Here is a 72,089-nt window from a genome sequence, read left to right as displayed (position 1 = left end):
TTTGAAGGGGGTCATTTTTGGTGCTATATGTATTTTGGAGGAGGGTGACAGGTTGGAGGTCAGTGAATGGCACCACCTGTGACTTCAGCTTATTCAAAAACCCAAGAGATGAGTTGGTTATTAATCAGACTATCCAGAGATGCAGATTCATTGCTGGCAGAGAGGAGACAAAGCCATTTGAGAAAGAAAGCATAGGGAATCCATGACCATTTTCAAGGAATGGAATCCTGAAAGTCTAACAGCTGAACTTTGGAGCTGAGGGCACTGCAAACCGTCTCATGTTTGCTTTACCCCTGCCAGCTTCTTGCATTCCTATTAACAGAACTGCCATAGCAGTTGTGGTGATTGTTATTCCACAGAAAAGGCTTCAGGTAAGAAGTGGATCATATTTAGAGTTCTGTGGTCAGTTTTCTGGTATTTTGCAATAAATTGTTAAGAGTGTAGGCGACAGCTTTGTATAATATATTAGCTCTGTATAATAGATACTTGGCTTGCTTGTGCCCTGCTATGTTCTTGGCACTCAGCACATAGTAGGTGTTCAGTAGATTGTTATTGAATTGTTGAATTGACCAGTGTCCCAGAAGCATGAGTATGGCACAGATGACCCCTAAACATTCAGTCTGCGTTCCCAGCATTTGCCTTTGTCACTGAAATGGACATCCTCATACATACTTCCGATGTGTCATTAGCTCTGAAACTATTGGACACTGCCAGACTCATTCAGCAGAGGGAGCCTTGGAGGTCTGCTCTGTTAATTAGGTCTCAGCAACACTGGGACCATTAATAAGGGAAGAAGAGCGTGTTTTCAAGTCACCAAAGACGGTGCTCCAAGTATCTTGTTAAAGGGTTAACTCGGTGAGTAGGTGATTTAGACATAGTGCTTCCTTTAAAGTTGGCTTTCTTATTTTCAGAACACTGAAAATATGCCGGTTATGCCTGCAAGAAGATTTTTATTTTCCAGATAAATTAACACATTCTTGCACTTAAAAATTGAAACAAACCTGGTGTGGCCAACAGAAACTATGAACTCCAATTGCTTTTTAATGTAGTTTTGCTGTCAGTCCATGTTTGTCAAACAGAGGTTGCAGCAAATAGAATTGTTCTTATTTTATTTCTTTAAGTTAAGGTATTTAAAATACATTTCCCGCTCACCAAGTGTGCACTTCTCGTACAATGATTGGCATTAGAAACAGATGATGGAGCACCAATTCCTCTTCTGCTCTCAGTCTGTCACGAGTGAGGCTATTATTATGTTAACTGTATATCTTAAGTGGAAATATTCTTGAGAGAAAAAATGTTTTTCTCTGCATATTCTCAACCAAGAATAATGTTGAAAGTTAATTGATATTAAAACCAGCTCTGGTTGGAAACTATGTAAAATTGACTGGTTTGGGTCTCTTTTCTATAATGTATGTGTGTGTGCATGTGAGTTTGTGTGTGTTGACACTCATTATATAACATATGTGCATATATATGTATATGTAATTATACATATATATGTAACATATGTATATATGTACATATATATGTACATTTTTTACATATGTATATATATGTAATTTAATATATATATGGGATTTTATTGGCTAAATTGCATCAGAGAAATGGTAAGAAAACTAGTCACAAATTCACAAAAGCTTTATATAAACAGCAATGAGTGAAGCATTATGACCCAGTGCCAGGAAACTTGGAATAGGGTAGTTAGCAAAAACCTTCTTATGATGCTAGTGATTGGATTATGAGATAATCTCCTGGGGGCAGAAATATAGACTAAATCACTAAAGACATTTACATTTAGAAACCAGATTATGGAAAACATCCATGGGTGTATTATTGGAATAGGTCTGTATTGATGTGGGCATGTATTAAATACCTTCTGGGTTATGTAGGTTAACATTAGTCTTTGTTTTATTTTCATATTCTGTTTTATTTTTCTTCACTTTTTCCCCTAAAATTCCTTGAAAATATTACCAGAGGCTAGTCTTTCAGTTTTGTGCTTATTGTGCAATTTTCTTTAAATGCATATACATAATTATTAATCGTGATTAAATGTGTACGATTAAATCAACAAGATTAAAATTTAATGAGAAAAAATTTCTAAGATCTTGTTTAATCATTTAGGTCTTGCTTAGGTATTCTTGGTATTTCTCACATCCTTTGTGGGACACAATGTTTGTGTGTGTGCACGTATGTGTTTTCAGTGGCACATAAGCTTACAGTTGAGACGAAAGTGGAAGCGATTCAAGGAAAATGAAGACAACAAACAGCAGGATAATAGTAAAGGGAAAGGAAAACACTCATTTTTCATACTGCAAAATAGTTATTCCAAAGACAGAGCTGCCCTGCACACAGGGGGCCGACAGTGTCTATAAGTGGATTAACACTGACTAGGGCGCCCTGTTTGGAACTGATGAGTATGTATCCCCATATAGATGGAAAGAATGAAGAGTTCACCCTCATGTTCCCTTAATGAGACTTCCTGTGCAAGAAATTGAGCCTACGTTGCTGGGGTAAAACCAGTATATTTTAGGCTGGAGTATATATGCACAAGAGGCTTTATTGGTATTTCATGGTAATCTAATGCAGGCACAGCATGCAATCTGTAATGCAGTGCTGCCCCACACGTTATTTTCATTAACTTACGAACGTTTAAACTAGACACAATTTAAATCTTTTAATGCAGGTCAGCATAAGGGAACAAACAGCCTTATTGCTTACAAGTAGTTTCATGGTGGGGGAAACTTTAATTGCCTCTCTGTCGGTGAATAATTAGTAGTTTTGCATATTATTTGAAAAGAAAAATTATGACCACAGTAACACAAATAATTACCTGTTAAAAGAGTTCTGTTCTTTTTGGTTTGACTATAATGGATTATTAAATGTTTTGGACTCTCAGATTTATTGGATAGGGGCCTTCAAGCAAACAAGTCTTAAAGATAGTATTGTAACTCTCTCTCTCTCTCTCTCTCTCTCTCTCTCTCTCTCTCTCTCTCTCTCTCGCTCTCTCTCTCTCTCTCTCTATATATATATATATATAACGTTGTAGTTGACATTCATTATTGTTCAGCTTCAGCTTCATGTGTACACTGCAGTGGTCAGGTATCTACACCATCCCTGAAGTGGTCTCCCTAACGAGACAAGTGTCCATCGGATACCCTACAAAATCTTTACAACATTATTGATTACATTCCCCAAATTGACTTTCTAATCCCTGTGGCAATCTTATGGTTACCCATCACGCTTTCTAATCTCCTCACCTTCCCCCTTATCCCCCCCCCCCCATCTAGCAGGAAGTGGAGTACAGCATTAGGAATAGAGACAGTGGAAATGTGTAATGGCCGTAAGCGATGTCAGAGGAGTAGTGGATGGGGGGAGGGGGTTGTCACCGTGTGAGGGCTATAAATGATAAATGTCTAACTATTACATTGTTTTGTGCACCTGAAACCAATTTAAAAAAAATGTAAAAAAAATGTAAAAAAAAAAAAATAGTATTGCTAGCTGAGATAGGATATCCTCTATTCTTTTTCTCATTTAGACTTTCCCAGTCCATATAAATAATCATAAGCCTGGGACCTGGGCTTCAGTTTGAATTTTTGCTTTTCACCACCCAGTAAGAAGACAATGTTCATGGGGTAAGTATATCATGTATTTCGCTTATCTATTTCATTTCGTTGAGCAAAGTATTTCCTTTGGATTATAACAAAAATTGCTTTTAAAAAATCTTTCATGACTATTTTAGCCATGTCTTTAAACAATAAACAAAATATTGCAAAGACTCGGGATTTAAGAAAAAGTTCATCTTATTTCCACAAAGCCAGTGAACAACATGAAGTCTCCTGAGTCCATTCATTTCATATTCTTTCATGTTCTTCTCAGGTAAACACTGATTCATTCTCTGACCTTGTCTAAAACATCTCATCAAACGAGAGATTATGGAATCCTTCAACCTAGGGATATCACCCCTCTCCCTGGGAAAATTTGGAAGTATTTGAGAATGTTTTTGATTATCACATGGCTAGGGATTCCTGCTGTCACTTTTTGGAAGCTGACCAGGGGGTGCTAAATATCCTGCAATACATGGGACAGTCCCACACAGTGAATGAAGACTGTTCTCATCCGATATACCAGTAGTGCTTTATAGAGAAACAACTTTATTCTTAATATGAGAGAAACCTCTGGTCTTTCCTTATCCTCAGCTAGGCCATGTGAGGAGTTCCTGTTTTGTGTTTCCATGATAGCTTTCCCATGTATTTATCACACTATTCCACATTTTTACAAAATTGTCACTCTGTGACTATCTCCCACAGATAATTTTGAGCCCTTACAGCATATGGATATTTCTTGGTCATTTTCTAGGTAGGAACTCAGTGCAAAGTTTTTGACTGGAATAAACTAGTGGGGCATCCAGGAAGCTTCTTAGACAATATAATTTCAATAAGACAAGAAATGTAAGCTGTATTAAAAACAGATATAGGATTTGAAATTTAATAAACTTTTATTATTTAGAGAAGAGTATTGTTATTTTTCCTGTGTTGAATCCTGACGCGTCATATTTTGATAAAATAAATGATTTGTTTTGAACTTACAGGAAAAGTTTACTTCAAGATATTGAAATGATGATACAATGGTAATCAACTAATCTTATTTCGCAGAACACAATCCAAAATCAGAGTTTTTAACTGATGTGTTTAAGATCACATGACTTCTTATTCACATAGCTACTTATGATCAGGTCAGAACTAAAATGTGGTAGTGTTAAAACCCACATGGATAGGGGCTGTGCCTACCAATATCTAACATGATGTCTGCTGTTTGGTGAAAACTTGACAATACTGGTTAAATGAATCATGCTTCCGGACTCCTAGTCCACAGGTCATTCAATTATACTTCATTGCCTCGCTGGGATGAAGTTGACAGATTATTTGAAAATAAAACAGATACACATTGGCCCATAAAAATAGTTTTCTTTGAGCCAGGATAAATGTCTTCTATTAATGAAAATCTTAGAGGATGATAAATCAAGCAGCTTCTTAATAGCAAATTCCAAAGAGTCAATTATATTATCAATGGAACTCTGTTACATGATTACCAAAATAATCAAACTACATAAAAGATAACGATATGGAACTTGTTTCTTGGTATTCACCTATATAGTGAATGGATCCATCAATGTATGTTGCATGAGCCATGCTAATAATATTCTAGCAGCAATCTAGTTCCTTGCTGTGATTTATATTCTAACGTACAATACAAGACTGTACATGATCACCTTTTCTCTACACATTTTCTCCCCAATAACAATGTAGAGTTGACAAAAACAGTGGCTGAAATCTTTAATAGCAAATGATGAAAAAGGGGTTACTTCTCTTTATCTGTGATTTATCAATGTACAAAAAGTGGTGATATGAATAAAAATATAGATGTGTTCACATCTTATTAAGCATATTTTCCTCCTCAAGCATAATGTTTAGAGTTGTCTTTCAACCATTCTCATTTATATTCTAATCTTTTTTACCTGCTGTGCTGTTCTTATTTTTTCCTCTCCCTTATGGCTCACAGCTCAATGGAGAGTAATTTGATGAGTGATATTGTGTACATAAAGCTCCATCAATTCTCTGGTATGAAATTCAGCTTTCTCTAGGTTTCTGTTGATCAAATTGTATGGGCAAAAAGGGACAGAATTAGGTGGATACTTCTGGCGCGATTGAGTAGGAAATCAAAATTCCTGTGATTGAAAGGAAATGGATAGAAATAATGATAAATAGTCAAATCAGGTTACTATTCACTCATGTATATATTTTATCCCTATGATTATTAACATAAAGATTGTTTGAAGTGAACATTAGTATTTCTGTTATCTGTTGATGTGTAGAGGGCCACCTCAAAACTTAGCTTAAAACAATTAATTACTCTCTGTCATATTTCTGTGTACTAACAAGGCTCATCTGGGCTCTCTTCAGTAGTCTGTCATGAGGTTGCTGTTACATGGTAGCCGAGGGGAGTTATTTGAAGGCTCAGTTGAGGTGGACATCTATGACATGCAGTGTTCACAGGGCTGTTGCCTCAGCTGGGCCAACTAAAACACTTGGAAGTTGCCTAGGTAGCATACCCTCTCTACATGGTCTGACAATTAAGTTTGCAAATTCATCCCAGGAAAACGTGCTACATACCTCATTGCTGAATATCACTATGGTCACCTTCGAAGTACTCCCCTTGGGAAGCTATGCACTGACACCAGTGCTTGGTCCACCCTTCAAAGCAATTTTGGAACTCTTTTTCTGGAATGATCATCAGAGCTGTCGTCGTATTACCTTGATGTCCTGAATGTCATCATAATGTCTTCCTTTCAGTATCTCCTTTACCTTCAGTTAAAAAAAGTTGTTGTGGGCCAGATCAGGTGAGTAGGGAGGGTGTTCCAATACCCTCCTGTTTACTGGCTAAAAACTTCCTCACAGACAGTGCCATGTGAGCTGGTGCATTGTCATGATGCAAAAGATATGCAGTGTTGGCGAAAAGTTTAGGTCATCTAACTTTTTCACGCAGCCTTTTTAGCACTTCCAAATAGTAAACTTGGTTAACTGTTTGTCCAGGTGGTACAAATTCATAGTGAATTTGTATCAAATTCTGATATCAAAAAAGGTTAGCAACAGTGTTGCTACAGTTCGTGAACTTAATTGTTAGGCCTCATATATCACCTCTTCACATGGCTGGTTTGGTTTCCTCACAAAATGGCAGTCTCAAGAGAGTTGGACTATAGATATGGTGGCTGATTTCCCCCTTAGAGTGTTTAAAGAAATCAAATCAGAAGCTGCAAGGTTACTTGTGACCCATCTTTGGAAATCAAACAATGCCTTCTGTGTGTTTTATTTTTCACACGAGGTTCAGCTAAATTCGCTTTGGGAGGGGACTACAAAAGGCCATAAATAGCAAGGGATGTGATTCATTGGGTAAACTTCTTTAAGAGACTCGCTATCTGAATTTGTTTAGGTAATCTGCTTTTGCTGTTTTAATCACTTTCAGGGCCCTCCTTGCAGAGTATTGGTTTACTATAGATCGTTTACTATAGATCGGATTAGTTTACTATAATACTGTATAAGTGGAAAAAGACATGAAATTGAAAAATTTTTTATTAATGAGTTATTTTTCCTTTTTGTGTATTTCATGTAAAGTCTTATTTCAACATTGCTTCACATTTTCTTTTCTGAGGTACTGTGTTCAGGTTGTATTTTTTCTCTGTTAGCAATTTTGTTACATAAGTGTGTCAGCTATTGATTTCTAGTGGCAATACATTGACAATCAGCACATTTTCTGTCAAAAGAAAATTATACAACCTGCAAATATGAAAACAAAGATACATGTGAGTTTGAAAGCTGCATGGAGTGCTGCTGCTTACCATGTCTTATTCTCATTTATTGATTTTTTGAGCATTTATTAGATATCTGTAATGTTCTGGAAAATCTGAATGCCCACCTACATACAACATGGTTTCTGCTGTGAAATTATTGCTATTGTAAGGTATTGTTCTATATCAGTGGTTCTCAAATGGGTACAACAGAATCACTGGAAGGGTTGTTAAAAACACAGATAGCTGGGCCTCATCCCAAAAGTTTCAGATTCATTCTGTTCGGGAAAGGGCTGGAAGACTTGCATGTCAGACATATTCCCAGGAAACGGTGCTGCTGGGCTGGGGACCATACTTTGAGAACTACTTTGCTAGACAATATTCTCATCATGTCTGCTTCTCATCTGATGCAGGACTAGAACAAGGTCAGGCAAATTGTGCCAATTTGAAACAAACAAACAAACACCCCTCCCCTCCACCCCCCGCCCCCGACCCCTCCTCTGTTTGCCTCCAAACAAGGCCTATGGACTGAAGACAATCGTGGGATCAGTTCTTCCACAAGTAGACCCAGACTGAGCCCAGGGAATTGACACTTTTACTGAATCTAAGTAAAGAATGACTGAAAAAGTCAACTGGTCAAACTCAATTTTCAATATTGGAAAACCCATCAACTGTTTCATCATAATTGGTTTACATAGACAAGGCCTTAGAGACAACCTAATTTCCAGCAAGGCAATAATATAATGGAAAGTCCATGGAATTTCAAATCTAAAACCAGGAACAGAGTTTTGACTTTACCACTTACTGGCTTATGTTATCTTGGGAGTGTTTCCTTCCTGGCTGAGGATATTTTTTCCTTTACCTATAAAATAAGAAACAGTGAGGTTCACATTATAAAAGTGTCATAAAAAATCAACAGATAGGGTATAGGAAAACTTTTTATAAGTTATTATGCAGATCTTCTAGATATTTTAGGTCATTATTAACTAGTAATTGAGTAAGTGGTGCCTTGTTTTCCTGCTAATTGGAATCCACAAACCTGTTGGTCTTTACTCCCCCTAGTTATTCAGACAACCTCAGATGATTAATTGATTCATCTTTTGACATATCTTTTTATCTCTCCTGTCCTTTCCTTTTTAAAATAATTACATCATTGTCTTGAACTTCATCGTTTCAAGTCTGGTTAAATGCAATTTTCTGCCGGAGGCCAATATCCCCCTAAAACACAGCCCTTTTGCAGCCCCACTTACACACCCAAATAAGCATGTTATTTATACTATAAATGCTCCTCTGAGGAAGAAAAGGCACAATGAGAAGAAAGATAATGAGTCATTATTTACTAAATATTTACAATGTTCCAGTCTTTGTGGTAATAAACTATCCATGCATTATCTTTTTTTAACATTTGCCACAACAGTGAGATAGATTCTGTTATTTTTCTGATTTTCTGATTTTCTGATTGAGGAAGCTGAAGGATAAACAATTTTCCAAGATCAAGCAGTAAGTAGGAAGGGCTGGAACTTGACTGCAAATGCAGGTCTATCCAAGTCCAGAGGCCTTACTTGTAAGCACCCTGCTGTTGATCCTAATTCTTCTCTAGCTTCAGAGACCCTAAATAATAAACAGAACCTGAAACAAAACAATCCCAGCTCTGGAAGGATCCTTCCAATTTTATAGTTCCTTTTTTTTTAAAAACATCACGAACAGGTTTTGTCACCATGAAAATCTGAATTTTAAGCAGATTCTTGGACTGGGGACTCATATGCATCAACTCTCTCAACTTTAGCACCTGTCTCATCCCCAGTAACTTTTCCAGAGCTTCTACCTTCACCATGAAGCTCCATGAGTTTTCCCAATTCAAACTTGGGCTTCTTCAGCATTTTGACTTTTCTAACAAAGACATCATGAAGCAGGTACATAGATTGGAAGACTTTTCTATGTCTTTTCCAATGCTCTCTGGAATGAATTTATTGACCACCTCTTCCGAGTCATTTGTCTGCACCTCTTGGGTCATGATTTCCATCATCTTCTTCCGAATTTGGCGGACCTGTTGAGGCTGAGCATAAGAGGTCTTCCCAATATGATTGTTGTGTTTTTTAGTAAAACAAACAGAATAGACAAAGCAAATAACCATTGGTAGTCTTGACCTCAACATAAGCTTCAATCATCGTCTGCCATTTTTTTGACCACGGAGCACATTTTGTCATGGATAAGATCCATACCGTGGAAATTAGTCAAGTAGTTTTGGCCCTGAACATCCTGAGTAATTAACTTGAATTTTCTAAATGTAACTTTATCATTCTGCAGGTCAGCTAGGCTCACATCAAAAACATGACCCTTGAAACCATTGGATGCGATTTTGGTTTCTTGAGTTCTTGTGACTAGTGTTTTTCCAATATTTCTTATATTGAACATTGTGGGTGCTTCCACATCATACCAATCTTTCTTAGCAAAGGGGTCCACCACTTTCTTCTTGGTTCCCTTCTTGTCACCTTTCGTAAGACGCTTGTTCTTGCCGACTGCCATGGTGCTGCTCAGAGAGCCAAAAGGGGCCAAGTATAGTTCCTACTATCTCTACTCGGTCTGGGCTTGTTTCTTTATTGTCCCTTTACTATCGTTCATTCACATATTCTTGCATTATTTTATTCACTCAACAAACATATCTTGGGAGCCAATGGGGATGATGATAGTGAAAATAATAATAATAATGATAATAATAATAATAATAATAGTAACTCTTCATCTTTATTGAATACTTATGATATACCAGGAATTGTTCTGAGTTCTTCACATGTACTAATTTATTTGCATAACAACATTTAAGGGTAAGTACTATTATTATCCCCATTTTGTACATGATTAAACTGAGGAACAGTGATATCAAATAATTTGTCCTAAGTCACATACTAATATGTTGAGAAGCTGGTGTTCAAGCTAGTCTAACTGACAGCAGAGCCCATGATCTTAACACCTATACATATTACCTGGGCCCATGTGCCATGTACTACCTAGTACCTTTTTTCATATATATATCTTCTCCATTTAAAATTACCGTCCTCCTTTTTCTCTACTCATCAAAATCCAAATTTTTTTTAAAAAAGATCAAGCTAAAATTCAGCTTCACAAAGTTTCCTGGGATAGACCACATCACCCAGCATTTATACCATTCATTTTAGCTGTATAAATCTATAAACAGATAGAACATCTTTTCGTTCAAGCTAATTAGACAAGTTTGACTGATAGGGAATATTTTCTGTTTCCATTCTCCCTGTGCCTGGGAAGGTGCTGGGTATTAATAATAGGCACCCAATACAAGTGGCAGAGAACATGCATATATATATATATATATATATATATATATATTTTTTTTTTTTTTTTTTTTTTTTTTTTTTTCTGTCTCACATGACTTTTGCTCTGCCACCTGCGCTGAATGTACTACTTTTCTTTTTCTTTATTTTTTTCAATCTGGCCTTCTAAGTCTAGCTCACGTTTCACTTCTTCTATGAAGTTTTTAAAGACTTTTCCCACTGGAGTGAATGCCTTCTCTGATTGTATGGCAGCTGTTGTCATAACATTCATTTGATTGTTCCATTATAGTTCTGTGTTTCCTCGAAAATAAGACCTAGCCGGATAATCAGCTCTAATGTGTCTTTTGGAGCAAAAATTATATAAGACCGGGTCTAGTATAATATAATATAATATAATATAATATAATATAATATAATAATGTAATGTAATGTAATGTAATGTAATGTAATGTAATGTAATGTAATATAATATAATATAATATAATATAATACTGGGTCTTATATAATATAATGGTCTTATATAATATATTAATTAATATAATGGTCTTATATAATATAATGGTCTTATATAATATATTAATAATATATATGGTCTTATATAATATAATGGTTTTATATAATATATTAATAATATAATATTAGACCCAGCATTAGGGCTGATTGTCCAGCTAGGTCTTATTTTCGGGGAAACGTGGTTCTAATACAAAATATTCTGATGTAGATTTGACAGGACACTGATCCATATTGAGTGTCCTTAGAAAGCATTGGTTAGGGTTATTTAATCCTCTCTGTGAAGTACCTACAAGATTGTTGGGCTTACCTGCTAATGATGTAGGTGCAAGAAAAGGTTGTACAAAGAATCAATTCCTGGATGGGGTCGATATAAAAAACAAAACAAAACAAAAAATACCACCTGCAGTAAGTCTGAAAATCCCACTAGAGAAAGGATTATACCGACGGTACCTGACATTTATAAAATACTTCGTGTCTTGGAGTTGAGAAGATTTGATGAGTTTCAATGCTATTATCAGTGAAAATCATCTCCCACATTAAATGTAGGTTTCCTTGCTCTTCTCCATGGTATATAAGACCTGCTTCTGGCGTTTCAACTCTCTCTCATTTTGCATTTTTGAAAGTAAATATTGAAGAAGAAAAGGTTGAAAGCTACAGTGCTCATATTCACATCAAGAACATGGACAGATGGATATCCCAATCCATGTTACTTACGACTAAACAAACAAACAAACAAACAAATATTGGTTAAAGCAAGATATCTGTATAGCAGATGTCCATCTTTTTCCAACAGCTCTGAAAAGCAGCTGTTCAGATGAGGTTTTCATGAAGTGTAAAGTCTGAGTACTGCTGTTCTATGTCCCGTGCAATCTTTCTATTTTTTCAGAGCACTGAGACAGAAATGGGGTCCAGGAAGAATTGAAGAACACTATTGGAATGGTATTGCACTAATGTAGTGCTTTTTCTCCATTCATATATGTGCAAAGTCTCTGACACAGGAAAAAAAAAATGAAACGGATACCAAATATTTCCTTTTTACGTACGAAGTATGCAGAACCACTTCCCTTGCTTTACGGTAATTCAATTTTATAGGGTTAGCAAATATTTTTTCCTCAAAACTTTAATATCAAGAGGACTTTTCAATTTAGAAATAAACATCCTGCCTCCACCAAGGTCTTTGCCTTAAGTAACCTTCCTAAATAACTGCGGAGGTTGCTTGCTATGAATGTGTTTGCATGTGAACTTCAAGCTGTTTTATTGACATAAGATGTCAGTCTAACATGGTCCTAGCATCAAGGGAGAAGAGCAGAGAAACTATACTAATTGTGGCCATAAAGAGCATGTAAGTGATTTTATTAAAAGTCAATACTCATGCAGATTTTCAATTCACCATCTGGCCCTCTTTGCACTGATATTTGAAATGCAGGAAGCTGATTTAGCTACCAGATTTCTTCATCAATTTGTCGCATAAGTATGTGAGATAGACTACCTTTTTACCATTTCTAGGTAAGATAAGTGAAAGAAGGGTAATATGCTTTCCATATTTCATTTATTTCTTTGAATATTTTAAATCCACATTGGAAAAATATTTTGCTAAAATATAGTTTTAGTTTATTATTCAAGAACAATTAACTTGACCATCGTATTTAAAAGTATGAACTAATCATAAGAATTGAAGAACCATTTGGAAATGTTAATATTATAATTAAATTTATTTGCAAAAGTTTTAGTATATGTGTGTGTGTGTTGAGGGGTGGGATTACGGATGTGGGGACAGTTCTGAGTTCTCGGGTACCTCTGTAATGACAAAGAGGTTAGCAGGTATATATGTTAGAGCTACAGTTTATGCCTAGTACATATGTAATCACAAAGTCTTATTTCATAGCTGATTTTGTTGTTTGCTCTATTTATTCTCGTTTGTTCAACATGTGTGGCTTACATATATAGTTGACACTATTAAGTAACATTTTTTGAATTTGTGTTTATTTTATTAGTAGATAAGACTGTTTCTTTGAACCATCTTTACTCTTTCACCTGTTAAACAAATATGTCTTAATGAATGAAAGGCTGAGAGATTTGGGAATTTTTTAAAAAATATAATTCATTCAAGTAATAAAACCATATTGGGGACTTAATATATGCCAGACACTGTTCTCAGTGCATAGAATTCATCAGTGGGATAAAGTAAGAGCAGCTGATAAATAACGAATATTTAAGTCCTTTACATGCATTGTCTTTTTATAACAATCACAACAAACTCATGAGGCAAGCACCATCCCCTTACTTTTTACAAATAAAGCAACTGATACTTAAAGAAGTTAAGTAATTATCTAAGGTTTCACAGCCAGGAAGGATCTAGGATTTAAAAGCAGATTTTTCTGGCTTGTCTTCACTGCCCATTTCTTCCTATGCTAGCACATGAAATTGGCCTTCAATATTCTGCTTTATAGTAAAATTTAGCCAAATGGTGTATTTGTCAATTCAATCCCCATCATGGTTATCATATGTTTCACATATCCCATCTCATCCCGTGATCATACTTTTCTCTTTGTGTCTTTGTCTTTGTACTCACGTAATTTATTTTACTTGGATTGTTCACTGCTCCTTTCTTCACTCCTTAGGTAAATCTCCTGCTCTGGATCCCTTTTAAGATTCAGTTAAGGCTCATTTATCCTCCTGCAAATCTTCTCTGTCTTCTTCAAATCTCACTGAGCTTCCTTTTTTTCTGAAGTTCTCTAGTACTCTCTATTGTTCTAGCAAATTGAGTGCTAAATTATGTATTATGTTGTCTTACTTGCCTATTCTCAACTATATTTTGGCATTTTAAAATAAATAATTATGTCTTCATTGGTATTTCCATCAAACTGTTAGACAGAGAGATAGACCATAAAGCAGGATGTTAATACATGATAGAGAACAAATTAACCTGAGATTGAATGGATTAGTATATCAAAAACATCAATTTATTCTAACAGATCTAGCAGATAATGTGGTAAAACCTACTGTTTACTGCTCTCAGTGAAACAGGGAATGAAGATATTAATTTGTGGAAAAGGCCACATTTCAGAACACAAGATGACTGGCAACAGACTAGGAAGTCAATAGGAAATCCATGTCACGGGAAGGGCACCTCTGTGATCAGAGATAATCCCATCATCACATGCAGAAAAATTCCCCAGAAGTCACCCATTTTTCAGCATAATTTGGAAATATTTGATTGATAAGATTAAGAACTTTCAGAATGTCATCAGAGTCCTGGTCTCCTTATATGTAATCAATTTAAAATAATTTCAAAAATGTGAAAATCATAGCACAGAATGGTAGCATTTTGCAAGGATTAAGTTTGCTGCTCCAGTGACTCGGGCAAATGTTGTGGGTGGTTATCATAAAGTCTAAAAAAAAGGAAAGTCAGTAAGAATCTGTTAGTTTGCCTCCATCCTGGCTTTGATGACACTGTGCCCTGATCAGGGACACAAGTATTCTTGCCTGTAATGGAGGATGACTCATTAGGTTACCATGGCATTATGAAAATATTGTGTAGTCCACACTTTATTGAGTATAAAGTGATTAAACAGAAAGTCTCCCAGCTACCGTTGCCTTGGGAAATTTTAATGATGCGACAAAGTGTCATGCTTATTGCCCAAATGGAGAATCTGTGCCTCCTTCAGTTTCCAAGCCAGAACAGACTCTTCCCACCAGAGGGTCTTTACAACCCCTTCCACACTTAGGTGGAGAGACCACATCACTGGAGCAGAAAATAACATTTTTTTTCCCCCTACAAGACAGACCAGGAGAGAAATGATAGACACAAAATACTCAATTTAGAACAATGCAACAATCACATAGGTATGCATAGTTATTACATAGGTAGTTGAGGGCTTAACAAATAAAGGATTTGTTTTCAAAACATCTACTTTGAGTGTTTATGTGCTCAAACAACAAGTCTTCATGCTATGGACCCTGAAGCTAGAAGTGAAGATCTCAGGCAGAGGAGAAAAATGTGGAACACAAAAGCAAGGTCAGACTTTACTATTACAGGGAATATTCTGTGAGCCACACTGTTACTACTACCTCATTTATTATAAATTAGACAAGTTGTTATGTACTGGACACGTGCTAGATACTGAAAAATCAAGGGAACGTAAACAGATGTGATTATTCACTCTCATAGAGTTTGTGGATTAATAAGAAAGACAGATTAAAATAAGAATCATCCAAATATTATTATGCCATAAACTATTATAAGTGCTATTAAGTACAGGGAGGGGGATGATTAGTGTTTAACAAAGTGATTTAATAAAGCCTGCGAGGTGGAACAGTGGGGAATTTTCCTGAGAAAGTATCGTTTAAGCTGAGATCTGAAGGATGAGTGGGCATTAAGCAGGAAAATTGAGTCATTGGTAGGAAGAAGTTAGAGAGGGGTGAAGAGAAGTGGACCATCATGTGCCAAACCTTGGTGTCGTGTGGATCAGGAAACTAGCCAGATTCGCTGGAACTAAGAGAGAAAGGGGAAAGGGAAGTTTGGGGGCAGACACTCCTGGATTTATGGGTCCTGTTTAGTATATTGGTCTTGATTCTAATGGAGAGTCACTGAAGCTTGTAAGATAAGAAGACATTATTTACTATTTGAAAATATGTCTGCCCATAATATAATCTATAGACTAACTGGTAGAGAATGAGTTAGAAAGGAAACAAACCAAGGGACAACACCCTTTCCTGACTCCACTCTCAGCTATAAGAAGGAGGAGCAAGTACTGTGTTTTTCAAGACATACAGATGTGAGGTTATGTGGTATTCTACTGGGTAAAAGGAAGAGGAGGGAGGTATGAACATGGTGGGAGGTGGAAAGAGTCATACCAAAGAGAGGTTTGGAAAATTTTCCCTGATAGTGGGGAGGGGGTGAAAGTTTGTAGGTCCTGAGATTGGCATGGGTCCTGGCAAAGAAGCTCCAGAGAGATGAGTGGCTCTCTGATGTAAGAGTTCACGAATGCCAGTGTTGGTGGGTCATTCCTGATCAGTGAGGCCCTGGTGTCAGGAACACTGAGTTATCCTGGCACTGAAGTGGTGCCGCTGCCTTTTTAAAAGACCCTATCAGAATAAGCAAGGAGCATGTCAGGAGACCAGTCTGGCCAGAGAAGAGCTCTTTCCTAATCATTTTGCACAATACAGATTGGAAGAAAGGCGCTCCACAACTTGCACACTGTATTTTTACTATTAATAGTTAGTTATATAGATGTTGAGCAAGGCTGTTTTAGTCCATTCTGTTATATAGTGAAACAGGACCAAAACACCTGAAATTGGCCCTTTCCTACCTGTTGGTTAGTGCCATTCTCTTCCACAAGTAATGACAAATAGTGACTTTTGAACTCTCCTCTGCCTCCCTTCTCAAATTTCTTTAAGTTTTAAGTCTCTACCTTACTTGTTGAATATTATGTCATTATAAGAAATTGCCTTGCTTTTTGATGACAATTTTGTCGCAATTTTTCAACTAATTTGTTTACTGCTGTTGTATCTGTCATGCTATATGATAAATATCATGTTTTTGTACATTGTTCTTAATAATGGCTTTTTGTTTAAAGACTAGTAAGTAACATTTTATAACATGTTATTTTGTTAGTTGTATATAAAATATACATATTATTTTGTTAGTTTGGTAGGTATTTTATGTATGTGTGTTTTACTTATGTTTTAGGAAATTGATTGGGGTGTTCACATGTAATATATTGTAATTTTTCCATTTAAAATAAGGGGAAATAAGCTCTCGTTTAGTGTTTCTTGCCCAGACTATCATATTTTTCAGAAATGAATTAATGATATTAAATGGGATGTGCATATCTTCAGCTTTTCTAATTTCAATAGTGGAAGAATCAAGAGAGAAGGGAGTGTTCTGTTGAGTTACCACAGAATACTATGTGCAAATGTGTGCATGATACTGAGTTTGTTACTAAGAAAACAACCAACCAAACAAACAAACACAAAAAGCACTGGGGAATGATCAGAAACCACTGGAAATCCTTTACATTAAAATTGGTTATATTTGAGTCAACAGGTAAAAATCACGAGGGGGAACTCTACACACAGTGGCATAGGAGGTCCAGCTCCAAACACACGGATGAACCCAATTATTTTACACAGATGCTACCTAATACTGACTCCTTTGAAGCCAGATACTGAGGAAAGATTGTAGCTGGTCATAGCAGTGGTTTTTAGCATCTTCCATTTTAACTCATATCGTAGAAACTCCTCAGGGATAAGAGTTATATTTCATGTGTCTGGAGTAATTGACTTGGGCTCTTAAAGAGTTTAAATATCACTGTGTGATGTGGAGAGAAATATAGCTGTGGAGAGAAATATAGCCATACATTTGTGCAAAATCCCATATATGTACAAGTGAGATGCAAAGAACATATGTTCAGCCATAAATATGTTCATGTAAAGCAGTCTAGTTCTCCTGTGAGGAATCACATGCCAAGACATCTGAGGAAATGCAAATAAGGTACTTAGAAGTGTTTTTGGAACTTTGTAAGTGCTCAATTACCATTAACTGAAATAATAATATTATCGTTATGTTTTCCTTTCTGTTTCTACTCCTCTTCCTCCTCCTTTGTCCTTTCTCCTCGTATCAATCGCTTCTCTGATAATGCCTTTAGAGCATTGTTATTGATTCCCAGTCATCTACTTTCAAAACCAGAGTCATGATTAATTCTCTTCCTAGCCCTTCTAACTTTACCAATTAATTCCATTCTAAGGTCAATTTCACTCCCACACCCTTCAGTTCTGTCTTCTATTTCATGCTCACTGCCACTGCCATATTTAATATTTTTATTACTTTTCATCTAGAAAGCACTAACCCCAAACCCAGGGTAGATTAACCAATGGAGAATCAAGCATATCCTTAGAATACTGACAAACAGACATATCATCAAGATGAAGAAAGTTTAGCTTTGATGAACCTTTCCAGGGTTTTTCTGTCAGAAAACCTAGAAAAATATATTGAAGTTTCACTACACATTTCATTCTTAACAGTTAAGCATTGATTTAATTGTGATCCACAGTTGAGGTGTTAATACCATAATATTTTCAAAGTTTAGGACTTCTAAGAGCTTTTACTCTGACCCACTTCCTAAATTATCTTCTTGCCTCTAGCTGCTTCTTTCTCATGCATACTCCTTTTAGGATAATGAATGCCTCTGTAATGAAATTTCACTGTTCAAAAATTAACTGTGATTTATAGTGATTAGAAATAACCAGCAACCAAAGAGAAGTGAGTTAGGGAGAATTCCATAATGATGTAGGAGAATGGATACAAAGAATAGGCTTGAATAGAGAAGCATATAGCATGGTTAAGCGAGAGAAAACAATAGTTCTCTGACGTAGTTATCCCCCAGAGAGATTCTTGAAGAAGAGGGTGCTTCTGCACACAATACGGGTTTGTGTTGCAGGTGTGGGTAACGGTCCCTCTGCTGTGCAGCCTCCTGCTAGTGCATGTGTGAGAGAACACCCTTGGGAGAGGTAAGAATCAAAGTTCAATATAAGTGTCTATACCAACTTTTCAGAGATGCTTGACAATGCCAGCTGCTTGGGGACGGGAGTGCATGCAGGCTCATAGGCCACTGAGCTTAGGTATAGCCTCTCCCACTGATGTAGGGGAGTGCTTGGACTCTGCCAGCCCCTTGAAACACATGTGAGCTTCACATTTATTCACGGGACCATCCTGCTTGTCTCTCTCCACACACCTTACCACTAGATTTTAACTTAAACCTATCTTTCTGGTCCTACCCCTAATGACCCCCCTCATGCATCCTATGCTTTTTTTTCTTTGAATATTTCCTGTGCTATCTTTCCTTGAAAGATTTGCTCATATTGGAATATCTGACTGCCTTGCTTACCTCAGCCCTTCGCTCCCACACTTACCCTCGTCTCCTACATCAACATCATGTTGAGGCTCGATAACTTTCAGATACCACATTAAAAGTTGTCTCCTTCATGGAGTTTTCCTTTGTATCCATCTAACATTGTCTGGATTTTGACACAGAAGTGAGATATTTAAACAAACAAACAAACCACGTGCAGTATTTTAAAATTAAAATATTTCTTGAGTAACTTTTAAAATCCTGTATACTTTAATTCTTTTCATGAAAATTAAGTAATACAGGAGGGCCGTTGTTAAAAAATTCCATTTAATTATAACAATAAAAAAAGTAAGGTACCCAAACCAACGTAGGAATGTCAGGAGATGTTGTAGGAACTCAAGTTTCATTGAACCATATGAATAGGACAAGCCAAGATAACAGTGTCAGGCTTCGGGTACAGATTTCGAAGCTACAATTCCCACAAAGCTTTGTGAGTCAGGTAATGAAATGTGAGCTTCTTTAAAGAAGTCTATAAAATTGCATTATCCACAAGTGTGGGAATATAACATATGTGAAATAGAAATGATTTTTGACGCAAAATGACCTAAGCAGAACCTGAAAAGACTCTGAAGAACTAAGACCGTACCTGGAACACAAATATATTCAACTTTGAGAAAGTATCGAGAAGAGTTAAGGTAAAAGTCCTGACACTCAACTGCACCCAAAGAGCTGGCTCAGGTTATATTTCAGAATGGTGTGAAATTACTACTTGTCTAGGAATATGCATTAAATAGGTCAATAGGCAGTGGTTGCAAAATAATAGTCTACATTTTGGAGAGAACTACTAAGTAGATGCATAGTGCAACAGAACGCACCACTTGTGATTTGTTTTCTTGAGTCATTACTATGGGAAAATGTTTCCTAAGTACTTATAATGTATGAAGAACTATCCACAGAGACAGATGGGGCCTCCACCCAGTGGTTCCACAATCTAAATGAAACTAGTAACAAAGCAAACGTAAGAACACTGGAAAATGGATGACTTACACGGAGGTGACGCAGTTTGCATATGGTTTCATTTTTCTGGTTTCTTCTTTGAGGCCTCTCCCATTGCCCTATGATTTTAAAAGGGTGACATGTGTGAGGTCACAGAATTGCATTTTGTTCCTCTTTGGTGCTTCATAAAGACTCTAGTTTGAGACTAATGTTAAATCAGTATGTTACAAAATTAGTGCATTCAAAGGTTCTTGTCAATAAGAAAAAGAAAATATTGTTCTACAGATTTTTTCCTTATTCCAGCTTTATTTGTACATGGCCAAAATATGTTTGCTAGGAATCTATTGTGTGATATCAGCAATATAATGGAAATACTGGTTTTGTTGATGGCCATTAGAATATCTTTTTAAAGAGTTTTTGTTGTCATTATCTTTAAACAATTCATCTTGTAAATATACAGCTGGGTTTTTCCTGCAAAATAACAAGACAACAAGAGGAAAAAAAAACAAAACAAAACCATTGCTGAGCAGCAGGTAGCTTTTCAGAAAAGCTGATAAAGTATTTTCTGGAGGAGCTGAGTGTCCGAGGTATATGTATCTCCTAGAGTGGAGGAACTCAGGTATGTTAATTGAATGCTTGCTACAGGGAGGTCCTTATTGCACGACTGAATGGTATCTGGAACCTTAAAATTTTGGAAGGACCGTGGTTTCTTAAAGGTATCTCTTTTCCTACAAGGATAGACTACAGAAAGAAGAGAGACAGCTAAAATGGACAGCGCTGGTCCCAGGGGGTGTTTTGTGATCATCCATTTAATTATATATTTATAAATCAAATATTCACCAACCAACTCTGTGCTTAGAGATGAGTTGAGTGCTTTTAAAAGCACCTAGCAAACTAAGAAATGATGACCACCTTGTGTAACTGGGAATCATAAGTGTCTGAATCTTTATTGTGCTTTAATTGTGGTTATATTCAACATCAGTCACAGAGAGGACTGGGAGATGGAAGGTAAATAAGTAAGTTGACATTTCCGATGCTCTACTATTTCCAGAGGATAGGAGTTTATGCAGTAACTAGGCATGAACTAAGGTATTACTTGCTTATACTAGACACCTAATATGCCAGGTGAATAAATGAGTCATACTCTGGGATAATTGACAGAGGGAATGCTGGTGCTGTAGATGCAAATAGGTAATTCCTTGGGAATGAGGAATCTGCTGATGTGTCAGTGTGTCAGCTGAGCAAAGCTACTGCAAACATTTGTGGAGAAAGCTGAGAATAATTGAGGACTTGAGATAAAAAAAAAAAAATTTTCCAGACAGCCAGTGCTTACACTTCAAAGGATGGAGAGAGCATTGTCGGGAAGAGAGGAGCTTGGAAGGGTGGGCTGGACCCAAATCCTGAAGAGCTGTTGGTCATTCTAAGGAGTGTGGAATTTTAATTAGAGGGGCGATGAGATCAGCTTTGCGTTTCATAAGACCACTGTGGATAGAGGAGACAACTAGGGAGACTAGATTAGACGTTCTTTGTAACCCAGATAATAAATGTTGAAGAAGAGAAATTGGCAGAAACTATATCCGGATTAAGTATGGGAATAAAGCACAAAATATGAATGATGATTACCAGGTGTCCCACCCTTTGAAAAAGTTTGATCAACCACTGCCCCATGATCATAATATTTTATACATATGGAACTTTATACTAAAAACATGACCTTGTTCAGATTTTAGATGAGAAAACCTGAGGCTGCTGTTGCAACTTCTGCTGATCCTTTTCATTTATTGAACAATTACTACATGCCAGAGATTTCTCCAAGTGCTTCACATGCATTGTATCTTATTGAATACCCCAAACAACTTAATGGAATAGTACTATTATTCGTTTCAAATTAGAAATAAGGATATGGGTTTAGAGAAATTAAATAATCTGCCCACGTATCCTCTGCAGTAAATAACGGAGTCAACATGTAAGTTCTGGCTCTGTGATTCCAGAATCAAAATAGTTACTATAGGATTTGTTTCCTATTGCTGCTACAGCAAATCACTCTGAACTTAGTGGGTTAAAGCACATGAATTGATTATCTTACAGTTATGGATGTGAGAAGTTCAAAATGAATCTTGTGGGCTAAAATCCAGGTGTCATTAGGGCTGATTCCTTCTGTAAACTCTAAGGGGAGATTGTGTATCATCGCCTTTTTCGGCCTCTAGAAAGCACCTGCTTTTCTTAGTGCATGGCTCCTTCCTCTGTCTCCAAATTCAGCAGTATAACAGCTTCCATTTCTCTGTGTGTGTGTCTATCTCTTGTTTCCATCAGCTCATCTCCTTCCTTGATTCTTACTGTGACCCTCCTGCCTCCCTGCTATAAGGACCATTGTCATTAGATTGGGCCCAACCAGATAATCCTAGGTAATGCCCCCCTCACTATCTTTAACTTAATCATATCTACAAAGTCCCTTTTAAAATGTAAGGTAATATATTCACAAATTTGGAGATAAGATATGGACGTCTTTGTGAGGGAAGATTATTTAGTCTACCACAACCTCTAAGATGGATAAAGTTTCTTAACATCTAAATCTGAATAGCTCTTTTATATCTTGTCCTACGTATTGTTTACATTGATTTGTTGCATCTACTATGATGCACAAAGCCTTGTTTTGTCATAATGCTATAAGTCAGGAGTTAGTGACCCCTTTCTATAAATGGCAAGGCAGTAAATATATCCAGCTTTGTGAGCCATGTAGTCTCAGCAACAACTATTCAATTATGTCACGGTAGTACAAAAACAGCCAGAGAAAATAAAACATACAAATAAGTATGGCTGTATGCCAACAAAACTATATTTACCAAAACAAGAGCAAACTAAGACCAAAGTTACTAGAAGGAAGGAAATAATGAATATTAGAACAGAAATAAATAAAAAAATAGGAACTAAGAAACAATAGGAAAGATCAATGAAACCAAGAGTTGATTTTTTTTTAGAAGATTAAAAACCAAATTGACAAATCCTTAGCTAGGCTAACCAAGATAATATAAAGAAGACTCAAATTAATAAAATCAGCTATGAAAAAGGAGACATTGTAACTGATGCCACAACAATATAAAGGATCATAAGAGACTACTATGAACAATTATTCACCAATAAACTGGATATCCTAGAGGAAATGGATAAATTGTTAGATACATACAACCCACAAAGAATAAATCATGAAGAAAAAGAAAGCCTGAACAGACCAGTAATGAGTAAGGAGATTTAATCAGTAACGAAGACCTTCCAACAAAAAAAAGACCAGGACCAGATGGCTTTACTAGTGAATTCTACCAAATATTTAAATTAGGATTAATGTCAATCTTTCTCAAATTTCTAAAATACTGAAGAGGAGGGAACACTTTTGAACTCACTTTACGAGGCCTGCATCACCATGATACCAAAGCTAGACAAAACCATAACAAGAGAAAAGAAAATTATAGGCTAATATACGTGATGAACATAGATGCAAAAATCTTCAACATAATACTAGCAAGACAAATTCAACAGTACATTAAAAAGATCATCACACATCATGATCCTTGAGACTCAAGAGTGTTTCAATATACACAGATCAACAAATGTGATACATTAATTTACATTAACAAAAAGAAAATCACACAATTATCTCAATATTGTAAAAATATCGTTTAGCAAAATTCAACACTCTTTCACGAAAAAAAAGAACACTAGATATAAAAGCAAAGCACTTCAATATAATAAGTTCACGGCTAATATGATGCTCAATTGTGAGAAATTGAGCTTTTCCTCTAAGATTGGAAACAAGAAAGGAAGCCTGCTCTTACTTCTATTCAAGATCGTACAGGAAATTCTAGCCAGAACAGTTAGGCAAGAAAAAGGAATAAATTAATTAAAATCAGAAAGGATGAAGTAAAATTATCTTTATTATAGACAACATAATCCTAGATGTAGAAAACCCTAAGATTGCACAGATACACAAAACTGTTAGAACTAATAAACAAATTCAGCAAAGTTGTAGGATACAAAACTGATATGCAAAAATCTGTTGCATTTCTATACACTAACAACAAAGAAATCAAAAATTAAGAAAACAATCCCATTTACATGTACAATAGCATCAAGAAAAAATACTTAGTAATATATTTAACCAAGGAAATGAAGACTTACATACTGAAAACTGAAAAACATCCATGAAAGAAATTAAAGAGATAAACAAATGGAAAGACATCTGTGTTTTTAGATTAGAAGACTTTATATTAAAATGTTCATACTACCCAAAGTGACCTATAGATTGAATGCTATCCACAACAAAATCCCAGTGGCACTTTTTACAAAAATAGAAAAACATCCTAAAAATCGTATGAAATTATAAAAGACACTGAATAGCCAAAGCATTATTGAGAAAGAAGAACAAAGTTGGAGGCATCATACTTTCTGATTACAAAATATTTTACAAAGCTACAATAATTAAAACAATATGGTACCTGCATGAAGGCAGTCATATAGACCAATGGAACAGAGCATAGAGCAATAGCATCAAAAAGAAATAAACCCATGCTTACCTGGTCAACTGATCTTTGACAAGTGTGCCAAGAGTTCACAATGGGGAAATGATATTCTTTTCAACAAACGAGGACATAAAAACTGGATATCTACATGCAAAAGAATGTGATTGGAACCTTATTTACACCATACACAAAAAAATTAACTCAAAATGTATTAAAGACTTAAACATAACACCAGAAAATGTGAAAATCCTAGAAGAAAACATAGAGCAAAGGCCTCTTGGCTTAGGTCTTTCCAGTTATTATTGGATGTGACACCAAAGGACCCGGCTACAAAAACAAAGAGAGACAAGTGGGACTACACCAAACTAAATAGCTTCTGCACAACAAAGAAAACAATAAACAAAATAAAAAGTCAACCTACAGAATGTGAGAAAATATTTGCCGGTCACATATCTGATAAGGAGTTAATTTCCAAAACATACAAGATACTCCTACAACTCAATACCAACAACAACAAATAACTCCATTTACAAATGGGCAATGGACTTGAACAGACATTTTTCCAAACAAAACGTACAAATGGCCAACAGATATATGAAGAGATGCCAAGCATCATTAATTATCAGGGAAATGTAAATCAACAGTAAAATGAGATATCACCTCTTATCTATCAGGATGTAGTAAAGATAAAGATATGTATATAAAGATAGATAAGTGTTGGTGAGGATGTAAAGAAATTGGAATCCTTGTACTTTGCTTCTGGGAATGTAAAATGGTGCAGCACCTATGGAAAACAGTGTTTTCCTCAAAATATTAAAAATAGAATTACTATATGGTCCAGCATTCCTACTTCTGGGTATAGATCCAAAAGAATTGAAATTGGGATCTTGAAGTGATATCTGTACTCCTATGTTCATTGCAGCATTCATCACAATAGGCAAGCTATGGAAACCACCCAAGTGTCCATTGACAGATGAATGGATTTAAAAATGCACACACACACACACACACACACACACACACACACACACACATTATTCAGACTCAAAAGTAGAAGGAAATCCTGCCATTTGCAACAATATGGATGAATCTTGGGGATGTTATGCTAAGTGAAATAAGCCAGTCACAGAAGGACAAATCCTGCATTATTCTCCTAGTGTGAGGTATCTACTAGACTAGTCAAACTCACAGAAGCAGAGACTACAATAGTCGTTGCCAGGGGCTGAGGGGAGGGTGACATGATCAATAGGTGACAGGATCAATAGGTGTAAAGTTTCAGTCGTGCTGGATGACTAAGTCATAGAGATCTTCCTTGCAACATAGGGCCTGTAGTTAACAATACGATGTGCACGTCCAAACCTGTTAAGAGGGTAGATCTCCTGTTAAGTGTTCCTGCAACAACAACACAACAAACAAAACAAAGGGAAACAAGGAAAGTCTGAGAGGTGTTGGATATGTCTTTTACCCCGACTGTGGTGACAATATCATGGATATTTTTATATGTTCAGACTCATCAAATTGCATACATTAAATATGTGCAGTTTTTTGTATATTGATTATACCTTAATAAAGATGTTTAAGAAGTCAGGTATTGGCTCAGATTTTACTCAGCGGCCCTGGTTTGTAAACTTCTGCTATAAACCATCAAATACCCTCACCAATTTCTTGACATAGGAGTTTTTGTATGTTTGTTCATTGGCAAATTCCCACAACTAGAACAGGGTTTGGTGCATCGAGGTGATTCATAAATACTTGTTGAATGATCTAAGGAATGAAAACACACTATCGCCGAAAAGAAAAATCCAGTAATGGTTGATTTATAAGAATAACTGCATTCATTTTTGGATCTAATAATTTTTCTGTAAGGGAGAGATTTCAAAAAAGTTATATTTGCAAAAGGTATGATTTTTAAAAGTTTTTTTTTAATAACAGAAGTACATTTCCAAAGACAATAGAGCTTGAGAGTTTTTATAATTCCTTATTGCAGAATGTCATCATAATTGTGAATAAGTTGTTAGTTTGACAGATGCTTTAAAAAGTTTGAGTAAATGATCTCCTCTTACCATGGACATCCAAATGGCATAGATTGCCTACCCGTTGGTATTAAGTTAAGTTTTCCTATCAAGTTTTGCCAGTTTGTACATGTCCTATAAATTATTTCCCATAGCCAATCTTTTTCTTGTAATTAAACAGTGATGAAACAATTGACCCAAAAAATGATTTCCTAGTGTTTAATATTTTCTGTTCACCCCCCAAAAAAGTGAACTATTTTAAAACCTGAGACTTAAATGCATATTTAAATGAAAATCTAGTAGTAAGTTTTGTTAATGTATTACGTTATTTCACGAAATGGAAATTTTAGGAAACACACACACACACACACACACACACACACACACACACGGTACTTCTGTTCCCCTCTTTTTCCTACCTAAAGGGGAAGAAATAGCCCTTTCTGAAAGCAAAGCACATTTAATAAAGAAAGACATGAAGCAAAAATTTTTACTTGTCTAAAAGTTTTAAAGTATATTTTAGCATTAATATAAATTATAGCATGGTTTATATTTATAACAATCTGAGACTTTGCCTTCTTAGCTGCAGGTCACATGTGCTGGAAAAAAATTGAGTCTTAGATTACTCTATTGGTTATTGTGAAGTGGTTTAATGGTATTACTGTATAATAGGCAGTGCTACACACTGTTACAGTAACTGCATTATTAAAACCCTATCAAATCAAGGACGTATCTCCGAATCCTGGCTTTACCAGCTGGCCCATAAACGTGGTTAAGAAATGGATAATTAAATTACACCATCAAATAATAATACTAATAAAATAGATATTTACATAGTGCTTGTCCAAAAGAGTCTGCCGTGGTCAGTTTCCAGGGAAAAGAAAGATTTAATCAAGTATGTATATTTTTCAAAGTATATATGTTAATTTGAAAGCTGAGTAAGTTGCAGAAGTGTTTCAGGATCAACGACTAAAAAGCATGGTCCTTGGCAAAATAGAGTGAGTAATCATTAATCATTTTAAAATAAATGTTTCTCTACCTGAATCTCTGCCAAAAACCTTGACAGAAGGCAGACTCCCAGAAGATCCAAACCTGCTGATGACAGCCATGTTTGTTATACAATATGCGATATTACAAAAGATCCTTTCAGTGCTCGAGATCTTGAAAAGATGCTTGTATCTAGGATTTCTGATAAAACTTACAACTGCTCTGAGTGATCTTCAGATTTTAATATATGAGGCTTCACGCTCTTACACGCACCAGTTCCATCCTTCATGCTGCATTGGAAGACCCAGTTAAACCAACTGGGGCCAATTCTAGAAGCCCTCTTGCCAAAGATGACGGCTTCCTTTCCAGAATCTCTCATGTATTCTCATGTAATCTAACTTACAGAGAAGGCAAAAATTATTGGAGTCTCAGATAACTTTTGAACCACACCTTGCTTTTTTTTAATCAGCAGAACTTGATAGAAGTAAATGCTGTGAACTACTTCCTACTCATATTGCCTCATTTATAATGTGGCTGTCACATAAAATTATCCGTTCACACTTTACCAGTAAGAATCTTTGCCTGCTCCTCCATCCATCAGGAGAAAGCTACTCCAAGTAAAAATTTCTTGGCTGCTTTACAGGTCACTACCTATTTTGATCAAGAAAGTGGATGACAAAGCCTTTCAAATAATAAGGTTTCCATAAAAAGCCATTTGAACTTGAAATGTTATGATTAAGCTTTTTAATATGCAGTCTTTTGAAGGTCAAACATTTAGGTAACAGAGTTTTTGAAAAATAAAGATGAACAAAAAGACCTGTGTAGATTACATAATTATAGAACTTTCAAAGTACTGACATTTCTGTTGGAGAATCAATTCCCCATGCCCCTGCCCAGAACACAAAACCAAACAAACACCATATAGTTTTTTCTTTTATATATCTGTATCATACTTTTGTAGATAGACAGCTAAAAATAAGCCTGGCGGGGTAACATTCTGGAAAAATTGCAGATCTCTAGGTCCAGACATCTATCTGTGACACTTCCTGGATACACTCTTTAATTTGGAATGTTATATAGAATCCAAAAGGACCAGTAGAAAATGAATAAACTCAAGCTATAGTAAGGGATATATATATTTGTCTCTAAAATAACCAAAGTAAAATTATATGACAAAATTAAACTTTTGAGTAATATAAAGTGACGTTGTAATGTTCCATCATCATGAAATTGGTAAAATCTTTAGTTATGATAGTTGAAAGATTTCTGGTAGGACTGGTTTCAATGCCTGCAACTTATTTGATTATAAGCAGTGTTTTAATGTCCTTCTGTTCATTCCATCCCATTTTCATACCACTACAGTTTAGTTGAGTTGTTGTATCATTGACTAAGACCCTTTATTATTATTTAAGAGGCACCCTTGGTTCTCTAGCTATAGTTGCCAACTTTTCTCTTCACGTACAAAGGTGATTTTTTAAAAATTCAGTTTTCAATTATACTTTGATTCCCTGAAAAGAATACTACAAAATTCTTGCCAGTACCTACTTATTACATAATAATAGTATTACTATTTCTGAGACCCTGGGGTATGTTCATGAATTTAATTTCTGGCCAGATTTGTTTTCACAGAGTGTCCTGTTCCACTTTGAATCAGACTTAGATTTAAACTCAATTTAAACAATTTGTTTAGAAAATGTTGCATATCTTGGTCTGTTTCCAGGGATATAGCAGGTTAGGTTATTCAGACCAATCCTCCCATTGAAACCAACGACAGATGCTGGATAAACTATTTTATGAATACCTTTCAAAACCATCAAAAAGCTGACAAGGTAGTAAGCAGTTACTAAGCCAAGATCTAAGGAAATCTTGCGACCCCAGAAGTGAGGGAGTACTGGAGCTGTTTTTGCCCCAAAGGCAATTATTAATCAAGGCTAATTTGCATTTTAGTTTTGATGGCTTAAACATGAAGGGACTAGAAATTAAAACCCAAGGCATGTCAACCACCTAAGGCAAGAAATCTCATTAAGTGATTTTTCCTATGTTAAACTAGGACTTCAGAGAGCTACAGCATTAGAGTAATGGTAAATCAGAAGTACGAAATCTGCCCTCCATCCCCTGAATATCAGGGAAAGTTGCTTTAGAGTTGTTTAGAACAGAGATGGGGAAAGCCCTAAGAAATTGTAATCATAGCCAACTTGAATGACAGACTTGTAGCTCAAATTAATATCACCTAGAAGTAGTAAAATAACCTATAGATTGTGACTGTATTTCAAAGTGATCATAGAGTGGTAGTGCCCCTGGTACCTGCAGGAAATCAATGCAAATTTCTAGAGGAATGATCCCTGTTTTAAACTTCAAAATATCTATTATGCAATTTTTCAAGACCATGAGTAACACACAATTAAAAATACCAAGAACATATGGATTCATTGTACTATATGCCAGAATCAGCAGAAAAATGATAACAGAAACATATCCCAAAATATTGTAGGTATTGGACTTTTCAGAAACAGAGTCTAAAATACACTTCCTGTGTTTTAAAAATGAGAAGAAAAGCTTGAAATAGCTACATGTAGAAAAGTGTTAGAATGGCCATTAAAAAAAACAGAGAACTTCTAGAAATAAAAAATACATTAAATAAAAGTATAACCTCAATGGATAATTTTAAAAGAAGATTAAACATAGTTGAAGAGAGAAGAGGAGCTGAAAGATTTGTTAGAAGAAATTATATATAAGCTAGCACAGAGAAATTTAAAGATGGAAAATATGTATGACAAATTAAGAGACGAGGAAGATTAAGTGGTAAATTCTAAGTTATGATTAATTGTTATTCCAGAAAGGTGGGGAGAATAGGGAAGAAGCAATACATAAAAAGATAAAATATTCATTGAACTGTCTGAACTAAGAAAGAAACAGATTTAAGATTTCCAATGACTCTTAAAAGTACTAGAAATAATAATTATTTCAACCTGAGACACATTAAAATGAAATTGCAGCATACTGAAGACAAAATGAACACTCTTAGAAGTTAACCTTAATAAAAAGTACAGATTACCTTCTAAAAGTGGGGTGTGGATTAATATTTATCTTCTTAAGGAATATATACAAGTCAGAGACATATTATGAGAGGAATGAAATAAATGCTAGTCCATTGAAAATATGCGTTAATAATGTTGGCAAAGTAAATACACATTTTTAAGACAAACGAAAACCGATAAAATACAAGACCTGAGACATTGTAGATGCTTAATAAATATTTGTTAGGAAGTCAACTTCTTTGAGGCCTCAAATATTTCCTCTTTTTCTAATATTCTTGGAGGCAGGGTCTTTTGCAAACCTAGTTTGTACAATATTATGTCAGTTTCTGGAATGTAGGATGCATAGTTTCATTTGCATTCTATGTCAGATGAACAATGTTTAGCACTATTGATTACCACTGTCACCAAAACCTGACACCCTCTAACCCATGCCAACTCCTTCTTTTATAATCAGATATTTGGAAAATAGTTCACACAAAATAAATAAAAGAATAAATAACACACTTGACTTTTTAAACTTATAATAATTGCCTAAATATTATATTCAGGAAGAAATGTTTGGTGCACATTATTACTTATGTAGACTCATTCTCAAATATTACTATGATTTGGCCTATATATTTAATTAAGACACTAGATTTTTGTGTGTGTGGGTTTTTGTGTGTGTGTGTGTGTGTGTGTGTGTGTGTGTGTTATACAATGTATTTCAAACAGGGGGAAGGAAAACATTTTGAAGTAAGCAAACTTTCCGTGCTTCATGAATTAGGTGGTTTCCCAGTATGTGTGTGTAGAAATGAAAAGAATTGACTTTTATATCATGTACCATACAAAGCAGCTTCATATTATACTCATTTCATCTTTACCAAAATCTTTTTTGTCAAGGAGCTTATTGAAAGTTCTGTTTTTGGATAAGTAAATAAATAGATATGCAAGGAAATTATGTGACTTGCCCAAGGTCATACCGTCCCCCAAATGAGGTGCACATTTTGATGTGGCTGAACAGAGACTGATTCCAGGGACATTGGGGAAAGAACAATTGGTTTTAAAAGATTCCATTCAATGTGTGAGACCTTCTGCATGCCAAGCCTTGTAGTCACACGAGATACAGAGATAAACAAAGGCCGACACTGTTAAGATGTTCCTAGTCACGTAGGGACCCCAAGGCCAACCAGCAGAGGCAATATCACAGTGAAGCTCTGCGAGCCAAAAGAGAAAGTGAAAATAAGAAATTCCTACATACCTATTAGAATGGCCAAAATACAGACACTAACAACACCAAATGCTGATGAGGCTGGAGAACAGCAGGAACTCCAATTCATTTCTGGTCATACAGCCGCTTGGGAAGAAGGTTTGGAGGTTTTCACAAAACAACACGTAGTCTTATCACACAATCCTGTAATTATGCTCCTAGGTTTTTGTTTGTTTGTTTGTTTTGGTTTTTAACACAAATGAATTGAAAACGTATATCCACGTAAAAACCTTCACAGGGATGTTTACAGCAGCTTTATTTATAATTGCCCTTAACTGGAAGCAACCCAGTGACTTCCAGTACGTGAATGGGTAGATCCATGCAAAGGAATATTTATTCAGTGATAAAAAGAAAATGAGCTATCAAGTTATAAAGAGACATAGAAGAACCTTACATGTCAATTGCTAAATGAAAGAAGGCAATCAGAAAATGCTACACTTTATGATTCCAGTCATATGACATTCTGGAAAGGGCAAAACAATAGTGATGGTAAATAGTTCGTGGTTATCAGGGCCTGAAGGGATGAATAAGTGGTGCACAGGAGATTTTTTAGGGCAGTGAAACTATTCTGTATGATATTGTAATGGTGGACATATGACATTGAATTTGTCAAAATCCATAGAACTATACAACACCAAGAGTGAGCCCTAAGGTAAACTACAGACTCGAGTTAATAACACTGTATTGATATTGGTTCATCGATTGTAACAAATGTGTGACACTAATAAAAGATGTCAATAACAAGGGAAACTGTGAGGGGACTGGAGGAGATGGGGTGTATTGTGATTCTCTGTGCTTTGTTCACTTTTTCTGTAAACCTAAAACTGCTCTAAGAAATAATACCTATTAATTTTGTTTAAAGGTCATAGACAAGTTCAAGAGGCAAACGGGAGAGAGTGGTAGGGCTCAGAATTGAAGGTGGGATTCCCTAATTAGGGATATTATACATATTACGGAGTACCTCTTTTGTCACACCAGGGTTTTAATGCAGTCCCCATAAGTAAGAACCTCTGTTCTAGACACTTTGAGAACACTGGTGAATCTCTGATATTAAGGTATGCAGGTTAGAACTGAAGTTTTATCATCTGACTGCAAATCCAGAACCCAGTCCTCTCCTGCAAGTTATTGATAACATTACCACAAATTACAAGGTGCATGCAAAAAAAGGAGGAAAGTTCTGGAAAAATAGTGAAAGCAAAATTATTCTGGAGGAGTCACTCAAAAATTGGGTATGATGTTCAGAACGAACTTTTCTTTATTCAGACTGCCCATTGCTCCATTTTTTTCCTTAAAAAAAAAGGATTCTTCAAACAAATTCCAGTCGCTGGCCATGAGACTCTCGGCGCCTTGAGGTTTTTATTCTCAAGGGGAAACAACAGGGGACTGAAGGGACTCTGGGATGCAGTTTTCCTAGCTGAGTGTTAACTAGATCAGTGTTTTGAGTAAACTCCAGTAGATGGAGTGAGAGAGTAGCAAGCAGCATCCTTTGCAGGGTGCAGTTTGAAATAAAGCAGCCGTATTTTCAACAGCTCTGAGTCTGTGTGATTTCTGGCAAGACATTTAGCTGAGGAGGCGAGCAGACAGTTTTATAGCCTCTGTCACTCTTCTTGGCAGAGCCAAAAGACCCTCTGGTCTATTGGACTTGAGGATTCCTTTCCTCTAGAAATAGTTGATGGCAGCCAAGTGATTGCATGTTCCAAGACCCTTGAAAAGGACTTTTCTGCGTCATTCAGATGGTCTTGTGTGCTAGAGGGCCTTTCCAGCTCTGTGACTGATGGCAGGCAGTTAGACTAAAATCTGTAGAGCTCTTCTCCTTTTGCCAGAGGAAGCTACTAGAGCATTTTGATTTTTTAAAGGCTACCAAAACAAACAAGAAAATGACTCACATCGAGACAGTGAAACAATATTTTTATTCATAACTATAAGTACAACATTTGCTAATCACACATCTTAGAGTTTATTTCTCTCTTTTTTTAATTAAACACTTTCTGGCATGAGGCAGAACAACTTAAAGGCAAATTGCGTAATTAGAATTTAGGAAAATGTCTAAGTGAATATATTATAAATTGAGACCGGTTACCTACATAGTGATGGAATTACAATGCACTAAAAAGCTGTTCCCACCCCCACCCCAGCAAATTATAAAGGGAAACTCAATGACATTACTCAGTAAAGTCGTTGAGTTTCCCTTTATAACTACCACTCTGGGAGTCAAGAATCATGGAACTGCAAACAATATTTATATGGACACAGTCATTTTGTGAGTGTGTGTGTGTGTGTGCGTGTGTGTGCGTGTGTGTGATATTATCTGATTACATAAAGTTTTAAGAAGGATAACTCTTTCTCTTTGAATAAGTTATTCACATGTTTCACTACCTGCCAAGTCAACGTCTTATTTATAAGACAGTTTCTTACTCTGCCCTTCCTTTTACTGTAGCTCCTGTCTTATGACGTCAGTTTTTGATTAGTAACATATGGATTATTTGTGGTTTCTTTCCATAATCAGTGAATAAAGTTATTGCCCCAAAGTCATTCTGTTAGCAAATAGTATGAAGAAAATAAATGTATGAATGGATAAATGTAATAATTATTTAGTGCTTGTTACCTGGCATGGAGGTATATACAGATGAAAAGAACAAGGTCCCCATCCTCTGGAGTCTCATGATCAATAATAGAACAGACGCATGTGAATGAATCACATTCGTATAAACATTGCTGTAATCAAGGTGTGAATAAGGCATTATGGGATCACAGAGGAAACAGCACTTACCTATGCTTGAGGATAACAAGAAGGGTATTTCATTGGAGATGATATTTGGTCTGAGTGTTAAAGAATTAGCCCAAATTCACAAGGTCAAGTCAAAAATCAAGGTGTCGGCCAGGCTGCGTTCTCATTTGGAGCTTAGGGTTTTCATTTAAGATAATTTAGATTGTTGGCAGAATTCATTTCCTTGTGATTGTAGGTCTGAGGCTCTCAACTGCAATTTACTGTCAGATGGCCCTCTCCCTAACATGGTAGTGTGCTTCTGCAAGGCCAACAGAAGAGCGTGTCTGCTGCTGTTTTGAGTAGTTGACTTCTTTAAAGAACGAATCTGGTTAACTCAGACCTACTTAGGATAATCTCCCTTTCGGGTAAGTCTAAATCACCAGATTCAGGACTTAATTAAATCTGCACAATTCCTTCCGCTTTAAAATGTAACATAACTATGGGTGTGATATCCCATCATATTCACACATCTGGCTGAGACTGAAGAGAAAGGGATCATACAGGAAATATGCACTGGAGGTAGCAATCTGGGGAATCTTAGAATTTTGTCTACTGCACATGGCCGTGGCACTCTCCTCACATCGCTATTCAAACACTTTTTTTTCCCTCCTGTGACGACATGTCCTTTCATGTCTGTCCTTTCCATTAAAGATAGGGAAAATATAGTAGTAATCTTCTTTCACAAAGGCTCAACAATAGGGTTTTACAGAAGGAAGGAAGTCTCTCTTTCTCTCCCTCAATCTCTCTCACTTTTCCATTAGTAGAGTGCCATGTATTTAGTGACTTCTCAATAAACGGTAGTTTTTAATCCTGTTTTTGCTGATATGAAACCCTAAAATATGTATATCTATATATCTAGATATCTATATGTGTACATATATATGTGTACATATATGTGTACATATATGTATATGTGTACATATAGATATCTAGATATATAGATATACATATATATATCATATATAAATATATAAATCTCAATGCAATCAAAGAGATAGTAAAGATAAATTTGTTGTGAAAACAGACAAATTGTTTTGAAGTCAACTGAGAGTTCCTGATGTATAAATGAAACAATGTGTTTTGATGATGCTGATAGATTGTGAGATAGAAGTACAAAATGAACTGCTGACATGGATAAAGAAAAAGGAGAATAAATTTATATAAAATAAAGATGAATCACCTCAAAGATTGTGCATTTTACATCTGGATTTGGACTCCTGCAAAATAATAATTTCCACAGGCTCCATCTGAGCCTTTTGTTTTTGCTCTTTGCTGATCTGTGGTTGAACATAAAAGCTTTATAAGAAAAATCTAGAAAATGTTTACTAATCATCCAGTGATTTTTTTTTTTTTAAGTCTCCAGTTCATCTCAGTATACTTTAGCATAGAGGAATGTGGTACGAGAAATATGTGGAAGATGAATTGTGTGTGTGTGTGTGTGTGTGTGTGTGTGTGTGTGTTTGTATATTTAATAAGACTAATACATTTTTTTAATGATGTAAAATATTCACTCCTGAGGAGGTTGGTCTTCTTTAACCTGAAACCTGTAATGGCCTCCTCTGCAATTGTTGTCTTTACAAAGCACTACTGATTCTCTCCTCATGACCTCCCTGCACTATCTGTCTTTGTTTCTAGACCTATAACTAGACTAAAGTCCCAGAAGGCTGAAAAGGATGAAAAACAAAGTGTGACCTGCCAGAAAGTGCACTGCAAAACACACCAAAAGAACTGCATAACTGCATGCTTGTTTGTTTTTTCCAATTTATATAAACAGAAATCTGGGGAGTATGTGTGGGAATGGATATTAAGAGTATTGGCTAATGGAAGAAGGGACATGAATTTGAATCAGGCCAAATGTATTGATATAGGCTGTATTAGAGTTTTCCAAGGAAACAAACTATAGGATCTATCCATCCATCCATCCATCCTGGGTCTAGTCACTCATCAGTAGTACATACTGAATTATGGGCCACCAAATTTTCATGTGAACTGAGTTTTCCATCACGAACTGGGTTTTGTTTGACGTGTGAGGCCATACAGTTGGGCATGCATAGTTGCATTCCATTGTGAAATAAAGGTAATCTATATGAGATCGTGCTTGAGAGGGCCTTGAAGGAATAAGTCGTATGAGGAATTAGCCCAAATATTCAAGGCCCCTACTCCTGCTACATTGCCTTCTGTTTCTCAGCTTGCACTTATGATCTCGTGGGAAATTCCTTTTGACCAGCTGACTGAGGAAGAGACAACTTGGACCTGGTTTATAGATGGTTAGGCATGATATGCAGGCACCACCCAAAAGCCGTCACCTCTATCACTGCAGCCCCTTCCTGGGATATCCCTGAAGGGCAGTGGTAAAGGGAAATCCTCCTAGTGGATGGCACTTTGAGCAATACATCTGATTCATATTGCCTGGAAAAAGAAATGATCAGAATTACAAGTCTATGTTTCTTCATGGACTCTGACCAATGATTTGGCTGGAAAGCCAGGGACTTGGAATAAATGTGATTAGAAAATTCATGACAAGGATGATTAGGAATGAGATCTGTAGATAGAGCTTCCTGAATGGACAAAGATTGTAGACATTTGTATCCCTTGCTAATGCTCATCAAAGAGGACCTCGGTAGAGGAGGATTTTAATTATGCAATGGATAGGAAGACCCATTCTGTGGAAACCAGTCAGCCTCTTTTCCCAGGCACTTGTGTCATTGCGCTCATTAGCAAAGTGGCCATGGTGGAGAGAGGTTATGCACAGGCGCCACAACATTGGTTCCATTCTCTGAGGCTGACCTGGCTACAGTCACAGCTGAGTTCCGAATCTGCCAGCCACAGAGACCAACACAGGTCTGCAATATGGTACCATTTCTTGAGAGTGATCAGCTAGCTAACTGATGGCAGGTTGATTACACTGGACCGCTTCCATTAGGGAGGAGGCAGTATTTTGTTCTTATTGGAACAGACACTCTGGGTATGATTTTGCCTTCCTTGCACATAATGTTTCTGCCAAAACTACCATCTGTGGACTTTAAGAATGCCTGTTCCCCATCACCATATTCCACACAACATTGCTTCTGATCAAAGGACTGTCTTCACAGCAAAAGAAGTGTGGCACTGGGCCCATGCTCATGGAATTCACTGGTATCACCATGTTCCCCACCATCCTGAAGCAGCTGGCTTACTAGAATGGTGAAATAATGTTTTAAAGACTTGGGTGTGATGCCACCTAGGTGGCCATATTTTTAAGGTTGGCACAATGCCCTGCAGAGGTTGTATATGCTCTAAATTAGTGTCCAATATATGGTGCTGTTACTCCCTTAGCCAAGACCCACTGGTCCAGGCATGAAAAATAAAAATGGGAATGGCCCTGCTCTCTATTACCACTAGTGTTCCACACGCAAAATCTTTGCTTCCAGTCCCCAAAACCTTAAGCTCTGCTGCTCTAGAGCTTAATTCCATCGAAAGAAATGCTTCCACCAGGAGACACAATAATTATTCTCTTGGACTGGGAGTTGAGACTGCCACTGAGTCACTTTTTGATCTTTATAACTTTGAATCAACTGGCACACAAGGGAGTTACGATACTGGCTGGCATGATTGATATCAATTGTCAAGGAAAAATTGCTATTAAAAAATGGAAGTGTGAAAGATTCTGTCTGGAACACCGGAAACCCATTAAGACATATTTTAATTTTACCATGTCCCGTGATTAAAGTCAATGGAAAATAAAAACAACCCAATTCAGGCAGAGGTGCAAATGGTACAGAATCTTTATAAGTGAAGGTTTGGGGTTACCTTGCCATACAAAGAACCATAACCAATTGAAGTTGTTGCTGAGTGCAAAGGGAATAAGGAATAGGCAATTATAAATACCAACTATGACCAAGTGACTAGTGCACAAGCAAGAACTGTAATAGTTAAGAGTATTTCTTGCTTATTTTCTTATATGTTTGCATATACATTAATAGAATATTTTTAATTTCTTCACTCTCATCGCCTTATCTTCTAACATAAGATATATTAATAATTCATTTTGTATCATGGTATTTATGTTACAGAATATCCAAGGAGAAGTGAAAATCAGGAAACGACTTTGCATCCTCTTCTGGAATTAAGTAGTAATGTATTTTTAATTGTATGGAGGATAGCTGTATTTTGTTAAATGGAAATATGACTTTGTTATTATCTTAATTTGGATAGTAAGTGTGGCTTGATAAGAAGTATATGGATGCCAAGTTCATAAGGGATGGGCCATGAGGGTTTTTTGACCATCGACTTGTCTAGATTTCAGCCCCCAATTATTCAATCAAGCATTAATTTGCATGTTGCTGTGGACATATTTTTAGAGGCACTTGAGATCCATAATCGTTAAACTTTAAGGGAGATTATCTTGGTTGGCCAATTCAGTAGGTTTAAAGATCTTAAAACTGGGCCGTAAAACCGGAAACTTCCCTGAGAGAAGATGGAATATGCCTGTGGACAGTAGCTTCAGTCCATGCTGGCAAGTTCAGGTCTGCCCTTCCTGATTGCCTGCCCTATAGAGTTTAGACTTGAGTAGCTTGCCCCCATAATCGTGTAAGCCACTGTCTTACAATAAATCTCAAAATGTATCTCCTACTACTTCCATTACTCTGGTTGAACCCGCATTGGTACAATAGTCATTGAAGAATTTGGATAGATTGTGGGGAAAAGAATGGGTAAGATACTGTGTTTCCCCGAAAATAAGACCTAGCCAGACAATCAACTCTAATGCATCTTTTGGAGTAAAAATTAATATAAGACCTGGTCTTATTTTACTATAACATAAGACCAGGTATAATATAACACAATATAATATAATCTAATATAAAGTAATATATGATATGATATGATATAATAATTATATGATATTATTAATTATATATTAATAATAATATAATAATATATTTATTTTTGCTCCAAAAGACACATTACAGCAGATTGTCTGATAGGTCTTATTTTCAGGGAAACACAGTAGAAAAGAATCAGATTTTTTATTTATTAGATGATGTACACGACAACTGATATGCACAAAAGCAATTTAGGGGCTGTAAACATTATTAGCTTGAGACAAGACTGGTAAAAGAAGCTAAAAATAAGAGGGCAAGCAGATTTTTTTTTTTAAATATAGAAACAAGAAGAGATTAAATAAAAGTAGCAAACTGATTGATATTAGAACAAATTTAGTTCTCTCAGTAAGCCTCTCCTCCCATCCACACAAAGATACTTTCTCTTATTTTATTTTCATAAAGATGACTCTGAGGCTAATTTAAGACTGATCCTGAAGTATATGTCTCCATCAGAACTAATGCCCCAGGACGTACAACTCCTAGGAAATCTGAAATAACTATGTAGGATGCATAATATTTGCGAGGAAACATTTTAGTTGAAATTTAACTCTGAGATTTTGGGAATTTTATTCTATCAGTAAGCACAAATAATTTCTTTCTCTTTTTGAGCCTATCTTTGAAAGGTAGTGATTCTGTAATCTCATCACAACTAAAATTCCTCTTTTTACTATGACTCTCTATTGATTAGATTTTGTCTATGTCAATTCTATACGTTTTATTTTTTTCCAGTCCATGTTTCATTAACTGAATCAGAGATACCTCTTCACTTTCCTTTTCTTCACTTAGTACAATTTGTCTTACAATTAACATTAGTTTCTCCCATATACTACTGGCAATTGATATGCTGTTTTAATTTTCCAAGTTATTGCAAAATTGCTATTCCATTGAAGAGTCTTCTCATTGGTCATCTGTCAAGTTGAAAGAGACTTTCTGGGGAGCTATCCTGTGCTTCCATTGTGAGGACAAGAGGAATACATTTGCTCTCAACCCAGTGACTTCTTACTTTTATTGGATTTTCCCAAGTCCTTTCTTTTCTAAGCTTTGCTTCTGGCACTATTTTACTTTGACGACTTCTTTCCATTTCTAGTCCCAAAATTACTCTTCCCAGCTTCAGTGTCACCTCTTCCTGAGAATTTTTGCTTATCATTTCAACTAGAAGTAGTGTGTGTGTGTGTGTGTGTGTGTGTGTGTGTGTGTGTGTGAATCCCTAGAGTCATGGTGGCAAGTATGTTACTGTTACAAACATTGCCATTCATCGTGGTTTCATCTCCCAAGCTGGGCTGTAGTATCAGAATCCTTACTAACATAGCCCCCTATGTAGCCGCTACAGTTTCATGGGTTAGTATTGGAAATGAAAATTAATTGTGATCCTATCGTATTTCTTAGACATAAACTAAATTGTGAGCTCCTTAAAGACAAGGCACAAATCATCTTTATTTTGATATTTCTTACAATAAACAGCACAATAATTTGAATGTATTTAATCTCTAATTTAATACAGCTATCTCCCATTTATTAATAATCTGTTTCTCAAAATCAGACAATTGGAATGAAAATGCTAACCAAGAATTTGTTTCCCATTATTTTATATGGGAAAAATATTTCAGTCCCACACTCACAATTACTGGAAAAAAAAAAAAAAACATTTTCATATATAAGTATCTGTTAAATATTTAAAAAATTTCTTCCAGATTACCAAACGTAATTGATATGCTTATTGAAAAAAGTTTGTTTGCAGTAACACGGCTTTTCTTAGTGCCAGCAACATCTAAGATGAATACTCCCTTTGTTGAGATTTGGCCTGCTTCTCAAAATGTCTATGTGATTCTGACATTCTATCATTTCTATTTGGAAAATTACTTTTCCCCAAGCAATTTACCAAAATATGTCATTTTGAATTTTAGAGACATAAATGTAATTTTTTTCTGTATAAATATTGGCTGAAGAATATTGTGTTAAGAGACACGTATTTTCTATAAAGTTAGGGTATTAAAAATGAGGCAGCCTTCCACCAGAAAACTATTTAACTGTATAGATCTTCAATGTGGTTTTGCTTCATTTGTATATTTAATTCATTGTTTATTCATCCATTGAACACACATTTATTGATTACCTTTCATGGGTCAAATCTCAGGTAGGCATTAGGCACGCAAATATAAATATCAATTACTGAAAATTAAGTAACAGTCTAATAAAGGGTAAACACATATAGAGAAATAATAGCAATAAAAGTTAATACAATCTCTAGCAGATTTGTGAGATCATAGTGCAAGAAGTTAATAACTTTTTTCCATAGTGATTACTGAGACCTCACAGAAGAGACGGTAGATAATTTATCTTAAAAACATAATAGGAATGTAAACAGGTAGATGGTTAAAAACAATTGCTCAGAGTTATATAAACAAAAAATGTTACCTTTGAAGAACTTCATGAAGCGTTTAATGTCTATAATGCAAAATGTATACAGGTGAATGGAAAGAGATGTTAGAAGTTAGAAGTTGGTTGGAGCTAGATCCTAAATAGTATATCAAATAGTCTGGGAGTTCAGACTTTATCTCTTGGTGGTGAGCACCAAATCATATAGCTGATGGGACACAGCTAATAAGGACTCACTTTAGAAAGACAGCTGACAACATTGCTAATTATGGATCATAGTGGGAAGAGATTATACCATGTTTCCCGAAAATAAGATCTAACCAGAAAATAAGCCCTAGCATGATATTTCAGGATGACATCCCCTAAACAGAAGCCCTAGTGTGTCTTTTGGAGTAAACGTTAATATAAGACCTGGTCTTATTTTTGGGGAAACATGGTAGACAATTATTTTTAAATATGCTAAGCCCCATATACTATGGTAAAAGCCAGTTGCAACAACATATTTTTATATGTTACAAAATATCAATCACTGATGATTCTAATTGTGAGAAAGTTCTAAAAACTTATTGCCGTATAATGAAACTTCTGTGCAACAATGGGGCTAATAATAGTCACTGAGGAGGAGATTATTAATATTTTATGAGATGCTGGGGCCTTATGATTGATTACGCCTTAGTGTCTCATGAAAAGCTTTCAGGTTCTGCTCAGACAAGGATCGTTAGACCTGGGCATCTGGTGCCAACTGCAGACACACCTCAGGCTCTTCTTTCTATCCCATTTCTCCATGCATCCGTTCTTTCTTCTACTGACAATCTCATTCAAAATCCTCAGTGGAACTGACCTTCTGCCACTATTCTTTAGTCATTCCTGGATAATCCTTTACTCCAGCAGTGGTCAAAGATAGGCCAAGCTGGCATCCCTACCAGATACTTATATGAGGCATCATTGGAGTCTGGCTGACGGGGCTCAGGGAGCCAGCCTTTCCTTTTCTTGAATCTCTAAGAGAGACAATCTTCAGTTGAGCAGTTCTTTGTAGGAACACTTTTGACACCCAAGGAATTTCACTTAACTCTAATTCCTCGTGTTTCAAAGTATCAAGTTAAAACTACTGGGGCTGTCTCAGAGCAAAAGCACCTCTGACTGTGTATTGATATGAGAAGAAATACAAGAGAAGGTTAGCCAATCTAGAACAAGTTAAAAAGCAAATAAACAAAATAGTTATTCACAACCATATTTAAATGCTCCAGAAGTTCTTTTCTTCTTGCTTTAAAATGTAATCCTATGTCTTATGGACAAATAGAAAAATACGTACACCTCAAAGGTTTTGGGGTATTTTGGCTCTTTTGAATATAAAAACTTCATACTGAGGTATAATATGGTAAAAAGTATGTGTATCTGCTTGATTCTTTTAAATTAATTTTTAAATGTAAAATGTGATTTTGTTTAAAGGAAAATATTGCTGAGCAAGCAACTCTTAATTGTTCATTTGTAGTCTTGGAATTCAAATATTAAAGTTGAAAGTAGTGTTTTCACGCAGACATCCACAAATTTGTTCAAAAAAAAAGAAACTAGTAATTAAATGAGGAAGCATTTTGCTGAAGATTTTTCTTTTAATCCCTAAGTGTAGTTTATTTGGAAAAGCTAAAGTCCTGGCTTTTCCTATTAAAAAAACAACAACAAAACATGACATTTTGATAAAATAAATAAATTAGGAAAAATAAAATTAAATATTTGATGATTGCTGAATGACCTTAAATCGATTACTAGTGTTTTCTACCTCTCTAAAGTATAATGAAGAAATGCATAGTTTTCTACTGTTTGTACTATTTCCATTCATATTGAAGTTATTTTATTTTGATTTATTTTTAATTATGCTAAAATTTGGAGAGAACAATTAGTCTTAATGTAACTTGGCTTTGTGAAAAATGATGTCAGTTTATCCATTCAAAGAAAATTCAGATTTGGAGATTATATTTGGTTTTATTAAAAGGAAACATGCAAATCTTTCAATGCTAATTTATATTTGTATACTTTCATTTTTTTTTTCTATTTTGCAGTGGTAGGTGAAACTTACTAACTTTCAAAATGGCAAGAAATAAGTTCTAAACCTTATAATATGGGGAAATACATTCTTTCATACTTTAGATGGGAGCATAAATGGACATAACTGAAATGAAATACAGCTTTATTTTTCTAACCACAAGTGTAAATGCATGTCCCCGTCACAGCATTCAATTTCTCGGAATTTATCTTACAGATATACTTTCACATGTACAGAATAATGCACGAGTTCAGACAATTAAGTTTGCGAACTTGTAACCATGTTGCTCAACTTTTTTGATATCAGTGGGATTATTCATTATGAATTTGTACCAACTATACAAACAATTAACCAAGTTTACTATTTGGAAGTGCTGAAAAGGCTGGGTGAAAAAGTTAGACAAAAACGACATGAACTTTTTACCAACAATTCATGACTCTTGGCATCATGACAATGCACCAGCTCACATGGCACTGTCTGTGAGGGAATTTTTAGCCAGTAAACAAATAACTATTGGAACACCCTCCTTACCCACCTGATGGGCCCCAGTGACTCCTTTCTTCACCCGAAGATAAAGGAAATATTGAACGGAAGACATTTTGATGACATTCAGGACATCAGGGGTAATATGACAACAGCTCTGATGGCCGTTCCAGAAAGAGTTCCCGAATTGCTCTGAAGGGTGGACTAGGCACTGGCATTGGTGCATAGCTTCCCAAGGGGAGTACTTTGAAGGTGACTGTAGTGATATTCAGCAATGAGGATGAGGTATGTAGCACTTTTTCTAGGATGAATTCATGAACTTAATTGTCTGACCTTGTATGTATATGAATAGTCATTGCAGCACTGAAAAATGTGCACCAGTGGAACTGTTTAAATAAATTATTTTAAATTCATCCAATGGAATGTTATGCAGATATTAAAAAGAATAAGAATGCTTTATATGCATTGAAATTGAAAAAGTTCTTATTTATATTAAGTGGAGAAAAATCAAGATATAGAAAAGGCTCCACATCATGCTAATAGTTGTGTATTAAAAAGAAATCTACATGTACATACCTATAGGTGTATAGGATACTTGTGGGAAGATATTAAAGGAGCTATTAACAGTGGTAGCAGGGGAGAAAAGCTGGGCAGAAGTGGAAAATCAAATTACTTTTTATTGAATACACTTTAATATCATTTGAATTCTCTTTTCTGTGCATTCCTTATAAATTCAGAAAAATAAATTCTAAAAATAAAACCTATGGTAACTATTTTTTTTGTTGTTGTTAATCTTCTTAAAAATATTAGTTTGCATCTTGGGGGAAGATATTAAACTAAAGGTTAATATTATCAATAATATAGAGCAATATTTATAAATTCTTTTTTTCCCATTATATAGTTCTGATTCAGGCTCCTGTTTCTCATGTGAATAGAAATGTCAGGGTTAGCCCATTTATATTAGTGATCTTGGTGAATAATGGAGACCACCCCAGGATTATTTCAGTCATGGTGATTAGGTTTTAGTGTGAAGACATTTAAATGCATAGTACAAACATGTCATGAAGTGATCTTGGTACTTTAAATGTGGTCTTTAAATGTGGTCTTTGTTTGCACATGGTGAAATTTAGCATACTTTCTCAGTTGGTGAGTGGTATACCAGCTTCCCTACATGCGTATTTGTAAACTTGAAAATTTATTTCAAATAAATATTCAACAGGAGCTGGAAACCTTTATCTATACAACTATACAATAGTAATCTTCAAATTACACTCTATTTTGAATAAGCTGTTATCAGATAAGTGAGGTTCTACAATATAGCTATTGCAAGTATTTTTTGAAATATTCAGGAAAGACTATTCAAGACTTGGAAATTAAAATATATGTTTGCAGACTAAAACATATTTCTGGAGGATTGAAAATTCTCCACATATAATTATGATCCTTTAGCTATTGGCATTGTTTCCTGAACAGTTATTTTATTTAGTTTGCATTTCTTATTAGAGTATATCTGGTTCAAGACAACACTTTCTCAAACAATTGGAACACAGAAATAGACACCCCTATTTCATTGTCTACCTTCCTCCCGGTTTTTTTCCATAGAATTCTGACAGTTCTACACTTGGCATATCCTCAACAGATATAATTTCCTTTTTGATTCTCTACTGTTTTTCACATGGTTAGAGGGAAGGCTGAATAATTCTTCAGGGTATCTATAGTAAATCTTAATAAATCTAAGCATTTGTGAAGTTAGTAGAATAAAAGTTTGCCTATCTGTGACTGAGAAATACAATGATAAATGAATATAAATTTTTAAGAGCACTAATGTCTGAGAGTAAATCTCTTAAGTATATTTGGTATCTTACTATAGACAATCTTGAGTCAATAGATTATGCTACATAATCTTTCTGATTCAATTTCCTTTTTGATCTCTTACTTTAAATACATTCATAAAAGTTTAGGTAGTCAAGGAAGACTTGTACATAATTTGACTCTCTCTTAATAATTCTTCATGTCATAAGTTGCATGTTTCCTTTGTAATTTTGTTTCCTTTCAACAGCTTGGGCTCCAGAATGTCACATGTCTTTATATTCAAATAAAAGGGTAAATTTATATATCACTATTGTATGTTTTTTTTTTTATTTTTTTTTTTTCTCATGGAAATCACTATACTCGCCTAAATTTTCCCTGTGGAGAAAGAAAAAATAAGGAAATTGAAAGCGTTAATTTTCTGTTCTAGCTACATATGGTGAAAAATAGATGGGTCCACACCTTCTGTTGCCATTCTGATCAACTGCGTCAGTGATAGGCACACGACTCTTCTCTTAAAAATAACAACAACAACAACAGTAATAATAAACAATAAATTAAAATTCCATCTTCTAGTTACACTGATGCACATTTATAAGAGATTACATGTTTTTGCAGTCACAATTCAGTTGTGTTACTTATATGAGTTAATTTTGCCTCCATTTTTTAATAAGTGAACATGGTTATATAGAACTCCCATTTTTACAGATGGCGTAACATGATTAATATAGGAACTTCCAGATAGGTAAGTCACTTCTGATTTACAAACATAATTTTCCTCCTGAGAGAGCCTGACATAAGTGCCATTGTTTGGTTATCCCTCTGCTATAGTCCTTGATCTGCGTGATTTTGGGGTTTTCAGACCAATTGCACAGCTACCTTCCCTAGTCCATTGTGGTCTCTAGTTATGTGGTCTATCGCTTCTATCGTCCTGTCTCAACTTCTGGCCAAAGTCCATTCAGTCTAAAGAAGATACTGAGTGTGCTTCTTCCTCCCATTACCGTTGGGAGTTGTGTCTTCTCATTTGCTCTTCCGACCACAATTAGTTCTGCTGGACTTTGCAAGGTGTGTTCTTAGGCTCATCCTAGGAAACACCTCCTTCTGTCATTTCTAATCTCTCTCCACGTTTGTCTTGACATCCTGGCATCTCTCTGAATGAACAAATTATTTTCCTCAATAGTTCCTGTGAAATAAGATAGAAATTCTCTCCATTGGGATTTTGTCAATCCATTCTGGGTATTTTTATCTCGTTTTCTTTTCTCCTCTAAGCAAACATGTCAAGAACCAAAAGTGTGCAGTTCTGGCTCTCTTCTCAGGGACCCACAGAGCATTTCAACCTTAAACTATTGCCTTCAAATATTTTCCACATTCCTTCCTTGTCCAGAGGTATGTCTGCGTATGTGTGTGTGTTTCATACTTTCCTGTGTAGCAGGGAAGTTACTTTGGTTACCATCCTCAATCCTCCTACACCCTATGCTTATTTCATCAACTTTATTTAGTCCTCTGTGCTCCTCTAAGAAGAGTCATTATTGTAATTTAAAACCACAAACTGAAAACTGTCCCCAAGATTAATGCTTCGGGTCTTGCATATGAATAACTCTTTGACTTTTAAACAATTGTATTTGTTATGAATTTCAAAATTCATTTAACTTCTCAATTGAGTCCTTTGTTCTCTTATACTTGAATAATCTACTAAGTAGGATCAAATAATACAGTGAATGTTTCAATTTAAAAAAAAAATATTATAGTAAAAAGACACATTGCCATTAATCCCCATCAAAATACTCCCCCTCGCTTCAAACACACTTATCCCATTATTCTTGCCACTTTCTGAAGAAGTTCTGGAAGTCCTCTTTTGTGAGTGTCTTTAGTTGCGCTGTTGTGGCTGCCTCGATGTCCTGAATCTATTCAAAATGTTTACCTTTCATGCTCATTTTGACTTTGGGGAAGAGCCAGAAGTCTCACAGTGCCAGATCTGGTGAATACGGTGGATGGCAATTTCTGTCAAATAAAAACATTATGGTGTGTCCTTAGCCGCCTTATTCACCGGATCTGTCACCGTGCATCTTCTGGCTCTTCCCCAAAGTCAAAATGATTCAGGACATGGAGGAAGCCCTGATGGAGCAACTAAAGACACTCATGAAAGAGGACTTCCAGAACTGCTTCAGAAAGTGGCCAGAATGATGGGATAAGTGTGTTCAAAGTGAGGGGGAGTATTTGCTAGGGATTAATGGCAATGTGTCTTTTACTGTAATACATGGTCTTTTATTTAAACATTCATTGTATTGTTTGATCACACCTAGTATACTACTCAGGACCCCACGGTTGATATTTCTCCCATTTTAATAGTGTAGAGAAGGATGAAGGTAATAGGAAGGGGAAGTGGGTGGAGAGAGCGTTTAATGTCAAACTGTTGTCCTCTACACTTTCATGGATCCCACTTCTTAGTAGAGTCACAAAATAATACATGTGTAAAGAATGAGGAGGTTGTCTAGTAACCACACGCATCTTACAAAGGAGTAGAGTCTAAGACATTATTTTTTCCTAAAATCACTGAGCTAGCAAAATAGGCTAGAATTGAGGTCTTTTGATTTCTTGTAATATGTCATAGTATTCCTCTGTTATTTACTCTGTTGTCTCTTTCATTTTGATTTTAGTTGCCCTAAGCCCCCGAGAGTAGACTTTCATAAATTATTTGCATGAAAGTTCTGTCTTTGTTGTTGCAGAGGAAAGGCACAGAATGATGACATAGTGGGTGATATGGAAACACTTAAGTTTTCAGATTTATGTACAAAAACCCTAATGTTAATTTCCATGTTTTATCTTTTTTTATTATGAGATCGCTCCTCTTACCTACTAAGCCACCTGAATATATCTACAATATAACATATATATGTATATACTAGGGATGCCAAAAAAACTTATACAAGTAGACACTTTGATCAACGTTGCTCAAGCAGTAGTTCGCCATAATCAGAAGTGTCTGGACACTGATGGTAACCACTTTGAGCACCTCTTGTAATTGCAGAGGTGAAATGTGACTTGTATTCATCTTTTGTTACTGGTATATATTGAGTATTACAGAGGGTGCCAAAAAAATGTATACACATTTTAAGAAAGAAAAATAACCATTGAAATTGTAGTACTTAATATATACCGATAACAAATGACGAATACAAGTCATAGTATATATTTATATATACGTGTATATTATGTATATATATGAGTGTGTGTGTTTGTGTGTGTGTATACACATGAATATGTATACATCATATATATGTGTGTGTATATGATGTAGATATACATATTTAAAGAAACAGAAGCCTAACAAACTAATTAGTCGTATCTTCATCATTTCATTGTCATACTGTAGCTACTACAGATTGTACACATATAGACTATAGAGAAATAGGCAGGTGCTATATATAAACATTGTGTAGATTTTTGTAGGAATTGGATTTTATTCTAAGTGTAGTGAGAAGCTACTGGAAATTACAAGCTAAAGAATGATGTGATCTGATTATCATTTTTTAAAAGATAAGTCTAACTGCCCAGGAGGGACCAAATTAAGAAATTGTAGTAGTGGGAGTTGGAGTATGTGGTGAAAAAGAGCAGAAGTAGAAGAGAGGAAGTAGAGGAAGTAGAAGAGGCTGCTACAGCCGCCTACATGGGAGATCCCTCCAGTGTGAACCATGGCAGTGGGAAAGGGATGGGGAGAAGTAACCAAGTTAGGATATGTGTTGGAGATAAATTAGATGGGAGTTCCTGTGCTCCTTACCTGGACTCATACTACAGAAGGATAAGAGAGAGTCAGTTATCACTATAATTCTTTCATGTGGCTAAACACATTTAATTTAGCTTTTCAACTAATCTAATAGGAAATCAGGAAGAAATATTAATCTAAATGTACAATAAATAGAAAATGAACATTATTGCATACATTAATGTTCTTGGTTATTCAGTATCATTTGAAAAGGCACAATGTTTAAAAAAATCTTTCAACTAAATGTTGGCACTAAATAGTTAGTAGTTAATTAAAATAGTTAATTTATTATTATTAATATTAATATTGTTTTAAGGCTATAGAATTGGACTTTCCTTCTGTTCCTAGTCCAAGAAGGGTTTATTTTTGTTGATCTTCTTGGTCTGGTGTAAAATCTATCTTTTGAGATTGGCATTCCCCAGTGACTAAGTGGTGAATTATGCTGTCTGGAAAGTTATTGTGAGTTCCACTGTGGTTTTGGTTCAGTAGGTTTTTATGTATTTTTACAAATTTTGTACATACACCCAGAGGCTTTTTGGCACTAGCTACATTATGATATTCAAGAAAATAAATATGAGCTATTTAACGGCCTCCAATTCTAGATTTAGCATTTTAAATATATTGAAATATGTATATGAGGAATTTTCTGAAACCTGGAACAGAGACTAATTTGGCAAAAATTTTTACTAATATTGCAAAAAAGGCCTTTCTTTGCAGCTCATTTGCTTATATGTCCTTTAGGCCACGAGACGTATATTTTGAGTCTGAGCTCAGGAACTTAGAGGAAGTGTGGTTAATATTCTGGATATTTGTTTGCATTTCTGCTGGATGGATAAGACCAATACTAATTGATTAAACCTATTCCTGGGAAAACTCTCATGTTTAGAGTCAACATGAATTAAAGTTAGCAGTATAGCGTAATGCAAAAAGGTTTATTTGGGAATGAAGCAAATTCATTTTTTTAAAAGTAAAATATAGCTATTTCAAGAACATAAAAGATGTATTTGCTAGTCTTTTTCCCTCTCACTTGTCAAATTTAAATAATCCACTTGCAAACTAAAGCCAAATGGCATATTCTACTGAAAATTAAATTTATAGTGAAATAAAACTATATAATTCTCATATACATAATTAGCCCTCCAAATTGACTGTTAATCACACAAGTAATTAATATCAACCCAAGGAATCTTATAATTATTAAAGGTAAAAAATGTGTTAAATATTCAAGTTTATGTCATATACCTTGGAAATTGCTTCTGACCTTGAAAATGTGAACCTCGTTCAGGAAGTTATGATACTCACTGACACACAGGTAATGGCAGTATTTTAATAAAAGAGTATTATTTTGTACCTAATCACAATGAGACTATATTATGGCAGAGGCATACGAAAGTTTCAGAGGCAGCAGTAATAGTTTGAGGCATGAAGTTCTTGGTACTATTCTTATTTTCTGTCTCGTGGTCCCCTCATTTTGGCCACTGTTTTCTCATCTGCCAAGAGATTTCAGCAATTCTTGTCTGCTACCACCTTGAAATGTTGTCAGGGAGCTCATATTTTGCTTGGTAATCCCTGGAGATCTTTGGATGAAAAGAGCCATAAAAATCCAAACTGTTTTTCTAGGTGGGGGTTTCCAAAATTGGTCCCTTTGAGGGAGCCACCCACTTGGATATTGAATACCCTCCCTGTGTAATGTGGAAAAAGCGGTTGGTGAAAATTTGCTCTTTTAGCATCACCAAAAAAAACAGACGGCTTTATTGTTTAGAAAGTGAACACACCCATTGGGGATCACTTCATCATTTTTTTAAGTGAATGAAAATATCACAAGTCGAACTGATGAAATGCAGGATAAGTGCAAACAGACTACACCCTTCCTTTTTCGGTCACAAGGAGCTGTGGTCTGCCAATTCTCTCCATCGCACCCTCCCTGTCTAGTAAAGGGCCCTAGTTGGCTCACAAACCATGTCCATATCTGAGCTACAACTAATCATGCCACTGTTGAGTCACCGACAGAGAATCCCACAGACTGCTTGCTTTCCTCTTTGTGGTGTAGGGCGGTGATTTGAAAAAGAATCTTTTCCCTGTCATTTTTTCTCTTTTTCATCTGCGTCATTTTCCCCCCTTCGTTACTCACTTTCTTTTCTTCAAATTTTAATTATCATCCCTCTCTTAACCCATCCTTTTCTAATCGCAAGGGCAATTTTAAAAGGATGCTTGTTCACCAGATGAAACTCTCCAAGGGCTCATCTGGAAAGAATAACAGTCTTTTCTGTCCCTCTAGCTGCCAAAAGTCATCATGAGTCATGTTTTTGACTCAATTGACAGAAACACTTTATATAAATAGTTGGCCTTTCCCACAGTTGCTTCTCAGTTACTATTCCATCTTGTTGATTTCAACTAACTGATAGGACATAGCGTTTGACCAGAGTGGCTTATCTGATCATATGTCCTTCATATTTTTCCTGTGTCTGTTCTACCTGGCTAAAGCAATCAGATCAAGTGGTCAATAAACAAAATAAGTGATTGCCAGTGAGCTCTAGAGTATCTTGTTTGAAACATTCTTGCAAGGTTACTCCCCAAAATTGAATGGGGCTCCATATGCTAAGTAAGAAATTATGTAACCTATCTTCTAAACAATATGATTTATAAATATTATTATTTGAGATCATTTCTTAATAGTGTCACTATTACAAATCGGTGTTAGTTACTTTGAAACCCTGTAGAGAACCTTTCTCCAAATAGACAAAATATTTGGTTTTAGTAAGATCCCAGAGGAACTATTGTTGATATTCACTATTTACCTTGTCAAAGTAAAAGTTGAAAAAGGGTGACTCTCATACAAATACAGAGTAAACATAGCAATTGTTTCTTTAACTCAATAATGAGGTTTATCATTCAGGATTCAACCAGGTAAGCAGAATAAGGTATATGGATATACCCCTCCCAGTTCCACACATACCGTGTTTCCCCGAAAATAAGACCCAGTCGGACAATCAGCTCTAATACGTCTTTTGGAGCAAAAATTCATATAAGACTGGGTATAATATAATATAATATAAATATAATACTGGTCTTATATTAATTTTTGCTCCAAAAGATGCATTATAGCTGACTATCCAGCTAGGTCTTATTTTAGGGGAAACATAGTATGTATTTAGTTGTTTATTTTATTTCAAGGAATTGACGTACAAATGATGGTGACTGTTGAAGCAAATCTGAAATCCAGTAAGTCAGAACATCGAGAAGGGAAGATCACAAAACAAGCTGGTACCCATAAGCATGGGTTATAGCTTTGTGTGCACAGGTAGTCAGGGAACAATGATTAGGAGCACCTGGAGCTCAATACGGCCTAAGGTGCGTCCTCAGGAAAGGCTTAAACAGTTCTGAAGGACTTCTTACAGAATAAATCAGGCCCATCCCAAAGTAATCTCCCTAATTTAAAGTGAATTGATTAGCCACTTTATTTACATCTGCAAAATCCCTTCACAGCAGCACTGAGGTTAGTAGTTAGTGTTTGATTGGATAATTGGGAGAACACAAGTTCCTGCTACAAAATGGCTGCTGCTTCCTTTTTCTTCTGCAGCTCTCATGAAGAATCTCTCTTGTAGCCCACCTCATCTGGAAATATGCTAGAAAGGCAATTTTGCAGAATGTAGTTTTTCCTAGCCAAGTTAACACACCACAAAGCCATATATGAATATTTATGGACTCTGTGCTATGGTTTGTATCCTCCCAAAATTAATACATGGAATCTTAACTCCCCAAGGTGATGGTATTAGGAAGTGGGAACTTTGGGGGATGATTAGGTCATGAGGGTGGAGCCCTCATGAATGGAATTAGTGTCTCATAAAAGAGTCTCCAGAGATATTCCTAGTACCTTCTGCCAAGTGAGGACACAGTGAGATACAAAACTGGTTAATGTTCAATAAAACAACAAAACTATAATGTAGGGGTTATCTTTCTTATCAGACATAAATAATTTACATCTCTACCAGATACAAATCGGAGAGTTAAGGTGGAGCTTCATAAACTCTGAGATCTAATTAATACTAAACAGCAAGTCAAACAAGGGAACATAGGCCAAGATAATTAAATTATCTTTGCATGGGACTATTAGATAATTTTCCATTATGACTGTAAAAGGACATGGAGACCTCCTTTTGTTTTATTTCCAAGTTTGGATAAATTTTCTTAATTTATTAAATATTTTACCTTCTTTGATTATTAAAATGATAACCTTTCTTTGAGAGTTTAGATTTCCTGAAATATTATTTTCCAACTGCTTAATCAGAAATTAGTGTTGATTTTCTACTTTAATGGTGAGATCCTCTGATCTTCTTTGATCTAGCTACATACGAGTTGGACAATTAAGTTCACAAACTTGTTGCAACGATGTTACTAACATTTTTTGATATCAGAGGGATTATTCATTATGAATTTGTACCCACTGGTCAAGCAGTTAACCAGTTTACTATTTGGAAGTGCTTAAAAGGCTGGGTGAAAAAGTTAGACAACCTGAACTTTTCACCAATAATTCACGGCTCTTGCATCATGACAATGCACCAGCTCACACAGCACTGTCTGTGAGAGAGTTTTTAGCCAGTAAACAAATAACTATATTGGAACACCCTCCCTACTCACGTGATCTGGCCCCCAATGACTTCTTTCTTTACCCAAAGATAAAGGAAATATTGAAAGGAAGACATTTTGACGACATTCAGGACATCAAGGTAATCGATGACAGCTCTGATGGCCATTCCACAAAAAGAGTTCCAAAATTGCTTTGAAGGGTGGACTAGGCACTAGAGTTGGTGCTTAGCTTACCAAGGGGAGTACTTCAAAGGTGACCATGTGATATTCAGTAATGAGGTATGTAATACTTTTTCTGGGATGATTTCGTGAACTTAATTGTCAGACCTTGTACAATGTCTAGCCCTTCATGGGCTATAGCTACCAACCATAGCAGTTGCTCTGGATATATGGGGAGATGACTGTCATACTCCTAGATACATGAGTCCCTTGAATCTATAGGACCCAAGCAATTAGAAAGGAGGGAAGAAAAAAAGAGAAAGACTATTATTCTATTTAAGACCCTTAATAAGTATGATGGAAATATTAGGAAGAAAGAATAAAAAGAGAAAAGGAGAGAATCATTATTTTTACTTCTGCAACTTTATTTCCATGAGGAAATAAGATATAGACCCAAATTTAAAAATAATCAACTGCCTATTGATACAGGTTCAGTGAGAACAAAGAAAATTGTGTATCTTGAGATTTCTGTGCTACTAAAGCTATATATTACTGTTTTGAATGCAGCTGATTTATTTTTTTCTATCCTAAAGTGAGGACCATGTAGGTCATATTTATAAACCAATGATTCAGTAAATGTATCTAAGTATACATTTGAAAGGTATCTTGAAGTGACAAATTTGGTGAAAAATGAAAAAAATCATCTGTTCAGACATTTTTCTTCATTTGAATTAAAGCAAAACAAATACTTTGTAATAAACTCATTACATCCTTTCTTGAAATTTTTAAAGACAATTGTTTAGAAGAGTTTTCACCTCTTATGACAATTAAGACATGACTGACATGTTGTAAATAATAGGAAATTCATGTCTTAAGCTAAAATCAGTGGTGCTATGAACAAATTCATATTGATATGTGTCCAAACTATTGTTCCACTTTCTACCTTGTTTCCTCGAAAATAATGCCTAGCCAGACCATCAGCTCTAATGCTTCTTTTGGAGCAGAAATTAATATAACACCCGATCTTATTTTACTATAAGACCGGGTATAATATAATATAATATAATGTAATGTAATGTAATGTAATGTAATGTAATGTAATGTAATGTAATATAATATAATATAATATAATATAATATAATATAATATAACAAACATCTAACACATTTCTTTCTTCACTCTGACTCCTTCACCAACCATCATCCAATCAGCTGGAAAAATCATTATTTGAAAATTCAAAGATTTTTGGTTTACTTTCTGGCTTAAATGCTTCCATGATGTGCCTTGCCAACTGGATCAACACCATCTGCCTGAGCATGGTAGTCAAGGCCTTTCATGATCCGGGCCTTATCATCTCTCCAATTTTATTTTTGGCCGTACAATCAGCTCTTATGTGCACTATACCTCTACTAAAAGTAAAAGACTTATTATTTCCCGAATCCTCATGTGAGCCTTGCTCTCTCATAGTTTCCTGTATAATTACCCCTGCAAGAAATGCTCTTCATCCCCTGTCATTCTGGAAAACTATTCATCCTTTAAAACTCAGCTTAGGTTCTCTTCCTCTGAGTAACTTTCCACTATCCCTGCCTATTCCACCCAGGCAGCTGTGGAATACTCTTCTAGGCTCTCCTGGCACTCTCTGAGGATAATTCTGTTATAGCTGTTAGCTTCGATCAGTGATTGGAAAGGCTTGTGTGTAGGTGATTTATTCCCAAGTACACATGCTTTGCCTTCTTCTCTGCGTTCCCAGAATCTAGCTCAAGGTTTAATTAGGTAATAGTTGCCTATTCAAAACAAACCTTTGTTGAATATTAAATTAAATCAGTTCCTTTCATCTGATACTGGCTTTGGAAAACTAATGCAGATAAGTAGAAAAGCCCTTCATCTGAGGTCATGGACATGTTATTATCGTTATTTATTAGTGAGTCTCGACTTTTAGCCTGCTTCTGAATCTCCTTGTGAAAACACACACTGCTTGGCTGCCTCCCGAGTTTCAGATTCAGTAGGTCCAGGCTGGAGCCACAGAGTTTCCATTTCTGACTAGTGTCCAGTTGTGGCTTCTGTTGCACAAAGACCACAATGTGAGAACCACTTCTCCGTATCTACACAGACCAAGGTGCTGAAAGGAAATATGTATATTTAATGAATACTTATCCAACTCATAATGTTTTAGTTGTAAAGAAAACCTTAGTACAGAATACGACTTGTTCTATTCATTTCTAAATCAAGAGAAATGGAAAGATATGGTTATATTTTATTTCATTTTATTCAATAAAGAACATTAATATTCTGAATTTTTCATCATACTTATACATTCTCCCACCCCCATTATTTTCCAATGCATTTAATGTGATACATTTAAAACATTTTTTGCAATGTTAGTTTTCCTTTAAAAAAGTGGAACTTAAACTTTTTTTGGGGGGGCGGGAGGATTGGTGGAGATTATCTTTCTTTTTCGTTCTGTCTTAAAATGCTTCCACGATGTTCCTTTCCTACTATACCTACCTAAGCATTATAATCAAGGCGTTTCATGATCTAGGCTTTATTACCTCTCCAGTTTCATTTTTGGCCACGCAGTCACTTTCTATGTGTAGTATATGTCCACCAAAAAGAATTTACTAAATCCTCACATGAGCCTGGCTGTATCACATTTCCATGCTGAATTTACTATATATAAAAGACTGTTAAAATCAACCACAAGAAGACAAACAATGGGCAAAGGAATTTGAAAAGACATGTCTCCAAAGATACACAAATGGCCTATAAGAATATGTTCAACATCATTAGTCACTGGGAAATGTAAATCAAAGCTATGATGAGATATCACCTCACATGTACTATGATGGCTATCATAAAATAAAAAAAGTAACTAGTGTTATTAACAATGTGGAGAAATTGGAACCCTTGTACATTGCTGGTGGGTCTGTAAAATGATGGAAAGGTAAAATGGGAAAGTCATTTGGCTGTTCCTCGAAAGCTAAATATAGAATTGCCACATGACCCAGCCTTTCCACTCCTAGATGTATACCCCCCAAAAACTGAAAACAAGGATCCAAACAAATATTCATGGATCAGTGCTTATTGCAACATTATTTACAATAGCCAACAGGCAGAAACACCTCAAGATTCCATTAACAGATGAATGATTAAACAAAATATAATATATACATACAATGGAATATTATTCAGCCTTAAAAAGGAAGAAAATTCTGATGCGTGCTACGACATGGAGGAAACTTGAAAACATTGTGTGAAGTATGTCAGACATAAAATGACAAGTAATTGTATAATTCCACTTCTATGAAATGTCTAGAATAAGCAAAATCATAGAGGCAGAAAGTAGATTAAAGTCACCAGGGGTTTCCTGGGTGGGTGAAGGAATGGCTTCCTTCAGGCCAGTGTGGCCTGGGAAAACATCCATGGAGAAGCTGTGAGGGTCCTGGGCAGCCATGGTGACAAGCAGCTGGGCTTGACTGCAAAGGTCCTCGATGCCTTGTCCCTGAATTTCAACACCTGATTGAAGTGGTTTGGCCTATGCTTTGTATATAGCATGTTCCGTTCTATCTGCAACTGGATTCCTGTGACTTTGGGGTGGCACAGAACTTTTTGCAATGTTTTATACCCTGAGAAATATTGCTGCATGAAGCAACTGAAGAAAATGTTTGAAATAAGATTGCTTGCAACAATTATTATTCTTTTTTGTTTCGTATTTACGCTGTGTGCTGCTCTTTGGTAACATAAGAAGGGAGTGGCCTTATTCGGCATATTACAAATTTTTTAAAAAATAATTTATTGGGGTGACAATAGTTAGTAAAGTTACATAGGTTTCAAGTGTACAATTCTGTAATACATCATCTATATATCAGATGATGTGATATATACATGCATATTACATTTCTTATGAATGGCCTGGTATAGCCTGCCAGGTATCCCATAGGCAAGAGATACAGTAATTAAATGTGATTTTTCTCTGCTAAGTTGAAAATCAAAACTCTTTGAAAAGAGCATTTGAAAATCGTGCTGTGGTTTTGGTGAAGTATGCTTTTCCCAGTCCCATAGTCACCACCAAAACAACTCCAATGACAATTAAAACCACTTGTGTTCTGGTGCAAACTACATGCTTGATTAAACGGTTAAATGCTTGGAACTTAAATTCATTATGTGTTATTAACATACCCTTCCAAAGATAAGGAGATTTTAATCATTGCCAATTGTGAAATATATTTAGCCATTTTTTTTCAGTCTTTTCAAAATAGCGTTGAGATGTGAATATTTAAGGATAAAACTGTGCTTCGTGTCATATTTAGCTTTTTTGTCTCTTCAAATGTCTACATTCTGAAACATCTTCCTAAAAACAATTTAGATGTGAAATTTGTAACTTTATGATAAAAATTGCTTCTTAGGTGTCATAAATATATATATATTTAACATATATGTGTATATATATATTTGTATGTATATTTATATATATATGTGTGTGTGTGTGTGTGTGTGTATGTGTGTGTATATATATATATATATATATATATATATATATATATAATTTTTAAGTAAACCCACACTTGGAAATAAAAAAAATGTTTACCAGGGATGGGGGAAGGGCCGTAGGGATGATGAGAGAGGTTTTGAATTAGTTAGAGGTGACGGTTGCACAGCATTGTGAGACCAATTAATGCCACTGAATTGTACACTTAAAAAATGGTTACTATTGCAAAAAAAAAGAAAAATCAATAGAAGCAGATACAGAGAAATAAACAACAGTATGTTAAGCCCCAAAGTAAGCAGCACTCACAATTGCATAGTGTTTACTATCTCCTAGGCTTTTTTAGTTATTTTTATATGTTAACTCACTGAATCCTCACAACACTGGCCTATTTCCCTCATCTTTCATCAGAGAATGAGGCACAGAAAGTTTAAGGGACTTGTGGGCATCATTTTTCTAGTGAGTAGATAGAATAGCCAAAGTTTGAACCAAAGCACATTGTCTCTAAAACCCATACTTTAACCACGGTTGCCTTTTAACCACACATGACTGCCTCTGCCCACATTTAGTTAAATGCTGAATGAGGAGAGTGAACCTAGAGCTCTGGGAAGTAGGATGTTAGAAGAAGTTAGTCTTTATTTTGTTCACTTTGGTTTCATAAGACAATAAACTTTACAAATCTAATTCCCAATTGACAAATTGTATACACTTTTGGTGTGCATACTGCCCTCCCAAGTGACTTTTGAGTAAGCGGCGGGGGATATGATGACTCTTTTCTTATCTGATAGAGTCATTGAATACGTGCTTGGAATTTTTTTAGCAATCGATAATTAACTTAGTTAAGTAGATGTTATTTTTCAGTTTTATTGAAGTACAAATGAAATTGTAAGGTATTTAAAGAGCACGGTGTGATGATTGCATACATGTAGACATTGGGAAAGGATTCCCCCCCGAGGAGTCAATTAATATCCGTCAAACCATATACATGCACATCTTTTTTTTTCTACTGAGAACATTTAACTTCTACTCTCTTAGCAAATTTTAGTTATACAATAATAGTGTTATCGACTATAGTGACCATGTTATACATTAGATCCCCATACCTTATTCATCTTACAATGGAAGGTTTGTACTGTTTTATCAGTCTCCCTATTTCTCCTACTGCCAGTCCCTGGAAACCACTTTTCTACTCTCTGCTTCTGTGAATTCAACTCTTCCTCCTTTTTTCCTTCCTTCCTTCCTTCCTTCCTTCCTTCCTTCCTTCCTTCCTTCCTTCCTTCCTTCCTTCCTTCTTTCCTTTTTCCCTCCCTCCTTTCCTCCCTTTCTCTCTCTCTCTCTCTCTTCCTTTTTTTAAAGACTCCATATATAAGTGATACTATGCAGTATTTGTCTTTCTGTGTCTGGCTTATTTCACTTAGTTTAATGTCCTCAAGTTTTATCCATGTTGTTGCAAATGGCAGGATTTCCTTTTTTAAGGCCAAAGGATATTCTGTTATATAGAGGTACCACATTTTCTTGATCTAATTTTTTGTTGATGGACAGTAGGTTTTTTCCATGTCTTGACTATTGTGAATAAGGCAGCATTATTCTGCAACATGGGAGTACAGATAACTCTTCCTGATAGTGGCTTCATTTCCTTTGGATATATACCCAGATTGCTGAATCATATATAGTAGTTCTATTTTTAGTTTTTTGCATAACCTACCCACTGTTTTCTATTGTGGCTTTACCAGTCTACATTTACAAAAATAGATGATTTTTAAAGAGACATTGTGACTGTTACAAAAAAAATTGTTGAGAAATGTGGCTTCTTTTACTTTTCAATAAATGGATTTACAACACTCAGAACATCATAACATAAAAGCTGACTATTCTTCCCAATATTTCTTTCTTTCCAGCAAATTGTAGTTTCAGCAATACATTATTTTTTATGGAGATATACTGCATCTATCAATATTGAAGACATTTCTTACACACCTATTTTATGCACACGTAAATACAAGCGTCTTCCCACATCACTAATAAGTTACACAAATATCCCGATTGGATGCTTGCCTGATTATTGCTTTTTTGGGGTATTGTTTTCTATCTAGCCATTTAGAGAAGTAGGGAATTGTTGAAGAGATGAGTTACAATAAAATAAAACAAAAATATTATCTTTGGATCACAATTTTTTTCATATGCATCAAAACAGTTTGCAGTAGAATATTTATGATACTTTTAAAATGTAAGTTCTCTCTGTTAAGTTTTAATAACCCTAGTATGCGATTTAAAATATTTTAAGCGCAGTCCAGAGGAATTTTATATGCTGGAAGCCAATGATGTCAGAAGAAAAACTGTAGCCTTTTATTAGCAATTATGATTTGTAGCCATCTTTATTGCCCATTTTCACAACTCTCCTTCCTGTTTTTTTCCCTTTCTTTGTGTGTGTGTGTGTGTGTGTGTGTGTGTGTGTGTGTGTGTGTTGTTTTTTCCTGCAATCAAGTCTTGAACTAGAGTTTGGCCCCTGGGATCAATCTCTACCAGACAACCTGAAACAAAACTTCCGTCTGGTTCTGTACTTTAGCTGTTCCTGGCTAGAATTCAATTATATATAAGACACATGGCTGATTCAAATTCAATAGGATTTTAAAAAATGAAACAAAAAAGGTTTGTTTCTGAGGAAACCCTTGTTGATTACTAATAGGTATTTGAGACTAGAAACATCCGGAATTTAGAAGAGCCCACTTGATAACTTCTCCTTTTCATATGTATTCAGGTTATTGAGGAATCTGAATGATAGAGTAAGGTAGAAACTGGATATTAATTAGTTTTTCATCAGTCATTAACTTCAATTCCATTTTAGATTTTCTTTCTCTGAGCCTTGAATATATCTGAGTAGAAAAAAGCAGTTTTCTGGCCATTTTCATGTATTATTTGTATGCATCAAACAAATTCATTCACACATTCAACTGAAAGATTTTGTCTCCCCATTTCTCCTACCCTTATACTGCCTTAACCTGCAGTGTAGCTAGTATAGTCTGTGATTTCACTCTTGCTACCTTTTTGCCCTGCATTCCTTGTTCCTACAGGGTTGAAAAAGGCATTAGGGAAAGAGGAGGAAACATTTGGCATCTGTGGTGCTGTTAAAAGTATTCAAATATTGAATTCCTGTTAGATTCTGTTTGTGGGCTTACGGAGACTGTTGAGATTCTCACACTGAACAGTTTACTGATATGGGAAATACACTCTTATCTAATCACTAGAAACCCTTCTTCAGCTCTCTCCATTTCACTTTCATCCACAGATAGTCTAGCATTTCTGAATCTCCTGTCTGTGGAGGATGCTTCTTGGACAGGTCCTTTAAAGAAACCAGTGTCCATAATTTCCACTGGTACATGGGAACTGATGCTTGAGATTGGCTAGTTATACAGCAAACCCATTTCTTGCTTTTTTTCTGGGCACCAAGCTATTGTGCGATTTTCAGCTTGCCTTGAATTTGATACAGATATGCGACTGAGTTCTAGCCAATGAAATGTGTCAGTGCCATTTTTAGGCCTGGTCCACTAAAATTTCCCATGGATAGTCCTCCGTGTTCTTTTCACATCCGCCTCAAGGAGGCTGATAAGCGTAGAGACCTTGAAAGGCATCTTTAAGTATTATTGAACAACAAGATAAAATAAATTTGGATCCAATGAAAGAAGAGCTTCTTGCTCCTTTGTGATGTTCATGAACAAGAAATAAATTCTATCGTACTTCAACCCTTTATACACTTTGGTGTTTGTCATAGGAGCTAGCAGTACTTTAATTAATTCATGTATGCATTCTAGCTGGGATTGTCAGATTTAGCAAATAAAAATAAAGGGCTTCAACTTAAATTTGAATTTCAGATAAATAAGGAATCATATTTAAAATAAGTATGGCCCATGCACTATTTAGGACAGGCTTACTTTAATTAGTTTTTATTGTCTACCTGTAATTCAAATTTAACTGGGCATCCTGTATTTTAGGTCAATCCTAATTCTTACTGCACTAAAAAATAGATGTGTAAGGCACTCTTAATGTTTCCTTCCCTTGTCATTCCACTTTCTGTGGCTGCTTCATCTGGAATCTGATTTTCAGAAATGTGTAAAACAGAATCAGCGTATAGCCTCTAAATTTACAGATGCCTTGAAACTCTACGGGAATTCGAGATATATGCCAGTCTCTTCCAAAAGCTCTCCCACCCAAGTTCACTCCAGCACCCTGGCACAAGTTTCTCTAGCTCAGTAACCATCCATCTGAGGAATGTTACGTGAGCCTTGCCTTCACTAGTTTCTCCAATACCTACACATGATTCTCTTAAAACTCAATTAGCTTTGTTTGGAGCAGAAAGTATTGTCATGTTTCTAAATAATTATACACTAGCTAGAATGCATGCACTGAACACCTGGTGGATTCTTTCCTCTGATGAATTTGAGCCTTTGTCTTATTTGGGTTAGAAGGGGTAGTGGGAATAAAGGAAGCAGTTCTGGTGAAATCTTAGTAAATCGTGTGACTATGTGCCCAGAGAGTCCTCTTCAGAATATAGAGAAGCTATTAGCTATTGTCCTTTTTGCATCTTCAGCAGGAATTCTGAGACAACTGGAAAAGTTGCCTTCTATTTGATTCCATTCAAGTTCCATTCAATTACATATTTTTAGATCATCCAAAAAATTGGGAAAATGTTTTGCTTATTTGCATATCCTTAATTACTCTTCAAAAAGAACATTAGACAATCAAATAGTGTTTCTTTTGGCCAACAGAGTTCTATTACCTTGAATTCATATCTTTAATAAATTTAGGTTATCAACTGGTTCATAGATTACCAAATTATTTGGCAACTCACACATTATGTGGTCTGTGCTTTAGTTATATGCTTTGTATTATTCTTTCTTGTGTTATTATAATGTGATGTTTGGCAAAATGTAGCACTAAAAATTGGGTTGGAGTTTTGTTTCTTCACTTATTTTAAATAACTTTACCTATATTTCCCCTAAAGTTTGATTTCTTTTTAAGAAGGATATTACATTTCTTCAGTAAGGGCAGTATAATTTGATACACTGAAACCAGATATTTAACACAATAATTCTTTCAGGGTTCAAAAGAAAAAAAAATGCCCCTGAAAAATGAGAGCAATACATATTTTCAAATCAATTTGAACAACATGAAGCATTAGTTTTAAAAAATAATATATGAGAGACAAACTGAAGCTCCACATCAAAACTGATTACATGAGGACAATAAGCGTAGGTCAGAAACAAAGGTTTATACTATCATTTTTAATTTTCCAGCATCAGCTCCTAGATCCATGAAAGGGAAAATGAAAATAGAAAAAGAAAGGGACTCCAATCATATAATTGTATTATATGTTATTTATATTATACAGTATTCTGTTTTCTCAATCTAATTTTCTGTCGTTAGTATTAGAAATATTTAGCTTAATAAAACAATACAGTTTATTATGGGATAGGTACTAAAAACAAAAACAGAAGGTACAGTGATCTAATATCTGTTTAGTAGAAAGGAAGGAAGCCAATTCAATTGAAATCAAATTTGATATTTTACATTATGTGTTTCAGTCAATATTAAGAGACTATTGAAAACATCTGCAAAGAAAAAGGTAAACAAAACAATGTATGGAACTTTATTCTTAACTCTACATCGGAAATATTAGTCTAGAATAGGAGTTGGCAAACCTTTCCTAGGAAGGTCCAGATAGTAAATATTTTAGGCTGTGAGGACCATAAAGTCTTTATAGCAGCTACCCAACTCCACTGTTGTAGTGAGAAAGTAATCTAAGATAAAGCATAAATGAATAAGCATGCTGTGTTTTAATAAAACTCTTTATATAACTCCAGGCTGTTGGCCAGATTTGGCCCAAGGGCTAGAGTTTGTCCACCTTGTTCTAGAATAAGTACACATTACATCACTATCTTTCTCAAGCACAAAGACTGTCTTCTCACCATGATTAACATCTCAGTTTACAAATAATCTCCAGTTCTGGTTCCTGACAGGCTTAACTTCCCAGTAAACCTTACCCTGCTTTTGAAACTGATGACTGGTATATTAAAAGGGCCTGTTAATTTCTTCATAAGCTAGAGTTCTGAAAGCAAACGGACTCTAAATCAGTTCTAATCATTTGCCAAGCTGGTTGTGGTTTTGAACTGGGAAAAATACTGAGACAACAGAGCCGACTATTCAAAATCAAAATGATTCTTTCTAGAGGGGATTATACATTTCTTAATCCATTATATTTGATTTTTAACTTGACTTACGGAGGATCCACGTATAGCATTTAGGTGATTTTGCTTTGCACAGTTGAGATTTCTCATCGATATAATTTATTTACAAACAATAAGAGGCATTTGATTATACTTTTGGTGGGAGCTCTCTCTGCACAGCAGATCCCTTCCTGTGAATGACCTTCCTGCACAGCTTCATGGGCTGAATGGTACTGTGATTTTAAACACAGCATCTTGTTGGCAATGTATATCTGCCTGCGCACCTGAATCCCAATGTGTAGAATTCATTTTTCACTAATTCATAAATTCAGGCATACTAGACCTAGTATGCACAATACGTTGTACTTGATGTTAGTCATTAGATAATTTTGGCTACATATATAGACAGGGATGAGTTGCTTCTTGTACAATCAGGAAAAAGAAAAGAATAAATATTTCCCCAAAGTCCCCCAAAACAGAATAAATGTATTCTCATGTTTAAGGGAAATATTTCTACCTTTGATATCTTAAACCACCAGGGAGAGCTTATGAGGAATCCTATGGGACCTGGAAATTTTGGACTAGTTTTCAAAGTTATTTAAAGATTTAGATGTTTCTATTTTCTCTTCCTCTGGTTCATATAGAGACAAATCTTAGCTTCATTTTAATTGTCTGTCTCTGAGCCACTTTTGGTTTGGTTTCTTTTCTTGACTGCAAAAAGAAAAATAATTGGGTTAAAATTGGGTGCTCTTAAGTACTGTACTGTCAAGTATATTTGTCAGATGCTCACCAAACTTCTGTCTTCCTATTTCCTACCAAAGTACAGCCAATTCTTATTATTCACAGTAGTTAGTCCTATAAAGTTGCTATGAACATGGAATTAGTGAATACTGACTGAGTAATTGCTCCTAGGGGAAATACAAGGTTAGGTTCTTGCAAGTCTCTGGTCACATTTTGGTAAACCAATAGGTGCATGACCTTGTTTTATGTGTTTTTCTGTTTAAAAACATCTTGTTTAATATATGTTGTTGATTCATTTACCCTGGACTCATGGCCACAATGCTATAATTCATGTCTGAATGAAACTTATCTAACACATGCATCTTCTCTGTAAAGGGCATCATAGGTATGCTTAGGAAAACTAGAGAGAATTTTAGCAATATGTCTTGGAGACCACTTTAAACAGTGAAGTCACCAGTAAAACCCACAAACATACAAATATTGTGGCACCAAATAAACTGCAAAAATGATACGTATTTACAGAGTAAGAGCTGAAGTAAGAAGGTATAGAATCATATTGTTTGATCTCAGTTGGGAGTTGCTTTAAAGCTGACTCAAATTTTTCAACACTGTACATGTCTATGAATGACCATGAAATCACTTCGAATATTGATTTTAGGGTTACAAATTCATTTTAGTGAGGAGGTGAATTTGTAGATATGGAATCTGTAATAATAAAAATTGGCTCAACTTTTGTCCTATTTTCTTTAAGTCATATTTTCTACTAAGTGTTCTTCAAGTTTACTTTACAGCAAGATTGAAAGGAAATAGATCTTTTTTTATTACTTGATTTATTATTTGTTCACTTAATTTTGCAGTCTATGCACTGTACTGCTGTTATTATTATATTGATATATTAATATTTATTGATATTTATTGCAAGGATTTACTTTGCCTAATGTCGAAGAATAGAGAGACTAGTAGATTTAACAGCCAATTCTTATATAATTTGTCTCAAGGTGCAACTCTCATAAAGCAGTATTAAAAAAATGAAATAAAATGTATTCTTGAAATGTCTTATAACATTTTCAACTTCTGCCTAAAGGATGCAAATCTGTGCAAAATTAACTCCAGTAGGAGTAATATCTATTTTAAGTCATGTATTTTCGAAGTCCAAATTCTATGCTGCATAAAAGAATAATTATTTCCACACATGGTCAAGTACTCTTTGCATGCTAGAAAAAAATTTTATGACTGCAAAATTTGAGTTTATTAATAGAAAAGTACATAGTACCATATCAGTTTTTTTCCTAAGGAAGTTTTAGATATTTACTCGTACATGGTAACGCTATTTAGAACAGACCCAAATAAAATAATAGTCTGGCATAGTTTTGACTCAGTTCCCAATTCCTGCTAGACCTTAAGAACCATCAGCAAAGAAATCTTCACTCTGTTGATGAAGGCTATTTCACTTATAAAAGTGAAATAATAGTGCATGACACATAGTAGGTGCTCAACACACATAGTAGGTGCTCAACAAATATTGGCCAAATAAAGGAGTAAATGATTCACTTTATAAATATCATAACCTAGTTAGGAAGGTTTTCTTCTCCAACATTTATCTTTCCCCAAATTTAGAGCCTTTTAAATAAAGCAAAGCTTAAGATATCTTTATTTATTCTTATGTTGATTTAAATACTTTTAGAAGCAATCTCATGAAATAACCAATAATCACATTTCATTGTAAATCAATGAGTTTAAAAAACTACACAACACATTTTTTTGGTTTTCTTAGGTAATCCAAATTTCATCACCAGTTTACTGACACCTAATTAGCCAACCATTTGGTTTATGTCTCTATACCTTCTCATTAATTTTACATTCTGTTTTGACTCTAAGAAAAGTGGAAATCTATACAAACACGATATAAATAAATAAAGATTCCTGGAAAATCCATAATTATATGTAAATTTAAAAATGTACTTCAACGATGATGTATGGGTCAAAGAATTAATTAAAATAAAAAGAAGAAAATGCTTTGAACTGAGTGAAAACAAAACACTACATATCGAAACTTTGGAGTACAGCTACAACTATGGTTAAAAAAAATATATAGCTGTATACCAGAAAAGACAAATGGTTGAAAACAAATGAGTTAAGCATTACTGTAAATAACTTGGGAAAGTTGCAGCAAATGATGTAAATAGAAGAAAATAAATTATAAATATAATAACCAAAATTAAGATATAAAAAATATAGAGACCTAACAAAACTAGAAGCTGATTCTTTGAAAAGACTGAAACATTGATAAATACCTAGATGAACTGACAAATAATAAAAATCAAAGGAAAGAGAGCAACCAATGAGGAACGGAAAAGGAAACACCACTAACAATCCTACAGCCATTAAAAATTATCACTTACAATAACTTCAAAAATATTAGTAAAGCAAAACATGGGAATGAATTTCCCTGAAATATGCAAGATCACTACAAAGAAACCTAAACTACAATTGAAGGAATATGTAAAATACCTTAATAACAGAGAGAGAAAATTTTTCATGGATTAGAAGATTCAATATTGTAAAATAATGGTTCTCACACTGATCTGTAGATTTAGTACAATCTTAACCAAAATCTCAACAGTTTTTTTCCAGAACTTAAAAAGCTAATTCTAAAATTTACATAGAATTATAGATACAAGACTAATCATGAAATTCTGAAGTAGAAGAAAAAATTGGGCAAATTTGCTCATTAGATATTAAGACTTTTTACAGGATGCATAATTGAGACAATTGGTACAAGCAAAGATAAACAGAGAAATTAAACAGAATTAGAACCCAATAATAGACAACTATAGACACCATATATAGAAAAGGTGAATTTTCAGAGCAGAGGAAAATGATAGATCACTCAATAAATAATGTTTACTTACTGGATAAGCAAATGAAAAAAAAAAGTAAAGTCAATTTGATCTCTGCCTCACATTCTACACTGAGTGGATTTCAACTCTAAATGTGAAAGTGAAACCAATAAGTCCACTATAAAATAAGGTAGAAAAGTGCTTCCCTTTGGAGGAGGTTAAGAAAATATTTCTTTAACAGAACACAAAAAAATAACTAACCATAAAGGAAAAATATCCATACTAGAGTGTGAATTGTACTCTATCCAAATGCTAGAGTGCATTGTAGTTAAGAAATTCTGTTTATTCGCATGCACAAGTAAGATAGTGAAAAGGCGATCCACAAAATAGAAGATATTTGCAATGCATCTAATAAAAAAGAAAAAGTGCTTGTTTTCTGAAACTATGAAGAATTCCTACAGATCAGTAAGAAAAAAATAGACAGTCCAAATGAAAAATAACCATAAGAAATGAATAGACATTTTCAAAAAAGACTGTATGAAAATGCGCAATAAACATTTAAAATGTTGCTTAACTTCATTAATAACCAGTTAGTAATAATTAGAAAACATAAGTTAATCAGGATAATAGGATTATACAACCACCAGAATACTTAAAAATAGAGTAGTAATAATGCCATTTGTTTACAAACATGTGGAGCACTGAACTCTATATACTGCTGATATGTTTGTAAATTACAGCTATTGATACCACCTACTAAAATTGAACAGACATTCACTCTCTGACCCTTGCAAATCAACAATAAAGAGCTTTATATGCCCTAAGGAAAGAAGTTCCCCATAAAGTGATATGAAGCTGTGATATGTTTGTTTCTGGGATATCTGTAAAAGAAGGTCTCATTACCGAACAAAAATTGGAACTGAAAGGAGAAATTTCCTAATCTCGTTTAATAGATGTAAGACACTTCTAAGCAAGAAAGGCTGGTGTGAAAGATTCATGCATAATGTAGAACTGTCATTAAGGCATCAGATATCGATTTGACAGAACACTCCTGCTGACTTTCAACAGAAGTTGCATAGCCTACAGCAACATGTGACTCAATTGATGAAAAAATGAAATCGTAAGTTTAGATAAATGGGAAATGCTAACAAAACATTCCCGTTCTCTGACATAACACAAAATGATACTGTCAGTGCCCAAGGTGATTGGGTCATACATCATCTGTGCCTTAATAAGTCTAAAATACTACCTGCAATAAATGTAATAAAAATTGCATGTGAAGAAATCATTTTGTCAAATTTTAATATTCATCTTTTTTCGCTTTTAGTATTTCATTAAATCTGAATTCGGAAATTAGATTTCTGAAATCTGCTTTGAACCAGCCTTACAGGTGATTTCAATGCAAAATAAGGTTGAGGAACAACTACTCTCTAGCTCATTAAAACATTTTCTTTCTTTCTTTCTTTCTTTCTTTCCTTCCTTCCTTCCTTCCTTCCTTCCTTCCTTCCTTCCTTCCTTCCTTCCTTCCTTTCTTTCTTTCTTTCTGTTTTTTTAAGAAACAGGAATTTATTGACTTACAATTACTGAGGCCAGAATTCCAAGATTAAGGTGTCAGCAGAACCATACTCTCTCTGAAGGGGTTAGGGAAGGATCTGTTCCAAAACCCTCTCCAACTTCTGGTTGGTCCTTGGCTTGTGGCTGCATCTCTTCCATCTTCACCTGGTGTTCTCCCTGTGTGCCTGTCTGTCTCTAAGTTCTAAAAACGTTTCCATAACACGAGGTGTACCCATGTTAAATTACGAGGTGATTACCCACAATAACCACTATTTATTGAACATCCCTGGACACTACCAGCTGCTAGACTCATTTAATTCACAGAAATAATTAAGTAGATATTACAACTCTGTTTTTAGAGATATGTACTACTCTACAGTAATTTCTATGTTTATGCCCATCAATTTGTAAGCAGTTAGAGACCATATGCTGCTATTTTAATAGGAAAGTGTATTTGGTACACAGAATAGTTCACATATTCCATTTCTTCCTTTTTCTGGTTTTCTGTACTTGGACTAAGTCTGACCTAACTCTGACCTTGCAAAACATAAACAAAAACAAAAGCAAGAAGTATTATCGATTCCCTGTGAATTTTGTCTCATACGTGAAGCTTTTTAATGGGAAACATCATGGCTAATAGAACGACTTTGGATACAGGGAAAGGTGTTTCATTTTTTCACTGTAATATGCAACAGGATAGCATAAAATATGAAAACTTTAATTTCAAAAATCACTCTCTGATGATTCTTTCCCTACCCCAAGGTTTTTTGTTTTTTGTTTCTTTTTTAACACCAACTTTTTAATTATTCCATGTTTTCTATAGCAATAACACATAAAAATGAGGATGTTAGCATACTTTTTAAACCACACAAACTAAAGAACTGAGTGTAGAATGTACTCTATGCTTCTTTTGAGGAGAGTATGAATAGAATTGAGTCAAAGATATCTTCTTGTGTTTACGCCAAGATAAACTTTAAGAGCAGTGTTCTCAAACAAGATAAACACACAGACCAAAAACAACAACAAAGACAAATAATATTTTGTTACCATTGTTTAGTAGCTTTACTGTAAACTATCATTTCACAACATGAGAAATTTACCAATATATCATAGAAAGTTCAAAAAGCTTTCCTTATGTTTTTATTTGGTAAAATAAAAATGTAATACATTCTCAGGTATTCTAGGTGTTCTTACTTTATTTGGCTAATGAAGAAGGAGTATAACAACTCACATTTAGAAAACTTCAATAAAATCTTATTAATTTGCATGTTAACAAATTTGTGATTGTTTAATTTGTTACCATTTAATCTAGGATGAGCTAGAAAGAAGTATTTTCTTTTTATTGTCTATAAAGAATAGCTTTGGTTATATAATTAATAAAGCTAATAAAATTCGAAAGACTCATTTCAACCTGTTCCAGACAAACTATTTTTAAAAAGTAAGTTAATCTTAGCTTATGAATGGAACCTACTAATTACAAATTAATCTCATGTATTTACTTCAAAAGGATCAGCAGGACTTCTAATTGGAAACAGGTGTGAACAGTTGCGAGGAGGCGGTGGGGTTTGGGGGAAGGGGGAGAGAAAGAGAG

The 72,089-nt window shown here is 35.2% G+C and overlaps 2 pseudogenes; one reads left to right on the top strand and one right to left on the bottom strand.

The window, feature by feature from the left end:
* Positions 1-9,075: 9,075 nt before the first annotated feature.
* On the bottom strand, positions 9,076-9,868 carry LOC117033731 (40S ribosomal protein S3a-like; annotated as a pseudogene).
* Positions 9,869-37,223: 27,355 nt separating this feature from the next.
* LOC117033730 (vesicle transport protein SFT2A-like) lies at positions 37,224-58,641 on the top strand (annotated as a pseudogene).
* Positions 58,642-72,089: the final 13,448 nt, after the last annotated feature.

This window comes from Rhinolophus ferrumequinum, chromosome 14 (assembly GCF_004115265.2).
Source record: "Rhinolophus ferrumequinum isolate MPI-CBG mRhiFer1 chromosome 14, mRhiFer1_v1.p, whole genome shotgun sequence".
Taxonomy (NCBI): Eukaryota; Metazoa; Chordata; class Mammalia; order Chiroptera; family Rhinolophidae; genus Rhinolophus; species Rhinolophus ferrumequinum.
The sequence above is the reverse complement of the archived record's forward strand: the minus strand, read 5'-3'. Positions and strand labels throughout refer to the sequence as shown.